This window comes from Xiphophorus maculatus, chromosome 11 (assembly GCF_002775205.1).
Source record: "Xiphophorus maculatus strain JP 163 A chromosome 11, X_maculatus-5.0-male, whole genome shotgun sequence".
Classification (NCBI taxonomy): domain Eukaryota; kingdom Metazoa; phylum Chordata; class Actinopteri; order Cyprinodontiformes; family Poeciliidae; genus Xiphophorus; species Xiphophorus maculatus.
Window position 1 is genome coordinate 20,275,096 of NC_036453.1, and position 58,768 is coordinate 20,333,863.

Below are 58,768 nucleotides of genomic sequence, written 5' to 3' on the forward strand. Positions count from 1 at the left end.
AAACAAATATAAGCTAACATCTCACAAAGAATGTCCAAGTTGAAGCTATCATCTGAAAACAAAAAAGAAAAAAATAAGCCGATCTACCAAGACATGGTTGTCCACCTAAGTTAACAGGCTAGACAAGAACGAGAGGAGCAGCCAAGAGACCAATGGAATACAGGTCAGCTAGATATAACTATTGTTCACACACAACAGAAACTGTTTTGTTTCTGTCCTGCTTTTATGAAATTTTATGTAGAAAGTTGATGTTGAAAGAAAACCAGAGGAAGCCACAAGCCAGGTAGGAAACCCAATAAACATGTGGGAGAAGATGCTCTGGTCAGATAAGATAACCAAACGTCTTCTTTCCCCACTGGACATATGCGGGGGATTTCATTGATGGATAAAAATGTCTGGGTTTTTATCATTTATCAGGGGACCAAAAGACATACTTAAATTCACAGGTGTGATGCATGAAATATGCCAATCTTTCTTTGACATCCTCCCTGAGCTGCTGCGTATTGGATGGTTCTCATCCCTTCATTGACGAACAGCCAGTAGGACTGTGCTTAAGCTGATGTTTACAAAGCATAAGTGTACCTTTACGGACAAACTGGAAAACAAATTTCCTTCATACCGTAGTGGTTGAAACAAATGGGCAACAGGGTGCACGGTCTACATCACTGGCAAAGGTAGGCTACCTGGACACAAAAACTATAAAAATGTGGCTTAAAGTGAGCGTTTATCCATTTAAGTGGCTGAAGAGGATAAAGACAAAACCTAAAGACTAGTGTATACACATTTTTGTGTTCTTAATGTTGGACTACAGAGCAGTAATTGTTAGGGATGCACCAATATGAAAATTGTCCTGTATTTTCAACCCTATGTAACACCGCTTCTCTGCTCCAGTTCAATGCCCCATAATCCTGTGCTGCATCACTGTCACATGACTGAAACACACACAAACAACAACAAGAAGGAAATAACATCAGCAGTTGATATCGATCGTGTTTTACTTGTCGGACCGATACAGATCCGTTAAAAAATAACTAATATCATCCGATACCGATGTTGATACAGATATATCCTACATCCTCAGTAAATATTTCTATGAGTATCTATTTCCAGAGATTTTAAAATCATTTTTGAACCTGTTGGTCCCTTGAAGATTACAGCAGGACAACAATCCTGGAGATGCACCCTAAGCTACAATGGAATACTTTAAATCCAGAGTTCTCAAAATGTGGTACAAGAACCACTGGTAGTCCTGGGGCTGAGCCTAGTGGTCCTCTGAAGAAAATTGTAATTCTACTAAAAGATCTGAGAACGACAAGAAACCAAATTTAAAAATATACCAACTCTAAGTTCAAAACCCAGAGAGATTTTCTAAATGACTGCTCAAGGACTATGATAATTATTACGAATATCTGCATTTCTGTGATTTTATACTTTCAATAACTGAAGCAATATGTTCACTAAAAGAGATTGCTGATAGAAGAGCGCTTAAAAAGTTTCATGAGGTAGAAATGTTTAAAAGTGCAAATAGATGTTTTTATTACTCATATTGTCACAGTTTATACTCAAAGCCTCCATGTTAGATTCGGAAGTCAGGGAGTGTCACATAAAGTTTACACTTTCAGTTTCCTAACTACAAACAATAAAATGCATACTTAGACCTAAACTGTGAACAAGATGCTAATGGAAAAATATATTGTTTTTCATTACTTTCTTTTTAAAGTTAGAACAAAGTGAAAAAGTCAAAGTCACACATAAATCTTGGTATTTAAAAAGGTGGAACTTGTTATAAAAAGAACCACTGTTTAAGATTAAAGCATTTTCACGTGAGCGGCCCATTTATAGCCCAAACCTACATTTCGCAGCATCTATGACTCTAAATGTAACTAAACTGTTTAGTTGTGCTCTATATCTAATGCAACTATCTGCTTAATTTGATTTGCAAAGAAAAACGGGAAAGCTTTCAGTTTAGTTCAAGAGGTGTGAATACTTTTGCAAGGTTCTACAAGTGCAAATTTTCCTCCAAACAAACAGAACTATTAACTTTCAAATATTTCCAGCTATGATGTAAGCAGTCTTACTGTGGAGAACATTTCACTTCTGGCGGTCCACCAGCTGTTCTCTGTACAAATATACGCTTTAAAAATGCATACAGAAAGCCAAGTGCATAAAGAGGTCTTAGCATTTGGACTACACTTCATGTCATGGTTACTTTTTTAAAAGAACATGTTTATTTTTGTTAATAGATGTTTTACTTTGTGTACAACGAGCCAAGCAGAAGTTTTCACTGCCTCTAAACCCCTCTGGTTTGTTTAGGGATTACTCTAAACCGTTTAGTGAAACGGTGTGTATTCACGCCATTGGGACATTGAGACTGTCTTTTTATGCCAACAAAGAAACAGGTTTTCTATCATACCCTGTCACCTGGAGCTAATACTTAACTTCATACTTGTCCTAGATAAAGAGATAAAGTTATGTCAACTGTATCAGATAAAGATTTTATAATGAATGGATTCATAAATAGTCAAATAATTCTGAAAAAGCCCCCCAAAATAACCTGCTCCATAGATACTGAGCAAATCAATGAGTTTGCAAACATCAAGCATGATACCAGAAAAAAAAAAATCAGTCTCAGCCACTGGCTATGGCAGTGTGACCTTCAAGGCTGGCTGTTGTTACTTTCCATAGAGGTCAGCAGCTAAGAATGTGAAGCACGCATAGACCGAAACATGCTGTTCTTGTCCCAACAGCCACTGCAATCTTTTATACATTTATCAATAACTTATTGTCTTTGGTGTTCACTTTGCTTTTCCTAAACAACTCATTAAATCTTTTTAATCTCAAACAAATGTACAACTTAAAGCAGATTTGATTTGTTTGTAGATTACAGAAATGTGAGAACTATTATGTCAGTATTTCTCAGAAGAGTGCCTCCAGGCGAAACCTGAGAAAGAAATAAGAGTAGAAAAGCTATTTTTATCAGTTTTCCTGCAGGATATCCTGGTACAGCATGTACATTTTAACACGGAATAACTCACGACAGAAAAGAACAAGTTAAGCTCTCATTGTGCTTAGTGTTATAGTCTTTGCTAAACCAGACCCAGAATTCATTCAGCCTTATTATCATCAACAAGAGTGTATTATCTATTTTTTGGAAATGACCTATCTGATGGTGTGCACTGTAAAACTTTGAAAAGCTAATGTGAAACAATTCACAGCAGGAGTTGTTAATTGCAAAAATATCTTGAAAAAATATATCTCAATGTTAAAATGTTCTCCAGCACAAATATAAGAAATAACTGAAAAATCTTTATTAAATTTCTTATTGAAATACAACATGCATCCATAAGTGATTATGTTCAACTTTTATTTATTTAACCCAACACGCTAATTTAGACATGCCTGATGCTAGCTTAAGATTTTTGTATTCATTTTTATTTGTTGTTTATTTACAACAAATATATACCCATGTTGCGCATAAAGAGTTTACTTATATATTCAAGTACAGCAAGTATTATGTTAGAGTTGTGTTTTTATTTGGATGTTTTTATGCTCAAACTTCTGTAGTTACAAAAATTTTTAAAAAATGAAACTGTCCTTTTGAAATATAAAACAAAGATATTTAAATTTAAACTCCTTCGAGCAAAAGTTATACCAAATAATTATTAAATACAATAAACTAATATAAAGTAATCATTTTAGAAATATGATGAAAAATGTTCATATAGAATGAATGTAAAATACCTATATTAATTTTTATTTTAAATGCATTAATCAATCAATCAATCAATCAACCAACCAGACATAATTGAACAATTTTTCTAAATTGGTTTTGGGTGGGAGTCAAAATGATCCAATCCCTAAGTACAGGCAAGCCTCCTGATTCCCATAATTAAAAACTAAAACCAGATACTCCCCAACACTTTTGGACTGTAAACACATCAACCAACCACATGTTAATTTTTTCTAGCTCAATAAAAAAAAAAGATACATTTCAGGAAAATCTGCTTAAATCCATAAATGTGGATAAATACACAATTCCTTCAGTGTCTGTTTAATTCAATACTATTGCTCCTGTTACAGAAACAATAGCACATTTATACCAATAAAGTTTTCAAGAAAAATAATTGATAATTCTGTGAAATTCTGAATTTATGAAAAATTGGAATTAGCAAGTCGCACTGCAAGAAAAACCGGGAAAAAGGCATTTGGAAGAAAGTATGATTTGTTCATTCAATTGTTAAACCTACCAAAAAATATATGGTAGAAACAAAACATGTAGCTCATGCTTTCTAAGACATTTATGGATTAATATTGCTTTTTTAAAATTTCATCTAGCATCAGAAGTTTGATTTAGTTTTCCTGGTTGCTCTTTTGCTTTTTGTGGGTTTCCTTTAATAGAAAAAAACATGTTCTTATCAACATTTGCTTAACAAATATCAGAAATAAAAAACATAGACACCTTCTTTGTTTACTGTTGACACATTAGTTAATAAATGGCTTATCTGCAAACATCCAATTAAGCTCCTGGTATTGTTGGTAAACAGTGGTTAACATTATGTAAGGAAAACAACTTTTACAGAAGTTATTTAAACTAATACCTAAAACTACTTCTGAATGAATCAACCACTGCACAATTGCAAATAAATGTACATCATGTCCGTTGGGCTTCTGGTCCAGGTTTCACTTTACCAACTGCCACACCTGCCTGTGGTTATTCATTACCTCAAAGCTTATATACACCCAAGTTTTCTGATGTTCTATGTAAGATTCAGGTGTTTTCTTGCGTTTCTCATCATGTCCAGCCATGTTAATGTTTATTATTGGTTTTCTGAATCATTGACTGTCTACCACACCGGTTCTTTAGTTTTACTAAACTGTATTTTTATCTTCATCACACATCAGCCACTGAAGCTCAGCTTGCATTTAAGTTCACCCACCATCATCACTCACAGCTTTACAGAGCAACAAGTTGTTACAACGAACACCTTTTGAGGCGATACTTTTAAGAACCCAGAGACAATTTAATTTAAACAACGTGTAAAAATATACATATTTTCAGGACTAAATCAAATTATTTGAAGTCAACTACTAACCAGCCCTGATCTAGTGTCTGAGCTAAAATAAAGACGTTATACCGTCTTCTTTCGTTTCCTGTGTGGCAATACGTGTGTTCCAGTAAGTGTGTTTATTTCTGGACATGTGAAATGTCTGTACAAATGATCACGGCACAACAAGACGTACCCGGAGAGACACAGAGCAGCTGAGTCTACTCCAAAGATCAAGCACAGAGCAGGCAACACCTAATAAAAACACAACACACATGCATGTGTACACACACACACAGACGCAGGAATAAAAACAACATGCGTAGAAGAAAACTGAATCAGAACTTCAGTTCTGCACAGTTAACCACTCTACAAGGAAGGATCTACAAGCTAGCACAACATTTCTGTGTATTTAGGTTGAAGCCAAACAAGTCACAGTAACTTCAGCTGTTTGTGAGTAACTCACCCTTTTCTTCACACAACTCTGTCTGTTGTCAGTCCTCTGCTCCAACAAGGCAAGTTTGTTCCTCGGATTCGTTGAGTCTCAAGATGGAGGGGAGAAAGAAAAAAAAAACCTCTCCAAACACAATTCCTCTGCTCTGAGTTTTGTTATTGTAAGTGTACCGGGTCAATTTCTGTCTCCCTTCCACTGCCTGTTGCACGGGCTACTAACGTAACAACACAGATAAACAACCTGTAGGAGTGAGAGAAACCAGTGAGTGCTAAAACACACAGGTGCATGCAGACTGACAGATATTACAGAGGCACACAGAGAGCTCAAAGGAGAACTGTATGAAACGGCTCCTTTGCCAGTGATTCCCCTTGTGTGGGACTCCAACCTTACTCCACCTACCCCCTCCTCCCTGTGCCTCCGCTCCCTTGCTCCCAAACAGCTCAAAGACATAATAGAGAAGGACTCACAAACTCCTCTTTCTCAAAATGTTACTTTTGAACAGCTTTAAATGCAATATAAAGAAACTTTTTTTTCACGTGCATCTTTTGCAGAACAGTTTAACTTCTAGCAGCGCCATCCGAGTTTGTAATCTGCAGGATTCGAGAAGATAAACTCATTTCCCTGTCACGATAAGATTAGATTACACAATTCAGGGTTACAATTGAATGAGAAATGTCTGTTGGATGTTTTCTCGAAATGTTTGGCAAGAATGAATATGTAGGTGATGAATGAATTCCAAAACAATTCAACAAAATAACTGTCCAAAAGCAAAAACTCCCACCAAAACTCAGACTGCTTATATACTGATGACATTTGAAGATAGAGTAAAATCAGCATGAAGGTTTTCGAAAGCATAAATCAAAGTCCTCCTTAGGCTGATGTGGGCCTCAAACAGGCCCTGACAGTTCTTACATGAATAAATCTAGACGACTGACTTGTGTTCGAGTAAGTCAAAGCGAAAGTATTTCGCAATATTGAAAGTTACTCCTTCATTTAGAGAGAAAGCCTAATGAAATCTGAAGAACTCCTCTACAATCACTGTGAGTTTAGTTTTATCCATTTAGAGATGGTGTTTCTGGCTATGTGCATGAGTAGTAGTACCTGGCATTTTACAAACTGGAGTCTGTTCACAATTGGCAGAGATGTCAATAACTCGTGATAGCGGCTATCCCTAGCATAGAACATTTTAATTCCAAACGCTGTAAATATAAAAAAAAAAAAAGTGACAATGTATTTTGTGAAACTTTTTCAGAACAGTCAGGTAAAAGTTTTGATTATAAAAATCAACATCCCATCTTGATTTATTCCCTTCACATGGGCTTATCCATATTTGGTACTGAATAAAATATTCAACTTTTCTGATCTCATATCAGTGTTTTACTTCCATTCAGTTTATTTATGTAGTGCCAAATTACAACACAAGTAATCTCAAGCTACTTTGTAGACCGGTCAAATATTCAGTTCAGATCAATTTACTTTATGACAAAAATGCAATACGGTGCAACTTCATTATTTTATACAGTAAATCAGTTTCATCATGCCAAGTGGTAAAACTAATATAAGAAAGTCCGGCTAAATGAGTAGATTCTATAACTTTGTACACACATCAAACATTAACCTTCTTTTAAATTCAGTCAAAAAATTGTACAGCAGCACGAATGAATATGTTTAAAGTAGGCACAAGGGTCACATTATGTCAGAGTCACCTTTAACACAGTAATAGTTCTATTATTAAGCCATCTGAGCTAAACTTGCTGTTGTCCATATGCAATTTGAATTTTTGTTTTACTAAACTAAAGACTAGTGAAAAAGCCAGAGCTTTGCTTTTTCCATGGTGACAGAAAGGATTCCTAAGCTTTATTTCTAATTATTTCTTGGATAATATTATGACCAAACACACTAAAATAAAACATTGGTACTGTTCAGTTTTAATTTACAGTCTACTGCGGCTATATAATAATGAAAAATGTATTAATTTAGTTTTTTAAAAAATGCCAGAGATACTTCACTTCCTGAAAAAGATGCAGCCGGATCTTGCTGACTTTTTCTGTCAGATCAAGCAATTATGATGTTCTTTCTAAGGACTGTATCACCAATCAGGTATTTGTTTACATTTTGTTTTAATTCCACAATAAAATGTAAATAACATTAAACACAAAGGGAAGATTTTAAAAAGTAGTGATAAAAAATTATGGAACAAGAGGTCCCCAAAGAATGTACTAACCTTTATCTAATTAGTAGTAAACACAAAACAAATTGTATCAAAGAACATGTGGTTTGTTTATGCATAAAAATATTAGTGAGTTTTCAGCTTTGATGCCCTTACAATTTTTTTTTCTAATTAGTATTTCACCTTCCAAATACAGACCAGAGGGAGTCAGAGGATAATTTTCAGATTGCAGTATGTCCCCAGTTGTTTAACTCAGTTTATGCTCTTACTTTAAAAAATTTAAATGTTAATATTTACGTCAAGAATAACCTTTTTTCATAAAACCGAGCCAACAAGCTGAATCTTTATAATTTTGTTGAGGTGAAGAGTTGATGACTGCCAGTTTAATTCATTACTTGTAAGTGAGTTATTACTCAGCAAAACCAATAACCATGATTGCAAAACAATTTAAAGATGTTTCAAATAGTAGTAAATGAAATATAATTTTCACTATGAGACTTTTTCTGAAGCTAAAAAATGTGAATGTTGAAATCTTTATGTTTGAAGTATAAAAAAATTAATAAATAGGGGGGAAAGCAAAAGCTCTCTATGTGCCGAGTGCTACACTAAGCCTAAAAAATGTATTTATATTTATCAGTCACCCTTAAGGTTGGAGGAATAATAAATATTTTATGTTATTTAAAACCACATCAAACTTTAATCAGATGTAATGCATCACTGTATTGGTGCAATGATCGGACATTGCACCAATGTCCTATCAAAACATTAAAACAAGCCAGTTCACAAACAGGTTGTTGCAAACTGACTCAAAGAATTAATTAAAAGGTAATGTTTGTGACACAAGACAGAAATAAGCATTATTTCTGACTCATGATTCAGATGTGCCAATTTATAGCTAAGCATGATATCTACTGTTATTGGTCCACAGCACCATCTAGTGTTTACTTTCATTGTAGAAGTACACACACCGCCTAAGTGTAGAATCATGTAAATTCTACACTTTGCATGTATGTGTCTCGGTAACACACATGCAGTCGGAAAAGGAAAATGACAGAAAACAAGGCTAGCAAATTTGACACAAATATAGTAAAAAGTAAAATTGATTACAAACATTTTGAAGTAAAATGAAATGAATATTTCAATTTTGAAAAAAACACGTTGTAAAAATGATTCATACAAGGTATAAAAAAAAGTATCTCATCAGTAAGACATCTGAGCTGAAGATCAGCTAAAGATAAATAAAAACGTAAATAAACAGAAATATATATATGAATATATATGAAATAACTTATTTCACTCTATAACTGTAGATTAAAGTAGTAGAGGTACTTTGAACTCACTGTTTTGTAACCTTCAGTGAGTTACATTCACTGGCAGTTTTAGACTAGTCAACATGCAGTAGGTTTTGGTTGGTCCATTGAGGTTGGCTGCATTTATTTCTTTTTTTAAATGCACAGCTGTCTTAAGCTGTCTCACGCAACAGTAATTCAGTCTGGTTGAGGTTTAGACAAAACAATTACAAAACTTGATTCTTTCTTACTCAGTCTAAAGGTTTACCTTCCTACTGCTGTCCTGGGGTTATTGACAAAAGTCAATTCAGTTTTCACTGATGCACCTTCAGTAGACACAAGCTCAACTGCATTTTTATAGCAAATAAAAGGTTAAAAATAAATGCTACAAAAAATTCCCATAGAGAAAAACAACTGTATAAAACTGACTCTTTTGCCCCAATAGAGAAACTGTACGACCTCACTTCGCCCAACATCTGAGACCATATTCTGTCACTCCGTTTAATGGAGTCGCGCTTTAGATGAGATGTTTATGAAACCAGTCACAAAATTGTCCCCATTTCTTAAAACATAAGGCTCTCAATGTGATTCTTAGAAACATAAATCAGTATAAGCATCTTGACAGCAGATGTTAATAATTCAAACGTCTACGGCTAACTAGCTAACTAGCTAATCATTTGCGGAACATTGAAGCGAACCGGCACTTCAGCTATTATCTACTTCAACCAGAGGCTTAAATTAAATTTTGACTTTGTACGGAAAATATTTCCAAGTGTTTAAAACACGTTAAAGCAGCATTAAACTGAAAACATAATCAACGGAACAAAAACAATAGCTAGTTTAGCCTACCTGAGCTCATAGGTGTCTTCATGTTGGGAGCGGAGGGACAAATGGATGTTTCAGCACATTTTACCCAGCCAGATAATAACTATTTTTAAAGTTAAGGTATATAGCCAGAGTTTTTATATACATATATATATATATATATATTATTTTATGAGAATGTTATGGCTGCCGATAACAGATATTGGAAGTTACATTTCACAGGTGTATTCAATCTCATTAATTATTGTAGTTGGACACGGTTCTGTGTTTTATGGCTCAGTGGAATTTACTGAGAAAATATATATAACACAATACAGTTCCAGGCAAATGTATTTTGTAAATTTGTAACAAAACATTAACATATTTTGAGATTTTAAGAAAAAGATCGACAGAAGGTGAAGGAGCATACAGTCTGTGTGTGATTTTATTTTTATTTATTTCATTTTTGGGTTTGTCATTTATATTTTTTTACCAACAGTAGTCTGAAAAAGTGTACCTGGATTCAGTCCCTCTGACTGAATATTTTTTAGAAACACTCTTTATTGAAAGTACACCTGGAAGCCATGGTGAAGGTGAACCTTGGCCTGAGTTCAATCGTTTACCAACTAAGTTTCTTTCACAGTTGTCCCGTATTTGGTTCCATCCATTTTCCATCAACTCTGCACAGTTTATCTGTCTCTGATGAAGACAACCATTTCCACAGGATAATGGTGACACATTATACGGAAAGGTGAATGAGTTTAACATCTTCTACCAACTCAACAAAGAGAGTTTGTTCTGGCAGAACAAAAATACACAGATCATAACAGCTCCAAAACGGTATTTTATTAATTTATAGAGTATGACAGATTTCAAATCATACAGCAAAAGATGCATTAAGCAATGAGTACTAAAATTATTTCATGTAACGAAAAAAACAAAAACAAGAAATCACCAAGAGTTTGAAAAGCAAAGTTTCTATGAGGTTAACAGAGTTTCAGGTATGGTCATGACATAACAAGCAAAAACTTTAGTAGAGGCACCTGCATATCAGTAGCAATGCAGTTAATCCTGCAAATTAATATTAAAGGTTTTATTTGTCACATAAACTGATAAGATGTGTGGGCAGTGGCTTTACTAGAGGGCCAAATGTTCAGATGGTATCATAAGTGTAACAGTGGAATAAAATGATATGAAATTTATAGGACCAGAACAGAAATAATAGAAATTTTTTAAAGCTGACATCAACAACCAAAGACAATTAAGACCGGTGCTCCCCTGTCTGATTGTCGACCTTTTCTTCTGTGCTTCTTCTATACAATGGGGATGTCGCTACAAGTTAAATAATAGCTTCTGACAAGTGGAAAAATATTTTTGTGGAACAAGTGTGTCTCAACTAATGCGTGTCACAGTGTGTGAAAAGGCAGCAGAGTACAAAGTCTTCACCACCCACTTCCCCCTCTGCTGGAGGAGGGGCCGCAGACAGAGACAGAGCTCCAGATAAAAATCTTGTTTCATCGCATCGCTCAGGAAGCGTCCAATTTTCATCTGTAGCACCTCCACACTCTCAGTAAATAAGTGCCATATAGAGAGACAGGCAGAAAATGCCATCCAACCTGAAGCTTCCTTTTGCTGTGATCTCAGCACAGACTGGGGTTTTCTCTTTCCTGAGCGTCACATCTAAGTACAATAGCTGCAATTTATTGGCTTATATATATATATATATATTTTTTTTTTTTTGCATAATGTCTTTCATTGGAAGCCACTCTGTGTTTCTCTTTGTCCTTTCGGTAGTTTGGATGGAATTCTAGAATTGTAAAAGGAAAAAATAAATAATGTTTCAGCAGTTCAAGCTGACAAAATATAGGGAGTCTAACAGCATATCCTTCAGTCTTGCATTAGCATTTCCCTCCAGTTGAAACTGTGATTGGGTCCATGTGTCAGAGGCAAGATGGGTGGGTCGACCAGCTGCCACACGCCTGTCTCTCCCAATTCTTCACAAGCACAAAAACCCAAGTAGGGAATCTGCAAGCAAGAGAAGACAGATGTGAATGTTATGAATGAAGAACAGGCAAGGAACTAGAGGAGGGCACAGTAAGGGGATGAAAGCAACATGAGATAAAGCAGAACTGACCTTTCGGACAACTTGGACAAAGTCCTTTGAGTTTTGGGGGCTGAGGCCCTGTATTTGGCGAGTGCAGGCCTCCAGGGAGGAAGCATGGGCCACAATCAGGACCGTGCTTCCTGTGTGACAGAGGTAAAAAAAAGAATACATATGGATGTACTGTAACTGGTAACCCACTGGGCTTTTTCAAGTTTTGTCTTACAGAAAAACATCTATATTTTTCAGCAGTATTTCATCAGATACAGTAACACGAACTGCTGCAAAATTGTATAAAGTTTTGCAAAGAATAATCATTGCAAAAAAACATTCATTTCAAGTCTTTCAATTGAATTTAGGTCTGGACTTTAGCTGGGCCATTTTAAAATAAATCACCATGTTTTGACCTATTATAATAGCTCTAACTGCATGTTTGGGTTCATCGTTTCCAAAGTCAGTCCTGCATGTTTTAATTCTCTCCCTGGTTCAACACACCTGAATCCAATGACGACTCATTCGCATTCCTCTACAGAACATTGACATGCCGAGGAGGTTGTTACAACCAAGGTGTTGAACTAAAACATCTCTGACCTACAAGAAGTTATACCTCTACCCATCCTTTTGAAGCCTCTAACAAATTTTCCTTCCTGATTGCTCTGTCTATAACTCCACCCATCGTCCTATCAACTCTGACCAGCATCCAGGCCCAAGAATTTATTTAAGAATAATAGATGAAAGGTGCCTGAATACAAATGCATGCCACACTTAATTTTACTTATAAAACATGTCGCCAACCATGTGCGATTGTCTTTTCTTCTCATATTTATGCATTACATTACGTTGGTGTATGAGACAAAACCTCTCCAAAAATAAAATGTGAAAAAGTTTTAAAAGTTTACCCAGACTTTTGCACTCTGTCAGAATCTCTCTGGTCACTTGGAAGCTCCTGCTGATGTAGGTGTCGTAGGACTCCGACACGGTCAGTTTGCTTAAAGGATAATGAGGTCTGCAGCAAGAAAACCAATAAAAAAATACCAAAGTTGATGAAGATTTAACTATACCGCAACATAACATTTAAAATGATCCAACATCTGTGTTGCTTTGTACTTGTATGTTGTGTCCACACTCAGGTTTGCGGCCACTAGGTCAGCCGGTGGGATCCAAGCCGGGAGGCTGGTGCCGGAAACCCATTTGGTCCATTCAAACAAACCGGGCTCCACGCGGATTTTTGTCTTGGCCTCCAGCTGGAGACCTGAAACAGATTAAAACAGAGAATGTAGCTGAGAAGCAGAGAGGTTAATTAGACAAAATATGTAATTTTTTCATGCAGAAAAGACACCAAAAGTCTTCAATGATTGAACAAGTTGATAAAAGCTTCACATTTTAACTCCTACTCTTGGTGCCAAGCAGTGTTGTCGTAACACACTGAAGCCATTCTCCAGTGTAACTTGTTTGGTATAAGAGCCTGGAAAAAAGATTTTAGACCCAACACTAAAACTCCCTCACCACCAGACAGTAACATTTATAAATACACAAAGAATATCATCCAAAGTGCATGTTTAGATGATGTTTGACACCAGCCTGTGGCCAGTCTACTAATGAGTTGAATGAGGATGAGCTCCTACCTTGGAAGATGTGCTGAGCAGTCTGGATGCAGCGGAGAGAAGGAGAGCAGTAAACAAAGTCTATTGTTGTGTGGCTTTCCAACAGGGCTTCACCTGAGATGGGCCAAAACACACTGTCATTCATAATGAATTCTAACACCACCATGCATTTGTGAATAACTTGCAAATAACACACACACAGACCTACTAGACGGGCCTGTGTGGAGCCAAACACAGTAATCGGACAGTCTTTTTCATAGTCCCGGTAACCTCCGCTCCTGCTTGGTAGGCTGCACGGCATGTTCAGATTAGAACGAATGTATCCACCTGTGCAGCATAGACGAAAGTCTTAGAAGAGAAGAAAACACTGGCATTTTAAAGATCGCATCACAACTCTGCACCCCCCACCTTTGGAATCAAAACACTGGGTGACCCAGTGTTTGCCAAACACCACGTCCATCCTCTCGCCATGGCGACACACAAACAGCCTCATCTTGGACGAGGAGGAGTGAGCGGTCGCCCTCGATACCTGAGATGAAAACGTTGTAGGCATTCACCGAGCTTTCCAAATGTGTTCCTCTCACTTTTTCCACATTTTGTCACGTTGCAACTAATGTATTATATTGGGATTTTTGTGACAGACTCACAAAAAGCAGTAAATAATTGCAAAATGGGAACAAAAATCATGTATGTTAAAAATCCATAAAACGTACTATAGATTTATATTCAGCCCTCTTTACTCTGTTTCCTCTATATAAATCCCAGTGCCAACAGCTGACTTCAGAAGACATCTAATTTGAGTAAATGAATCTCAGTTTAAATCCAGCTGTGCAGATCTACAGCTGGATTTATTCAGAATGCCAGTGATAAAACATGGCAGTGGAAGTATTATGCTGTGGTCTACAAATAAAATAATTTAAGAAACTTTGAATGAGACTGAAGTGCTGTTCATAAATGTGCTACATCCAAACAAGTTGAGGTATTTTGCAAGAAAAACAGGGGAAAACGTCAGACTGGTGGATACATATTGCAAAGTATAGCATCCATAAGTATAGTGATAGAAAATGTTTCCTTTTCTTTTCATTTGTGTTGACCTGTTGCATAAAATCCTAATGCAAACACTGAACTTTGTGGTTTTAATGGGACATGATGTGGAAAAAGATCCAGGGGGATTATAAGCTATCTCAAACAGACCTGTTCTCAAACTCCTTCAAATAATTTCACATCAAAGTTCCCAGTTATCTTCATTAGAGCAGGCATTTAGGCAATAGAAGGTTGCAGTGACATTTACCTGCATAGGAGGAAGGAAGCCAGTGAGGCTGGAAGGATCCATAAGACTGTCAAGCAGACTGTCATTTAGCTGTCCATCAAATAAAAGCCCTCCCATGGGGCTACCAGAGGTAGATGGAGAGGCACAGTTGAGAAAGGAGTGAGACCTGCGAATCACACAAGAACAAACTCAGCTTTATTTATTTGCTGTACTTAGAAAGTCACACAGCAAGTCTACAGCAGTATACTTGTCAGGAATGTGCACTTTTCCCATCCTTACCCATGGACAACCCACGTGTCTGACTCATCGGCACGGCTCACGTAGTTCTCAGGCAGCAGGCCGGACAACCCAGTGCCCAGCGAAGTGCCATACAGCCAGCCCTCACTGGCTGTGCTCTGCTCCACTGGAGACATGAAGATGAAGTCCCCCTGCAGCAGCTCCAGCTCGTCGTCGTTCTGAGGCACATACGGGTACATGACTTGAAGCGGCTGCAGGAGGAAAAGAAGAGTCGTTGGGAGAGATAGTTTCATAAGAGAAGCTACTGGCCTGGTGGAGGGAGGGCTACCTCGTGGTTAGCAAAGCGAATATCCCTGGAGAGGAGCACAGCCAGCCAATCACAGCCTGCGGTCACCTCTATGCTTTTAGCCAACTTCTCCAGAACTGGAAGATGACTGGCATTAAAGTGGTACGCCATGGTGACATGGAGCTGCTTCTTATGGGGCTCAACATGGACATCTGTAACACACACATGTTGATAAAACATCAAGAACGATACGATTTTCTCACGGATAGAAACTCATTTCCTCAATATTTGTCTTTGCCTAAAGGTGACTTTAATGCTTCCTTTAACACGTTAGAATAGGTCTCTCGGCTATATCGAACAAGTTCGCAAAATTTGTTTCACAAAATCATACTTAGGTGATATGAGTATGGACTAACTAAACTAATGATATTTTAGTTTAGTTAGTTCTGCATATTTTGAGATTATTTTAGAATGACATGTTTTAGGGAGTCCTGTCACTTTAAATCCAAATAAGCTTTACACTCGCACATGAAAATGGCTGCATACAGATGCACAATTATACAACCGTAAATCTTTGAAAAGCAGAAGTAGAGCCTCCTGCACAGCAAACAAGAATGCAGCAAGTGATTTCCAAATGTGGAGTCAACAACAAAACATTTGTCTTTTCCAGCAGCCATTGTACAGAGCATACAGCAGTAAAACGAGCTAACCAAACGTGATGGTCTGCTGCTTTGCTAGCTTAAGTTGCTAGGAAATGGCACAGTGCCCGTCAAATGTCACTTAACAATCGGAAGGTTATTGATGCAGCTCATTTTCCAGACACCGAAAAACATTGACTTATTGTTAAAAAAAATAATTTTTTAAGCTCTTTCTACAATACTTCAGACCCAATCAAAGTACAGAAATGTGTAAGATGTGAATTTACTCCCATAATAGTGATTTAGTGATGATAACCTTTAGTACAGTATCTGCAACTTGGTACCAAAAGAACTTGATGAAGTCAAATCAACAGTCAGTCTGGGCTGCCGACTTAAGAGCCCCAATAATGTCCTGTAGCTGCTCGTTTCACAGAGAAGGAATCAGCGCTCTGCCCTCATCTGAAGGGACAAACCTGCTTTAGATGTCGCCTCTGTTGCAAAGTCAGCAGCGAAGCTCTTCAGAACCTCGGCCATCTGCTCCTCCACAAAAAGCCCAATGAAGCTGGAGGAGATGTAGAGCTCCAGAGGCAGAGGCATGGGGATGCGGCCTTTCCATTTGGCCACGGTGGTCTGCAGGGCGTCCGTCAGAGCCTCTACCTTCTCATCAGCACACTGATGAGTGCAGAAGATAATTGGTGATCACAGAAGAAGAAAACGCAGGTTAAACAGCAACAGTAACTACAATGCCTTAAACTTGATAGTCGTCTGCTTATTATGAACTGGAAGGAAAATGATACAACATGATGTCAACATTTTTTACCATCAGCAACTTTCCCTATAGCAGAATTTAAAAATTGCATTTATTTGAATTGTATTCAGTCTTTCTACAGTCACATTTCACAGCAGAAACAGCTTTTCAGTTTCTATCAGTTTCACATATCAAGAGACCGAATGGAGAGCATCTCGAACAACAATCTTCAAGACTTATCAAAGATTCTCAATTGGTCCTATATATATATATATATATATATATATATATATGGGGTTTTTTTGCCTAGGTTTGTTTTTTCAGAAAGGAAATCGTCGCCAAGCAAATGCAGACTCAGACAATCTGTCTCCACAAAAGAGGAACTTCGGTCTTAGGCTAATCTGAACAACAGGGGATTGAAGACAAAAAATGAGGTTACCAGTTAATGTTAATAAAAAGCAAGCATAAAGTTACCATGAAGAACTGGCAGAGGGTGATGTGAGGGAAGATGTTGTGGGCTTTGTTCTTCCCGCAGGTGAGGCGGGACTGCTTCCAGAAGTGTGTGAGCTGCTGGAGCAGAGGTCCGCTGGGCCGCAGGTACAACACATACTCTCTGGGCAGAGGTTCATCCAGGAAAGGGTCGTCCAAATGGGAGAACAGCCTGAGAACAGCCAGAAACAAGGGGAGGACAGGAAGAGCGGTTACTATCCAGCAGAGGGCGGTAATGAAAAGCCGCAGAGATTCAAAGCATTTTCTTTGAAGTAATGACTGCAAATGTTTATCTCCAAAATATTTATTTTCCTGTTCTGTGCTAAACAGAACGTGGATAGATGCGTTTGTGTTGCTCTCACCAGTCGCAAGCCGCCTGAACGTTTTTGCCTCCAGTCGAAACCAGAGCTTTCAACCTGCAACGGGAAGCAGAACAGAGGGGATCAAAGGACGATCACAGAATCAATACTCTCTCCTGTGGGACCAGATGCATTCAGAGCAGCTTGTTTCAGATCATTTATGACCTAAACTTTAATTCTTAAAGCAGAGGGTTCATGAAACAGAGCTATTCTGATTTAATAAACCTGCTTTCTTTCTTCTTAGGAAAGCATTGTGGGGGTTTTATTGTCATAAAAGTAAACGTGTTGGTTTGATTCACGAAGCTCAGTCTATGAATAAGTAATGAGCACTTATGTGCTTGAGAATATTTAGGCCAAACCATCTCCAAGTCTTGTTTAACAATTTATTTCCTCAGCTGCTTTATGTAATGCAATTTGCAAGCATGATTAATGTTTTTTGTTGTACACAAGATTCACTTTAAAATAGGTTTCACTAGTGAAAGGCACAACAAGGGCCTCTGGCTGTTTTTTATATGCTTCCAGTCATCATCTTGTTGAAACTCCAGAGATCCTGGAAAAGGTTTAGACATCAAGCCACATGGAGCCTTTCAAAGCATGACATTCATACCGAGTTTCACTTGGGATCCCGATTGCTCAGTCATTTCATCAGACCAGAGGCTTTTATTTGTGACGGCTTAGGAAGAAACTAAATTAAGATATTATTCCTCACTGAAAAGAACGTAGCGTGCTTTTAGTCACTCTTTAAGCCATAAAACTTTTTTTTAAACTTTAGATTTTGTAAAACAGAGATTCTTATGTGTTGATAATTAGACTTTTTGACAGTTAACCTCTGCAGTGTATCCTTGAATCCTGTTCACATGTTTTCCATTACTGCATCACTGAGCTTTTATTGACTGACAGAGTCTCTGCGGTCACGCTCACAGGAAAGACCCGTGAGCGCGTCCCTTTAAAAGCCTCTACAAATTATTAACCCTGAATGCAATTTAAAAAAAAATATGTGCTATTCTTATAACTTGCCCTGCTAAGTCTTGCTATTCTGGAGAGATAAAACTGTTTTTATGTTTTTAATTCTTGCTTTTTTGTGCTCCTTAAAGAGGAAAAGGGCTAAAAGCAGAAGTATGCACGACCCATGTATGAACACTTTTGGTCCAAGAGGTCAGAATGGTAGTCATAGTTCTTAACTAAACCTGTTAAGAATCAACAAAAGTCTGAACACTAGGTTGGAGGTTGAATGGCCTAAATCAAAGCATATTCATACATTCGAATGGCCCAGTTAAAGTCTGGAGTTATGTCTTAACAGGCAAGATTAGAGATATACAGTATACCAATAGTTTTATTGGAAAATATTTTAATTTCTAACAGCTGTGCCTATGTGGTATGAATACTTTAGCAATAGAAAAACCAAGAGGTTCTCTTTTTTACATTAAACCTCCACACATCACAGGGAGATTCTGGTCTGTGGGTAGGATTTGCTTGTTGGTGAAGATAACACAAGGTACCAAAATGTGACTTCATGTTATCTCATCAGGAAACCGTTATCCATCGTATTTGCATCCATACATGCAAACAACCAGCAACTTTCTGTTTTGTCACACTATTGCTGCTTGCATCCACCCAAATGAGCCGTACGGGATGGCATAATTCGCTTTGCCCCGTTTATTCATGATTCATATTTAGATCTTTTGCTTTGTATTCAGATATGAGCGACTGCTAAATAACCAATGACAGCGATGAAGACTGTAGCTAAACTCTAAGCCTTGTTACTCCATCTCCTTTCAGCCAGAGTTCTTTGTGCATTGTGTGAGAACAAGGCAGGGGCCCAAGCCAATAAATGGCTTATTCATTGCATCAGCAAACAAGAACACAAAACGGTTGTAATACCACAACGCTTTTAACTAAATGATAACTCTACTGTGACATAGACAGCACTGCTTTTTACCCCTCTGTGCAGACATTATGATCATCTCTAAATACCAAATTAGTTTTCTGTGCCACTGCGAAGCCTTCTGACTTCTTTTTGGAACGTGATTCAGACTCGCTGCAGCTCCTCTGTGTGTGACGGCGCCGATAGTGCTTACAGTGCCCCCGTTTGTGTTCAAACTCAATGAGCTATTTTTATATTCGTCCCACAGAGAGGGTCCTAGATACGGCGACGTCCCCGGACCCTGAGGCAGAGCGCCCTGACACATGGCAGGGTGGGATGACCAGGTCGTGAAAGATTGCCGGGTCTAAACGGTGTGCCCCCTTTACACACAACTTATGAGAACACATGCAGAGCAAAGACAAAAACCCTGAACTAGTCTACCACATCTACATACAACATTTTATCTAACTGACCCAGTTCCTGATAATACAAGCCATGGCTGGGTGGAGAAGGCTTAACATGCAGAGCCATTTGTGTGCTACAATCGTCTTATACGAAGATTTCACCTGGTACTGTGTGGAGGAGGATTTTTTTTTTCCCTCCCGTCTTTTTTATTTCAGAAGGGATGATGGGATTACAAGCAGATGTGACTGAGGCTTCATAAAATCCAATCCGAGCTGGAACATAGGATTGCATGCTTCTTATCTTTGTACAGAGAGACCCCTTGTGACATGAAATATTACTAAAGTTCTTATGCAGGTTTGCTGAGCAAATATACAAACATCGTGCAACACGGTGAATTTGACCTGTTCTTTTTTTAATGCTATGAAACCTTGTTGTGGGTACAAACATTAATATCGGTGGAAATATGTAGATAAATTTAACATAAAGTGTGATGCAGGAGGATATAGACCAATAACAACATAATTAGACACAGTTCAAACCTACACGGAAAGAATAAATAAGATGTTTTCTTCTATCAGAGCAAAAGATCAGGTGCAGATTTTCACAAGCAGACTGCCAGTCATGCTGGCAGAGGATGCTGTGTAAGGGGGACACACGCTCATCTGAATGCAGACCATCAACGTCAACATAATCTTTGATGTCTTGACAGCTGCAGAAAAAGTGCATCAAGCAAAAAGATCAAAGTGACGGAAAGCAACGGCAACCAAGTTAGGACTGCCGGCTACTGCATCCTGTCGCGCCTCAGAGGCTAGACTCAACCTTCTGCCGCCACTCTGGCTTTCAGACACAGAAGATCTCAAATCTGCCATTCTTAAAACGTTCAGTCATTTCACAAAATAGTGACGCATACCCATGACTTTATGCAACTTTAAATTGTTTACTTTCCCTTATGAAGCTTCACAAAGGAGGAGAAGGAATGCATATTTGTTTAGTGGTCTAAATGACCTTGTTTCTGTAAAATTGGTTGACATGTATCTATAATTAAATCATGTATCTTTTAACACTCAGCCATGTAAATGTAAAGACTTCCCTACAAACTAGCCCTGGTCTATTTAAAGCTTATGTGAGAACCACAAACCTCAGTGTATTTGGGGGACTTCATAAACTGACACAAAACATAACTTGCCCTACATTTGTATTTAGCACCCCTTAACAAATAAATTTGTTCATTTACTTGAGGTGGAAAAGAAACGCCCAAAATCTTTCAGGATATTTTATATACGTCACAAGAACTCTTGTGATATTGTCATAATTCCTTCATCCTGCAGCATTTGCATATATTTTTTATATTTTAGAAACCGCTCAGGACAAAATTTCTGCCCAAAACAAAAACAAACTATTTTTTAAAAATCAGGGTTTTAAGTACAGAATGATGTCACCTTGATGTTGCAGCACAAGGAGAGACAACGCATTTCTCTGTTCTTGCAGAAAGTGTATGACCTTAACATACAACTGGAACTACAATGAAGTAGTTTAACTTAAATAATTTTCATATGTGCAGATCAGTATTTAATTAAAAGTCGATGAGAGACTTTAATATGCAGATCCCAAGCACTCTCCATCCAATCTCACTCACACTCTGACCTGAGAGTTGACAAATATTTTGGTCTCTACAGTAGATTTGCAAAGCTGGTGGAGACAGACCCAAAAAAGCTCACACCGAATTCAAACAGCAGTGAGTTGGAGGGTAAGTCACTGTGCTTGTTCCAGTTCACAATTAGGCGCCATTTTTTTACTCGTCTATAACATAAAATCACATCAAAAAACTCTTGATTGTAACTGTAACAAAACGTGGAAAAATTCCAGTAGGAATACTTTTCATTGAATAATGTTGTAGAAAAGTTTTCCGTAATTACCAATGACTCCATTAACCAGAAAAAAACCTAAAGAAGAGATGAAGAAACTGCTCTGACTGAATGACAGTGAATACCAATGTGAAAAAATCTGGACTCATTAAATAATGACTGGACGACCAAGCAATTCACAGAAATCCTAATCAGAACTTATCCCTATTAAACTCAATTTTAATGTTTCGGATGTTTTCTGCTGGAATAAAAGAACAAACAGTCCTCCACTTCTAACTTCATCTCAGCAAACACTGAGCAAGTTATTTTTAAACTGAATTTGTTTTTGAAAGCCAAACAAAGATGAAAAAGATTAAAGACTGTGCAAAAGCAAACTCTGCCCTGAGTAAGAGCTATTTCAAACTACTAATGGAAAGGTGATGTTGTCAGATTTTTTATATGTTTTTTCACATGAACCTGTGTAGCTGGAAATATCAAATATAGCCCTGCAGTTTTCTTACATATGATAAGGGCATTAGCAGTCTTTGTAGATAAACACACTGTCTTTTGCATGTTTGCTGCGGTTTGGTTTCTCACGTTTAAACATTCTTTGGGCTGTTTATTACGTCCTAGTCATTTTCCAGCCTGCTGGGCAAGCTGGAAGTGACAAACCTCCACTATGTAAACATCATGCTTTTCATGCAGACAAATTAACCATGAAAGAACAGCAGAAAAGATAAACTACATTACATGCAAATATAAACAAATGCTACACCATTTGCAGCTAGTTGCTCCCAAGGGCCCCTGCCCGACTGGACTCCACCAGCGAAACAGAATTTCCTGTTTATAAGCTGACGGCAAACAGACAGCTCCAAATACTTATCACACCAGCATTGCTGGGATCTCAGTTTGCTGCCTGACACTCAACTGCACCCAAAGGAGAGCTTCTATCAGCTGAAAAAATATGCTCCACTTGCAACAGCATGTCCAGCTATACCCACAATCAGCAAGGCAAGCATTCAATGAAATGAGAATTTAATTATTTACAGACAAAATGTTATATTTACAGTACAAATAGTAGTTGTTATTCACTCCTAATTGGGCTTCATATGCACGAGAACACCATGGGTAAACTCTACACTATAAGTTTTATACTTTTTATCTGAAAAACGTATAAAGGACTCTAGGTTTACACTAAATGAAGGGGAAAAAATGCAGTTTCTAATTTGTGTAGAGAACACTTTAGACTTGCTAACACATATACTTCTATTTGTGAAATATGTGAAATAACTAGCTACTCCAGGAACATTTATCCTAGATGGAATAATTTGCCTCCATCATTTAGTTGTACCACCTCGTTTCATATTTTTAAATTGTCTTTGCTTCTGTATTCAGCAAGAACAAAGTATCATTTATTTACTCCTCACATGGACATGGACACATACACTGCATCTGCATGTATTGTCTTATTTTGTGTCATGAAAATAAGACAATACACCACACAACTGGTATGGTAGCACCATACCAGTTGTGTGTACAGTTTATATGTACATGTATTTTTTTTATATATAAGCTAGCTTTAGATTAGGGGGAAGCATTGAGTATGCATGCTTGTGTTTAAATGTCTTGAATTATATTTTTGGATTTACTTATTAAGATTTGTATTAGTGTTGTTCATATTTATGTTTTATAAGGACCCTCTGCCCCTGAAAAGGAGATGATATATCTCAAGGGGTTATCTTTGAAAGTAACAAATAAAACAAATTTATTCAGCTAGCTATTAGCTTAGCTAGCTGAGCTATTAGCATATCTCTTAAAATGGTCCAAAATTCACCTACAACTTGTTAGCGTTTTTCAGAAGGTTTGTTAATCTTATGTAATTGAGAATGATAAAAATATTGTATTTTTTAATTAGTTTTTTTTTCTGTAACTAGCCAAAGTTCTAAGCTAGCATGAAGAAACTGTAGCTTAAAGTAACTCAAAGCCGAGCTGTCTCAAACTGTACAACATTTTTGTGTTTCAAATTTAAAAGTTGAAACAAGTTTTTTTTTTGCTTATATATCTAAATTAGAAATTTGCTACAATAATTCACAACATTTTGATGAGTATCTGATAGTAGTCGGTATCTACATGCCTTTGTCAGTTTAAAGACTTTTTTCCAACACTGAACCTAACACTACCCTTGACTATGAATGTAACCTCCAATCATAAACCCCAAGCAAAACACAAACTACATTTAGAAGTTGTTGAATTACAGGGCTGGAATGTTATTTGGACATGCATTAACTGGAAAAGGAGAAAGACATGCTTTCCTCAGTGCAAAAAACCCAGAAGGACTACATCCATGAACAAGACGGGATCTTAGACTGTCCAGGCTTAGAGAGGTCAAAGGGTGTTGTGAGTCTGCAGGAAGTGTAAATTAAATTTTCCATCACTAAGTGTAACATTAGGAGTAAATAACTGCTGTATATTTACTACCAGATTGCAAATAATGTAAAGAAACTAGACGTAACCAGCACTATAGAAAGATTTTATATTTAAGCATTCTATCTGTAATTCTAGAAAAAGACGGCAACACATCTGTCACAACTGCTGTGTAAATGTATGTGTTACTCCAAACTTAGTGTGACTTTGTTGTTGTAAACATACAAGCAGTCCTTAGTTAATTTGCAATAAAAACGTTTAACTATGCTAATTTCCATGTGTAGCCACCTTCCTTTAAACAGAGCCACACATGCCATACTTTTATGCATTTATGGTAAGCTGTGCTAATTTGCTATGTTTAAATTAACCCCTAATTTTACCTATTGGTTAGTGACATATTTGATTCACAGACAAAGACCTGCTTTGGTGTTATATACTCATTCTTTTCAGCAAACCAGGAACCACAAATTGAACAAAAGTATCTCTGGACAGCTAAGGTCTTTTCTTACAATCATTTATCTTAATGATATCGATGGGAGGTTCACCAGGTCAGACAGCAAATAAGAAATTGACTCAAGTAAAGTTGCGAAGGAGAGAAAAAGGTTTAAAAGGACGCCATGGTTTTGGAAGGCTATTTTTAGTACTCTATGACATCAGTGAAACAAGTTAAAGTGTACACAGGGCAAATTATTCACTGTGAATACTTTGTTTAAGGCCTGGTGCCAAAATCCTAATGCATCACTGAGCCCTACTCAAAGTCAAACGGCTGCTATACAGGCAGCGAAAACAGAAAGTGCTTGGGAGTTGCGGCCTTGGTTGGGTCGGCAGCCACATGCATGTTGTCTTAAGATGCACGATCAAAACCGTCTGGCATTAATTAAGGCCACAAATTAAATTTAGATTTCACACAGGTCAGTTGAAAAGTTGTATAGAAAGAGGATACACAAGGCCGGAGCCTTGACATTAGGGTTTTTGGAACATGTATTTGTCTTTTCAGCTGAAAATTCACTTTTCGCCAGATGTAGGACTGATTTAAGGAGAAAAATCACGATAGCTTACTGAGTACAGAACACCATCTCTCAGTACGACCGCAACCGACTCCTCACTGCTTCAGCCTCCCTCCAACTACCAACTCAACAGTGCTCTGAAAAAGGTCACAAGCCACTTCCGGAAATGAGCGACTTCCTCTTGGCTGTCTTGAACACAGGCTCAGAGCTTGTTTTAGTTTGCACGCAGCTGCACTATTCCTGATACGTTAATGTAGAAGTTTTTTTGCTGTAATTCTGTCAGAGATTTGCCTACATATCAAATGATTTTACTTGATGTTACTTCGCGTGTTGTACTAAAGCGGCATTCTGGGTAGGGAAAAGATTATGAAAGTGTTCTAGGTAAGGGGAACAATGTGCTGCATTCAGCGTGCACTCTAACTTCCTCCTACACTCGCAAAAAGACTTCACAGGAGGACAGGGTGGGGGAAAAAAAAAAGAAGTTAGAGCATATAATCTCCACACAGCTACATACGCTACGGCTCAGAAACCACGCTGGCTTTGATGTTGAGAAGTCGTTGGAGAACATGTTGCACAGGAGACATTTGTATCTGTAAAACAAATCTGACAAGAAAACAGAATAGAAGATACAAAAATGGACAGGCCACCCAGAGAGGGGGGAAGTTATCACTCCAAAAGCAACATAAAAACCAGATTATAGTTTACAAATACACCCGGGAACAGAAAATCCCACATTCTTTGTTCTGATAAAGCTAAAAATAAAGTGTTTGGTAACGAGGACCAGCGTTGGATCTTGGGGAAAAAATGAGAAGCTTGCAAGTCCGAGTACGCCATCCCAAATGTGAAGTATGTGAGTGGCAGTATCATCTTGTGAAGCTATTTTGCTCCAAGAGGAACGGAAGCACTTTACAGAATATATGGCAAAACAATGAAATATTTACAGGAAATCTCAAGAAATTCGTCAGGAAGTTAAAACTGAGGGAAAATTGGGTCTTCCAAAAATGGGCAAAGACTGTAAACATGCCTTTAAATTAATTAAAAACTGACTCAAAGACACCAAAGTCACAATTGACTTGGCTTGGATCTAGACGCATAAAAGATGTGTGGGCTGAGCTGAAAAGGTGTGTGCAAGCCTGACTCTCTAAATCCAGTTTCATCAGAAGAAACGGGCCAAATCTCCAGCTACTTATGTTTTATAAAATGTTCCTCAGGGAAGAATATCCAAGATGTTTGTCCCAAACATAAAGCTTAAAAGGCAGTTATACTAAATAACAAAGTGGAAATTACAATGTAAACTTCTGAATATAAATATTTCTTTAAAATCTTTACTCATTATTCTTGCAGTTAGCACACAGAAATAATTTTGTTGATTCCTAACTTGCATAAAACGAAGTATATTAATAAACATGGTTTTTGATTGTGGTTTTGATACATATACCAAGAGATAATCTTGGTCTTTTGCAACTTCTCTCTTTGGCTTTAGCTAAAAAAACAAAACAAAAAAAAACACAAGTGAATATATTTTTTAAAAAGTGCTGGAGCAAATGAACATTGTCAAACGTCCTTAGAGTCGCTATAATTGATGCAAGGTTTGTACTTAAGCAAACTGCATATGATGGGATGGTGTAGGGATCTAGAGGAGAGTGCTGGTCCTCGATGGAGTCTGAAGTTTCCTCCTCTCTCTGCCCGTTTTCTCTTTAAATACGGCAAATAAAGGCAACTAGTGCCATAAAAACGTCAAAATGAAAATTCAAAGGTGCATTACAAAGTGTTTTTAATAAACTTTTGCAACCAGTTTATTGTGCCTTTCGTACAGGTTGTGTGTCATATTAAAGGTGGAAAAAGAATTCAAAAATCACTTGCCATGGATTTTAACAAGTTGTTTCTCTATAGCTTTGAATTTTAGACAATACAGATTTTAAAATTTCAAAGAACAAAGACTGAAGCCTAAATAGTCACATAAAATGTAAAGCAAAAATCATATAATAAATTAGTGGAGGTATAAGTAGTACCTGTTTTTGCTATCCATTAGGCAATCCTGAGCACATTCATTCAAAGGGAATCCATACTTCTTAAAACAAAACAAAACAAAACAAAAAAAGTTGGAGAACCAGCCCTCTGGAAAGTAAAAAGTCAACACAGATGTCCAATCTCTCTGCAGTAGGACATGTCTTGTTTACGCTCACAGTTCAACACAGAGTTAGACCAATTCTCTTCATGTCTGTCTTTGGACTTTATCACTGCAGTTATCATGATGGGTTTTTTTCTTATCTGCTTCCTGTCAACTCAGAAACTGCCATCTTCGTCTCAGAGTGGCTAACCAAAATGAAGTGGGGGGTATCTGACTACATTTTACATCACATCATTTATCATTCACCCCTATTCATAGCTTCTTACTAATGTGAGGGGGGAAAAGTAGGGTTATTGGGATTTTCATGACGTAGCACGTCTGAATTCGCCTTTTCACTTCCTTACAATATAAGTAAAATTAGCTTAGTCTGATCCCTAACCCTGCTTCTGTGGTTAAATGTAAGACAAATGAAGTCTTAAGTAGGTTTTTAAATTTTTTTGCAGGCTGTTTTGTCATTCCAGAAAGTGCAGTTATTTCAGCCAGTAAAACGTCTGCTTTCGCTGAGAATATGACGGGACTTAGCCTCAAAATCTAAACAAATACACCATCATAGCTAAAAAAAAATATTATTAATGGACTTTTAATATCCTGGTTTGATTCCATATAGACACTATAAAAAGGAGAAAGGGCAATGTTTACCAGGAAATACAGGACAACAAGAAGTTAAAATTAACATTAAATTAATTAACAGTAAATCATCCAACTTCTAAAGAAGTTGGATGATTTACAAGTATAGCACAGAAAAAAAAGCAAACTACAGGATGAAACATGGAACAGAAAATGGTTCACTGAAGCTTTAAAAGACGGTTTTGGACTAAACTAATAACTGACCATTTGATTTAGACGCTTTCCAGCAACACTCATGCTTTCCTGAAGCCATTTCTTCCACGTCCTACCAAACCTGTACGACAAAAATCGACAGCAACACACCGCTTCACACGTCAGTGGCGTGTTGCTGCTCATTCAGCCAGGGTCACGTCACATCTTTGCTTCCACACAATCAGGAGAGCAACAACCTTCCAGGTAGCGCCCAGCTGATTACTCAGGTCAAATCCGGATGAATCAGCACAAAAAAAAAAAAGAACGAAAGAAAAAAGAAAGGAAAAAAGAAACATCCCCAGAATAAAACAGAGGGTCCGCTTCTTTTTGTATGTGTGTGTGTGTCTCCATGATTCACGTTCCCCACAGCCTGAAAACAAACACCCGAACACAATAAGCTTTTGTTGCCTGAAGCAGTGATGGATAGCTAATTTCCGTTACATTTCTTGTTCCTCTTCCACCAACACCGAACAGCAGAGTGGCAAAATATGAAAAGTTGTGTGTTTTACTAATGAGGAATAAAAGAAGGGAAAACATGCTACAACCGAATGAACATAAACGGTACAAAATAACACGTAGCAAATAATCTGTGAATGTCTTAATGACAAATATCTGGTTGAAATTGCAATTTTGAAAAACCTTAAATGTGGCGTTATGCTGTTGATATACATATTGACACTGCTGGTACTGATGTGTTAAAAGCTGTAAAGCAAATTCATCTTTTTGTTGCTGTCGAATAGTCAAACACTGAAAATGTTAGAAAAATCCAGTCATTATCTTGATAATTACTCATAAATCCTTTGAGAAAATCCAAAATGTAAAATATTATAACTTTTTGTACTCCAAAGAAGTGTAATAAAGACACCTAACTAAATCATTTTGTTTCACTTTAGTTAACTTTTCTTTATAACCATAACTTCTTGTTTCTCTGTTTCTTTTGACACACCCTTCGAAATGGAAAATAAAATGAAACACACCACGAAGGTAAAAATCTTCGTTATTCTAGGAAGATTTACCTGCCGAGACTTTCTGCTTCTGTGAGGCACAATAGTCGATGTGGCAACAGAGGTAGATTTGTTTTAGTCACTCCTCAAAATGGGAAAGACAAGAAACTACGTCGTTAAAGTAAGGCAGAGGCTAGTTGACCTTACATTTCTCTGTAAGAAAGTGTGAAACACAGACACACTTATTTTGGCCACTAGCCTCCAGGCTGCGCAAGAAGCCATATTTACCTCACCACAACCTGCGGTGAAGAGGATGGTAAGACATGAAGAAAAACATAAATAGCTCTTTGTGAAAGAGCTGCAACAAGAAGCGGATTAGTGGAGGCTGACACAGAGGATAGACAACTATGCACACACACACTCCTACCTGATAACCGAACCAATTAACCTAACGAGCATTTCATTTTAAAGCACTTTGAGCACATCTTTACCTGGGGTACTAATAATTGTTGATGGAGGAGTTCCTGCTTGCCACAAAAAAAAAAAACTTTAATTCTTTAGTTTTTGTTTCAGTTTTTGCAACCGCACTAAAACTTGCTTAACTTGCCAAATCATCAACAAACAGAAAACAAACAAGCCAGAGTCATGAGCACAAAACAACTGACAGCTTCACCGGAGTGGCAGTTCACTGGCGCGCGTTAACATTTAACAACAATTTGTTACAGAGATCAATTATTAAATCAGAGCGACAGTGGGTGGCATAGATAATGGATGTAATGGATGCAAACATACGAGTCACAGTCACTCGATGGCGTTGGACAGAAAACCATCAAATCTTTGCCAGTTTTAAAAACCTGACATTTTAAAAAAAAAAAAAAAAGTTTTCAAAAGGTAACGGCTCGACCCGGTCAAAAGAAAAGGCTGTTCAACACTTTTAACCTCACTAGTCCGAGTCGCTGCTAAAACTTCTGCCTTCATTTTTCACAAAGGAAAACAGAATCTAATTACAACGTTCACAAGAGAATTGTTTCTTTGGTACCTGGGAGATCATTTTTGGGCATGTAGAAAAAAGGCCCTGTGTGGGATGGGACAGTTTCAACATGTTAGGTTAATAATTTATGTGGGAGTATCTGACAGTACTTACAATGAAAAAGGACAAAATAATAACACTTCCTGTGACAGGGAAGACACTGCACAGTGAGAGGAAGGAGAGAAATTAAAAAGAGCTCGTTCATGCTTACAATAAGATGTCATTATTTGGCAGAACAAAATTATAGCTTGGTTCGTTAAGCTGATATATAAGGTTCAATATTTAAATCTAAATGTAGTTTCGTTGTTTATAGTTTTATTATTTTATCTGTTTATAATTTTTTTTAGTTATACTTAAATCACAATTCTGCTTCTAGTGGGATTTCTTCTGGTGTTTTGCATCTACTAATTGCAAACTGCAAATCATTTATTTAAAAACCATAAAACACATGCAGACCACACGTTTTCATATTCTTAGCTACTCTAGAGACTGCTGTCTGGAATCAATAATGCTTGTTTCCTGGCAACCGCTTTGCTTAAAGGATGAATGAAAAGAAGTATTGACGGGCACAACCAGGAAATACCCATAAGATCATGTTGACACTGAGAGAAAGTGAGCACAAAGCCCTCCTCAGACTACAATGAGGAAACCATGATTAATCCTTAGCCAGCCCAAGGAATAAGCAAGCCAAGCTTCTCACGCAGAACATTTTTTAATCACTTCTACCAGTTTCTACATGAGAATATTTCAGCTTTTAAATGTTTTTTATGTATTTAACATCTAAAACAACAATGTCTTCTTTCTTGTGGTACAAAGAAGATATTTACAGTATGATAAGTGATGTTTACATCCATAACTTGAGAGCGCAACTATATATATATTGAGAGCAACAACTTGTTATATATATATATACAAAAACATCAACATTATGTTCTAAATAAAACTGGATAATTTATTTGTCTATGTATGAAGAAGCTACAATGTATAAATGCTTGTTTAGAAATGATCCCAAAAAGAATATTATTAAAATAGTAAATTAAGATTATATTTATTTTTCCCCTGCTGTGGGAAAACCCAGGTTGGAGACTGTTAAGCAAACACCTGATTTTAAATAGGGTCATTATGAAAGACCTCAAGGGTGTAAGTTGACAACAAGGACTCAAAGAAAAAACGAGCCAAAGATCATCAGTGGCAAAGATGCCTAGATTTATAAAAATTTGCAGAAGAATATGAGAAAAATTTTCACCAGAATACCAGAATTATTGGATACTGGTTGGTTCAACCTAGCTATAACTGCAGAACATTATTTTTATTTTACTACAGTATGAATAATAGTTGTTAAATAAAAGCAATTAATTCACATGTTACATTTTTATTTAAAATCTTTGTGTAATATTGTATTTTTACTCAAGTTTATAATCCTGTTAGAATCTCAACCGGTCGTTAAGACTAAGAAGAAAAAGAAAATGTTACTGGTGTTAAACTGGCTGCCGGGTTATGAAGTTCTGAATTGGCTTTATACAGTCTTGGGCTGGGTCTGGATTCTTTGGTGTTGGGCAAAGAAATGCAGAATTACTTGACAATTTAACTTCTTTTATTATATTTTAAAGGTACTATATAATCAATCTTAGTAGTGCAACGTGACCTTGATATTAACATGTATCTGGTACTTTTCTCACCAATGTAAAATAAAAATAAAAAGCTTCAACTAATTTAACAACTATATCCAAAGTGCTTGAGTTTTCATATGTGTACAATTAGAAATTAACAGTTTAATTTGTACTGCCAAATTCTAGCAAACACTTTAAAACAGTTGTGAGTTGGCAACATGGACACACCAGAACCAAGCAGCATCAGCAGAAGAGATGCTGAGAAGCAACGTAGAGATGAATGTAAATGAAACATTTGAACAAGATACCAGAATTAGTGGGTGCTGCTTGAGTTCAGCCTAGTTGCTACTGTGAGTGTGAGACAGTGTTGTGACAGAGCAGCTGTCCACTTACGCCCTGGTCCTGGGGAAGCCCATGGACAGCAGCACGTCCAAAGTAGAGCCATGTTTGATGGTGTTGGGTCGGTTCTGGCGCTGCCTTCGCGGTGTCACTTTGGCGTACAGGTCCTCCTTCGCTGCCATAACTCACTGCCCCATCGGTACGTCAGGTCCACAGCTCCGCTAGTGTGTTTTCATTTATCAGCAGATAAAAAAAGAAGGGGGGGAACAAAAAAGGAAGACGGAACCAATGAGCTATTTAACCCAGAGTGACTCGGTCTGGACGGAAGCACGTAAATATCACGAAACTCTGCGAGGAAACGAGCATGTTTGACTGTGAGCTGGAACGAGCTGCTTCCTCCTCCTCTTCTTCCTCCTCCTCCGGCTGCTGCTCGCAACATGAAGTCAAAACCATCAGCAGGGGGCTCGGCCACGGGAAGTCACTCCTGCGCCCTCAGCCGTGTCCCCGACAGCGGTGAGCACATCTGGCTGCTGCCGGCCCCTCGCATCCGGTCGGCGGAGCGAAAAATCAGACACGACAGCACAAGTTTCCCCCTCCAAATGTTGTGTTATTCATGAATGGACCCTGATGAGCGGAGCGGAGGATCGGCCGCGACCCCTTCAGTTAAAGAGACAGCACCGCAGCAGCATGCAGGAGGAGACAGGAAGTCAATTTTAAAGCCTTTAAACCGAAGGCGTATTAAACTGTGACAGCGACGCAGTCCGCCTACTCAGGGTCGCTGTTTGAACACATGGACAGACTGAATGTAGAGCTGCTGTGATTATTTCAGGGACGGTCCCATGATGGAGGTGAACGGTGGAAAATGCTGCTCACACTTCCTGTCTGCGAGAAAAAGTTAGACGTTACTGCGCGCATGCGTGGTGCGGGAGTATGAGAACCGTCCGTCATCCTTAGTCGCCATAGCAACGTTGGCTTTAATCCGTACATTTTTAATTTATTACTCGGTGGTAAATGTTTCACTCAAACTAGATAAACGTTTTCCCAGCATGTATTATTTAATAAAAAAACGTTCCAGTAAAAACTTTATACTTTAGTTTGTCACATATACAACACTCAGTATTGTCTTTTTTTTTGTTTGTTTTATACATGATCAACATTATCCTTCCTAAAACCAGCGTTTAGTAATACATGATTCGGGTGACATCACAGAAGGCATAATCTTGCTGATCAGAGGTTTTTGGTACATCAATTTGTGGTGTTATAGTTGTTTTCGCCTTCACCAAATAAAATTTTGACCTCTTTAAGTAAGCTACCATCATTATATTATTATATCAGTGATAACCAAATCCTTCTACATTTTTTTTACTTGCATTTCAGACTCAATAAACCACCTGTATATGCCAGGTGGTTTATTGAGAAAAAAAAGAAAATAAACTATAAACCAGATGACAATTTATTAACTTTTATTTTATTCAGAAACAGACAAATCAATAATTGCAAAATATCTAAAAAAAAAAAAAAGAAAAAAAAAGTTCCCCTATACAAATATTGACTGTTGTGTGTTGACAACCTTCAGACCACTTTCACTTTAAAACCTGGGTAGTGTTAAAGCAAAGCATATTGTAATTTCAGTTTCCGGAGTTAGAAAAAAAATGAATTATGAATGTTCAATTTAAGTGACAGCTTTAGGTTCAACCGTGATCCATATACACAAAGGTCAAAAATTAAAAGTTAAACCACAGGGCAAACTAATGAACATTTCTAGCTATAAACGCAAAGCAGATTTTGTAATTACTATTAAAATCTCTAATAAAAAGTATTGTTGCAGAAAAGTTGAGATAAAAATACAAAAACCCTAACACACAGGTGTCAAACTCCAGTCCTCGAGGGCCGCTGTCCTACAGCTTTTAGATGTGCCACAGGTACAAAACACTGGAATGAAATGGCTTAATTACCTCCTCCTTGTGTAGATCAGTTCTCCCAGCCTTGCTAATGACCTAATTATTCTATTCAGGTGTGGTGCAGCAGAGGCACATCTAAAAGTTGGAGGACACCGGCCCTCGAGGACTGGAGTTTGACACCCCTGCCCTAACAGCACAGCTACAGTGTTTATTAGCAGTATTAAATACCAATTGCCAGCAAGTGAGTTCAGCATGCTTTGTGAGTTTAAATAGACTCCAAGCCTTTGGTCTTTAATCAGTACTTGGTGATAGTTTAAAAGGAAAATTATTAATGGAAAAAATAATTTAGTAGCTGGAAGATAAAAAGAACACAAACAGTAGCTTTAATCAAAAAAAGAAACATGCTGGCAGACAAAAAACAAGCAGATAAAAACCAAATTTAATCTAAAACTATGAATGTACAAAACTCTTCCTTTAAAATCTTACACGGGTGACAATGAAATCATTATCTGAGAAGAGTCAAGATGGTTCATAAAAACAGCACTGAAAGCACAAGTACAAAAAAAATAATAAAAAATTAACAAAGACAAATATTTAACAGAGGTTTCCGACTGCCGCCTGCTACACCACAAATGATGACTTCTGTTTGAACTCCCCCTGCGGAACAAAGCAAAACTCAATATACTCATTTTCATCCTGTGGAAATGACTTATTTTTAAAATAAAGATGAATTTTACTTACATTATCTTCCTCACCGCCACCACCAGCATACATTGATGGAGGCTGGTAGGCCGCACTTTGCTGCTTGTTGCTGAAAGTAAACAAGAAGATATGAAATAGAGGAATCAAATTAATAGATGTGTTGGAATCTGAAGCTTAGTGTAAGGAGATAAAAATAAAATATATATATGAAATTCATGAATTGTGTAAAACTTTCTTAGAAGAAAACAACCTAAAGTCTAACTTTCATATTCCACGCCGACATGGAATATGAAACTTGGCTGCGTTATCTCACACAAATCAACTGAACGGTTTTCTTTGAAATAGGGTCAGTTCATTTTCAGCGTCTTGCAAAAATATTCAGTGCCATCAACATTTTTATATTTTGTAACACTGCAACAGGAAAAAAATGTGATTTACTGGGATTTTAAGGTAATTGAGTTGAAGGAAAATTTTATTTTTCAAAAATGTACATGGGAAAGAAAAGAACATTGATTTCCAAGCTGTCCGTTGTGTTCAGAGGTTTTCATGACTACAATTTTCCAACAGACTTCTCAGGCCTTAAACTGCACACACATTTATGGTATGCTGGGTCTGAATACATGTGCATACCACTCTTATTTATTTTTAAATAAATAAATGAAAAACCGTATTTTCTTTACAGCTGACAATTTGCAGTACTTGGCGGCGGCGTGTTCAATAAAATCCCAACGACACACACTGAAGTGTGCAGTTAGATTGTGATAGAAAGTAAAAAGTTAAATCACTCTGGACACTTTTGCAAGGCACAGTGTAGAGAATAGATGCTCCTAAATGAGTATTTTAAATCCAAATTGATCTGTAATTTTTCCAAATGTTCTGCTCTCCCTTGACTCTATAATTAAAACATAATAGCCTAAAAACCAGACCAGTTTAGGTAACTGGTTTGCAGTAACTCAAACTAATAATCCACTGTCTGAAAATAGAAAACAGAACAAGAAAATTCTCTTACCTTTCACTTTTCACTGCAATAGAGGGAGGAAGGGTAAAAAAGTCAATTTAGTAAAACACTTGGTAAATTATGAAAACATAAATGTATAACCTGTGTTTCACAGCCTACATCTGACTTATAAGTTAATTACAACTGTGACAAAAAGTGCAAAATGAAAACTCAACTCTAACTTGCTAAACTAAAAAGACACTTGTGTGTTTTTGTCAGCTGCTAATTTAGTTACTTTCCATTTCTGCTTAGGATTAGGCATCTTGAGATATCCTCTTACTACTAAATAAACATAATAAAAGTACTACTACTGAAAACTTACAGGGAAGATATCCTTTCTTGTTGGCATACCAAAGGCCGCCTATCAAAAGGCCCAAGAACAGAAGGCCAAAGATAACCCCGGCAACAATTCCTCCAGTGTTTATGTCACCTTGAAGAAAACATCACATTGAAAATCATAAAAATAAATACATTTTTAAAAAATGAGCTAACATTTCCATATTTTGCCAAATCACTTCACTGAACTTTCTAACTCTGTCGAAGCAGAGCTACAGAGAAAGGGGAGAACTTACGGACTTCCATTTTTACACTTTTGCAGCTCTGGGAGGGACCGGCGTCGTTGCTCACCTCGCAGTAGTATTCCCCAGTGTCCATCTTGGTAACAGAAGGAAACACCTATATCCACACAAGTCATTTCATTACACAGCAAGTCCACAAACAGAATGTAAAAGATGGGCAAATGTAATGCAGCGTAATGGAGCATAGCCGACCAGCATTCCTGTTTTCGAATCCAGCTTGTAGGTGGCGTTTTTGAAGGCAACATTCTTGCTCGGGTCAGCAGGAAGGAGGGTGGTACCTTTGTACCAGTTGTATGTTGGTGGTGGAGAACTGTCAGGATCATGGCAGGTAAGGGCGACGTATGCATTTGTCGTCACTGTTTGGGGGATTCCACACTTTGGTACAGATGGCGGCACTGCGAAATACAAATAAATAAATAAAATACAAAGACAGAGATGGAGCATTTTTATATATTTTGCGCCCTCGAGTTAAAACTGGTAATACTAGTAGTAATTTTCCAAATTAGCGATAATTGGTATTTTAATCATGGTAGCTAATTGTGAGCATACCTTCTGTTCTCAGTATGTTTTTGTATGGCATCTAGAATTTTGTAGAATTTTACTTTGATTCCTCTACATCTTATAAATTCGCACAATTCACTAAAATGACATGAAACTAAGTTAAAATGCGTTTTCCCTCCTTACTGGACCAGCTGTAGTTCTCAGAAACATGCAATTTCTGGACCTTTCATTCTGTCACAATTTCAAAATTGTATTTGCCATGTAAACCAAATTAAATTGGAAGAATGTTGAAGCTGTAAAAAGACTGGATTTAAGCTAAATGGGATTACTAGAGATAAAACAGACGGTTTGTACAAATTTGCATAACTCCTTGTAGTAGCACACTGCAGTTTCAAAGTTCAGAAAAATGTAATTTACTAGGTAATATTTGACACTTTGTGGGGCACACTATCAGTTATTCCTGTCTTAGAAAACATGCAAGCTCTCATTGGGGTTTAGTAATAAATGTAAAATAACTGTTAAAGCAATGCTGTATTCTGTGTAATACAACAATAAATCACATCATAAATTGAAACGAGTTCAGTTTCATTTAAAGGACAATTTTGTTTACAAAGACATCAAAACTAAAAAGACACTTGTGTGTTTTTTCTGCTGTTTATTTTGGACATTTAAAATGTCTTCCAGTTCCAGTGTTAAATGTTCACTAAAAATTTAACTTGTTCATCTTTGAGAATGTGTTCTTGCATTACTATGCCTTTATCATTATATTGCTTGAAAATTATCTCAAAGCAACGTTATTATTGTTTAATGCAATAACTTCTGAGACAATTTATCGTCCAATAGAATTCAACAAATACATTTGCATCAATGAACAAAGTGCTACACCTATCATTTTATTTAGGAACATAATTATAAATCCATTTCGATAATTGATAACTAGTTCATTTCAACAGATTTCAAACTTCTGCATATTATATTTACTCCGCCTTGTGATTATTGTCTTCTAAGCTAACCAAGTGAGGAAAGGCTTGGATTGAAATTAGAAAAGGGGGCAAAATTATTAGTGCCTACAATAATAACGCAAATGTGTTGTTTCGGGAATGCTTACCCAGAACAGTCAGAGCCACCTTGGCATTCTTAGTCGGGCTACTGGAGCTGGACACATCACAGAAATACTCGCCGTTATCCTGACGAGTCACTTTGGAGAACCTCAAATTTGTGCTACTGAATATATTTACGCGATTGGCATACGGTTCTGTGGAGAAGAAGCACAATTACAGCCTTAAGAAACTAAATGCATTCATCAAAGCACTAGAGTGTAGGTCTCTTAGCTCTAATTTTAAGCTGGACTGGATCAATAAAAAATACATTCGTGTAAATTCTTTGTCTCAGTTATGAATTTAGGGATAATTTTTCATTAATTTGTGAGATATATTCTTGTAGTTATCAATACATTTATTCTTTTAGTACAGTTATTTTTACTTTAAATACATGCAATGTTCAGGATTGTGTAAACATTAAAATTGAAAAGTCATAGTGGAAATTCAGTTAGTGTTGGTTTAAATTGTTGGGTTTTTTTTAAAATAAATTGCATTAGTAAATAGTTGAATATGACTATGTGTATGCATTGCTCACTGCAGCTGGCATTGGTAAAGTTTCCTAAATCCTACTGAGAAGTCAATCCACTTGCCTGTTATTTTTTTGTCAAACAATACATAGTGTGTTGAGCCTTTTGAGTTTACGAATCTCCACTCCATCCTGACATCTGCACCGAAGTCTGCTGTGTATGAGCATGACATGTCCACACCTGGAAAAAAAAATAAAAATCACAACGCTAAAACTGTGAAAGAAACAATTTGTGAAGCACAAGACTGGCTGTTTATGCTAAACCTAAGTCACTACTTTTATTATTTTCTAAAAATAATAATAATTTTAGACCCAAATACTGGTCTGAGAAAGGCCAGGGAGAAAACAAATATTTCTGAAGTGTTAAAACAACTCTAGTCTTCTTACATAAGCAATTTTATAAACCATAAAGTTACCAAGAAGTTTACACCAAAAGGTTGTAGTCCTTAACACTGATTTTTCCAAGTGAAACATATTCAAAAAAGCTAAATTTATTGAAATAAAAGCAATCAAAAATAAAGTCAACAGGGATTCAGATAACTCAGCATCAACAGATGTAATTTTTTAACATATTGCTCCAATAAATAAACAGGGCTGAGATTAAAAACAGTGTTCGTTCCAGCACAGGATTATGGGATGTTTAGCAGAAGCAGAGAAACGCTATAATAGGTGTGTGTGGCGACACACACACACAAAAATATCAACCCCAGTTTTCATATCAGTATATCCCCCCAAAAATTGTCTTTTTGTTTTGTTTGAATGTCTTGTACAATCCGTTTGTCCTACTGCTGCTGTGACCTAAATCAGCATAAAAACATCAGCAGACTGGCTGTTTGCCGTCAGTTCACCACAGATCCAATGCAAACTAAGCAATTAACAGCATGAGGTTTGGACTGCTGCTTTTTATAAGTTACAACAGGAAACTGCTTTGTGTCCCTGTGTTGGTGGTGGGAGGTATTGGGTTTCGGGTAGAAAAGACCAACTATGTGTATGCATTGCTCACTGAAGCTGGTCTGTATTTTATACTATCAAAATCAAGAAATAATGTCAAACATTGTTTAAATGCAGCAATGAACTGAACATTATTGCTGAGTTTAGCATCAAGTCAAACAAAACTTGCTATGTGGTCGTAAAAGGCGACCACATGGAGATTTTGTCACTTTTAAAGCGGCAGTAACATGATGCAGTCATGTAACCAGTGTATTCACAAATACATTTAGGCTCACCTTCATTTTCTTTTACTCTCAGAGTTGGAGGTGAAGTTGTGACATCAAAACTGCTTCCACCTAGGCAGAAAAAGGTAAAATAATATTTAAAAAATATTACATTTAACATACACCAAAATGCAGACATGTGAGCAGAAAGACTCACTAAAAGGGTGATTTATTAAAATTTCTTTTTTTTAGTTTAAGTTGAGTAAGGTGACATAAAATAGAGCTAAAAGGCATAAAGTAACATCACAATAATAAACACCATCAGGCAGCAGTGTGATTGGACAAACTGAGTTATAGTCCTGAATTCCCATCATCTGAGGTCAGAGTTATGCTTGACAAGGCCTTAAAAAAATGCAGCTATTTATGGAGAAAGGAGGAGAAAACTAGGGCAGAAAATGAATAGTGATAAAAACTGTAATTTTGTTATGCTGTTTAAATAAAACATACAATTGTATGTTTTATTTGTACACAAGTACATAAGACACATTGTATCTTATGTAATACAAATATTTTGAAAAGCAACAAATGCGATGTAAAGTGCAGAAATGCCTCCCTTTAAAGTTATTCAACACTATTCTATGTACTAAATGACAGACATTAATATAATTAACGAATATATGAATATGAATCCTTACAAATTAATAAAATCTAAAAAATTGCAAGCAATACATTTTCTCTGGACAGTCATTGCAATGTTAAAGACTCAACACTCCCGTTCCAAATGTTGTTACAGTTGCAAACAATGCAATGAGGATGAAAGATCACACCCATGTAGTTTTGGAGCATGCTCTGTGGCTGCCACGCTCCACCGGAAGAGAAAAAAAAAAAAATCCCGTCATTCCTTTGAGCTGAGCGACAAGCTTTCGGTGAAACCGTCAGCTGCCTGGGTGAAACTGGCTCAGTTCAGGCACGGATCTACTTCCAAGACAGCCAAATTATTAATACTGATTGTCTGTCCTGCATCACTTTACGTTATATTAATACTATTACTTTAGAAAATACTTTAAACATGTTCCAACTTCTTCACTGCATCATGAAGCGCTCAGCTGAAGCTGAGTGCTGCAGGACTCATTTACTTATTAACCAGGTGCAAATTCATGCTGCTCTTCTCAAATGAAAGGTATTAGGAGAACAATTACAAATTAATCCACATCCTGGATGTAGTATTTTGAATGTTACATCATGGATTTGCTACTGCTGGCATTTCAACGGCAGACATCTTGGAAGCCTGCAGGCGCTCCTCACAGGAAGACTCGACTGAGATAATCGCACAGTCATAGTTTTGGTTTAGGGAGATAACGCTCCAAATAGAAACGACAGCAGCTCTCCCCCGCTTCCTTGTTTGTACAACTTGTGAGTTTCAGTGTGGGGACAATCTGTGACTTTCAAAATAAAGCACAGAGGGTACATTCGGGGCAGAGAGCAACCGAAAAGGCAGACATGATGAAATGGATTTAAGAAGAGGCATTCAATCCTTCAATAGAGCAGACTTAAGGTCACTGGGTTTCAGCTCCAGACATACTTGATTGAATCATGTGAATTAGCAGGACACTCATTTTAGTGTTGCAACAACAAACCACCTCGCGGCTCTGCCCCATGTTTAATAATAATTCATTGATCACATGAGTTGAAGAGGCTGCATGACATGACGGTTCCTGGGCAGCTTGGGGAGAATTTGATTTAAGATTTATGAGAATAAATTGTGACATCACTGCAAAAAAAAGATACACTTTACAAGAAATGTATATTTTTAAATGATGGAAGTTCCCCAATCTTTCAGAGTCCAGCGAACAAAATAACCAGTGAAAGAGAGATGTTACCTTGACTATCAGCTGACGATACCAGAAATAATATACAAAATAATATCAAGTTCCAGAATATTCTCTCTCTCTCTCGTGCCGTTTTTGTAATTTTCTTTTACATTTACATCATAAATAAACACGAGAATTCATTTATTTTATTTGCTAGTAAATTTTCCACTCATTCATGTCATTTTGGTGAAAGTTGTCAGAATACTAAGAGAATCTTGAGACCAAATATTTGTTCTCTGGCAATTAAAGGTAGATTCCCAAAACCCTCAAGTTTGAGAACATGTGTAAAGAATTAAATATCTTGTTCTATTAACAATATGTCATTGTAAAAATATTACTTTTTAATCTATATTATTACTGTAATTTTCTATTAAATTAGTTTAGTCTACAAATGGTGTAATGCTTGATATTACCATAAAGTCATTACAGTATTCATAAATATACTATTCAAATTTTTTTTATTATATTTACTACTATATCATTTTATTTTTTACACTTACGTTTATTATTACAATCATCTTTAATACTGTTGTCTTTATCATGCAAAATATTTTCAAAGTCACCTTTTATTTTTTACCAGTGATGTGATTATGATCTTGCATATTTTTTCTTCATCCCCAACTTAATTTTTAATTTTTTTCCCCAATTTTGTTTAGGTTGTCATTTTAATTAGAATTTAAATTTTGACTTTTATCATCATAAACATGCTTTTCGATACTTTTTTATTGAATTGCTTGATATTTGATAGCAACCGCCTCCACAACTCAAATAAATTTTTTAAAACTTCTTTTATCTTCTAATTTGTTTGCATTTATCTTATCTTCATATACTGATTTTTTACATCCATTTCTTCAATTTGTAATTTGATTATGATAATACCAGTTCACCTTTTGAATCGTGTTTTTTTTGTTGTTTGTTTGTTTGATTAACTTTGCAAAACAAAAAGAAGGAAAAAAGAAAGCACTGCTTCGCGTTCGCCCATACATCTGAATAAGGGCGTTGGTTGTACACTTTCCAGAAATTGTTATTGGTACAAACAACTCACTGTTATATTAAAGAGCATCCGTTTTTGGAATATACATTTCAACTTACCATCTACATAAATTAAAAAAAATACACTCAATGAAAGTAAAACTGGAACTTTTTAGTACAACCGGCCAAGCTTTCGCTACTCTTTGTGTATTGTAGTAATACAGACAAGTTAGGGCCATCGCTTCACAATAAAACTTATTAACCCTCGACTAACTTTAAACCAGAAAAAGGCTGAAAGCAACTCACCTGTCGCGGCGCACAGAAACAAAAGCAGCGAAACGAGGCGCCCCATGTTTCTTCGCTGTTTTCTTTCACACACTCGGTCCTCTCCCGTATTTATGCCTAAAATATGAAGATAAAGTTCCACAAAATAATCTTCACGTCGAGTAAATAGCTTAGTTTCGCTCTTTTGCTGCTTCTTTTCCAAGAACTTCACCAGCTCGAGCTGCTTGCCTCTCACCTGTAAGGTTCCTACCTAAGGTGACAAGAAGAGCGGCTCACTTCCGGGTTATCAGAGCTCAACAGGTGACGTGACGACAGAGTGGAAAAACAGGTCGGGACTGAAACGAAGCCACCACATTTACACACAGGGGCAGGGAAAACAGAGGAGAACAGGACGAAGAAGAAGAGGAAGAAAACAGAATCCTGTTTGAATTGTCCAGCTGCGTGGCGTGGGGGGGTTCACTTCCACTGAATTTTCTGTTTGTGTGTTGAAGGTGTGTAGCTTCCTTCCTTCCTCCCTTTCTCATTCTTGAGACGATAAAGGTTATTATTCTTTTTGTGAGGTTTCCCCCCTTCCAAAGTGATGTTTGATCCCACATGTGCACTGTTTGTGTCCACTAACATGTGGTGAAGGGTTTGTATTTGCATAACCTAGATATGACTTCTTCCATTAAGAGTTAAACATTTCACAATACAGCAGTGTCAGCTGAACACTGCTCCTTCTCATGGACTCCCTTTATAATTCTGAATTGCGACAATTTGTTCTAAACTGAGCTAATTTTAAGAATTGTGCAACAATTTAACAGCTGTTTTCCAGAAACTGGTAAATGCTACTACAATTAAAGCTCATACTAACCTTCTGTAAACATTGCCAACCACTCCTTGTGAGTTTGAAAAAAATATTTTTATGAATTGTGTCAGTATCATTTATGTTTTTTGTACCTCTGGATCTAGTTGAGATCAACGCCTTGTTTATCTCTGTTATGGATTCTGTCTTTTCTTCTATCTCCTTTAGCCTCTTTTATCTGCTTACACTCTGCAGCTTACATAACCATGTTTATGTATGACTGCCATCGATTGGTACAAAGGTAAGTGGTGAACTGTTAGAAGTTAAAACATAAGAAAAAGTTATGCCGTGTAATGTAACTTTCAGAATAATACAACATGGCGCTTTTCAGGGAACACAAAGTAGGTTAGCAATGTTCAGCTGTTGAACTGTTGTCTGACGAAAAGTAGCGTGTTTCTACAAAAATGCCAAGAAAAAGGCAATTAACAATAGAAGAGAGGCAGACCATCATACCTCTTAAAATGTTGGCTTTTCCTACAAAGAAATGGCAAAGAAAGTCAAGAGGTCATTGAGTTCCCTTCACTGTTAAAAAGCCAATTCTGAACCAGGGGACAAGTTTCTGAGAAATTAAGTTTCTGAATACGCTGAAGTTTGTTGTGATGCGACAAAATGCGTAAGAGGGTGTGAATGCTTTTCAAGTTCCTTTTGTTTACAGGGAAGCGAAAGAGTCTGATAAACATTGTGGAATCCAGTGTGAGATATCTGAGGTGTGATGCGAAGGGAAGAAACCAGAGAGCAAACTCCTCAAACCTGAATAGCAGCTTATTTGATAGACATGAATGTTTAAGCAGCACTCTGAGGGTTGCTTCATTCGTAATGCAGAGGCTGGCTAAATGTTTAACTACACGTGTAGTGCATATGTAAGTAGTTCTGCTCTTTCCTCTTTTTCAAGACAATCATCTGTACCTGAGAGCTACTGTGCTCAAATCTCTCTAGATTATCCAGAGTCCTGGGTATTTTCCTATACTATCCTCTCTTTACCTACAAGTTTGCAGGAATAAGGTTTGGGCAAAAAGATGACCACATAGGAAGGTTGATTTTGTGTATTTTGATTTGTTTCTGTGCTGAATTGGCCACATGATGTCCTGTCCTATCTTACTTTCTCTTAAACTTCCCCAAGTATTTAAAGGAGTTTGTAATTGCAACAATGTTTGCTACAAGAGTCTTTGGGGAAAAAAGACAACAGACCCACCACCACCAAGTGGACGGCTGTGTTTTTCCACATCCTCATTGTGTCAGTCATGTTTGTTGATAAAATCTTAACTTTTCTTTTATTTGGCCAAAGCACACAAATCCACTGAACCTTTTTTTTAAAAAAAAAAAAATCAAATTATAAATTATGTTTGCAAACAGATATAAAATGTTTCATGTCAGCATCACTCTCAGTAGTTTGCATGGCTGCACATTTTGCTGCAGTCACAGATTAGTAGTTGGGATTTTCTGAAATTATTTTAATCGGGTAAACAATCCATTTAAAATATGCTAGTTACATTCATTTTTTAATGAACTTTTCTATCTCATGTTTACAACAATTCCTGTTTACAAATAGATTGAATTTCTAGGAAAAAAATACCAAAAAAAATGTGTCCCCCGTTTGTTCACAGGATTATAAAGCAATCAGTAACAGATTCAAATGTACTGAGATACTTTTGCAAAGCAGAGACTGTCATTCCTCTTTTTCACTTCAGTTTATTGTCAGTATACAGTTCATAGTACAATAGTGCTTTTCAGTGCATTGATATGATTGTGCTTTTGCTACACACCACCTATTTAACTATATACATGAGTAAAAACACTTTACATTATTAGTTCCTCTTAAATGAAATAACTGCTAATTAAACTCGTAGCATCTAAGTTGCATTCAACAAGCCTTGGCCGAACATGGGAGTCTCAGGCACAAATGTGAGGCAAAATAACAACCTACTTTTGGTTTTTCCTTGTAATCCCATTACAGAAGTCAACAGAACACCAGAGAGAAATTATTGCTCATGCATGCATATCTGTGCTCCACCACTAAAAGCCTCTGAAGTTCAGTTTGGATCTCCATCGGTGTTCTTTGTAGCCCTATTTCGATTCCTATCGACAAACAACTGCACCCTCCCGGCTGCTTGACCTGCGTGGCTTGAGGTCACCACGGTCTGCCCTTGGTCTTTGACAGCCAGCCAAGAAGAGACACATGGGACAGATTTCCGTCAGCGGGATAAAGACGTTGCCTACCTTTAAAAGAGGTGAAACTCAGCAATAATTCATTATTGCAGCGCGCCAAGTTGCATAACTTTGGAGCTGGATAGGATTTTTAGCTGAGATATGGCATAGCTAAAGAAGTTGTCACACTTCGTTTAAAACCCCCTTACAACCGCATCGTAGATATAGATAAATATTATCTTATTAACAAGACTAGAGGCTAAAGCTTTATATCTTCGAGGTACTAACTGCAGCTAAAACTGTTTTCAGATATTAAACAGGCTGAAATTTGGGTCGTATTCATGCATTTTGCTCAGTAAAGTCTCTCAGGACCTAATAAGCCCCATCACTCTCCTATAGGTGAAAGTATTGTAGAGTACAAAGAGTATGCAGCAGTTTCTGTGCTTAGTATCGAGTGTATATAATGCAGAGGATACAGCCCTATGACAAAACCAACATTCATTATACGTACATTCAGTTTGAACTATTGCACTTTGTGCATACACACAACTTGAAGAGAGTCCAGTATTCGTCGCCAAGTGATTGTGGAAGCAAGTGTTAGCATATGCAGCTGTATGGCGCCTGCTTCACAGCAGCGTAGGAAGAGTCATCAAGGTCAGCAGTAGGCCACTGCAGCTTTGTAACAGGACACTCCACGCTGAGCAGGGAAGCAGGAGCTCTGTAAAGTTTTAAAAAAGGGGGTAAAATATTAACATTTCAGAAGAATGACGGCTTCCCTTGTTTTTTTGCAAGTAAAATAACAGGAAGTGCACAGCTGCAGAGAACAATGACTGTGACGGGCGGGCAGCTTACTTTTCTCCACCACTGAGGTTTTGGTGGCTGCGGCTGAGTCGCCCAGCCTGATGTTGCAGGTGAAGTTGGACTTGCCTTTGGGCAGGTTCTTGAACAGCAGGCGGCAGACGTTGCCTGGAAAGATACGGGCTTTGGCGCGGTTCTTGTAGGGGGCGTGCTGCTCCTCGTCCGGGTCGGTGGTGTCGAGGAGCCTCTCGCCCTGCGTGTATTTGCAGAAGGGTTCCGGTGACTCCGCTGGAACTGCGTACTTGCAGTCCATCCTGAGGTTGTTCTCGGCCAAGGAGCAGTAGGACAACTGGACCACCTTCTGAGCCGATGCAAAGCCTGGCGCCAGAGGATGTTAGAAGACACGCTTTATGTGTACTTGGGAAAACTTATAACGTCAGGAAAGGCACAATTTGCACATCATCTTACCAAAGAGTAACACTGTAATCAGTAGGAACATTCTCCCAAGATTCCTGGAGAAACACACCAAATAAATCATCCAAAAATCATCCAATTAAACCAGCGCAAACACACGCATAATGCTTTTCTTTTTTGCTTCAGAGTCTCTGCATCAGAGATGCTCCAAACAAATAAAGCTGACTGTGCTGTAAAGATCAGATTCAGATACAGGAGGCATGAATATCACATTTCTTGTAGCTCTGCAGAAAAAGTACAGTAACACCCATCTGATCACAAAACAGCCTCACTGTTTACGCTGCAAAGACACGGAGCTGCAAACTTCACTGGTGAGTTGCCAATATTGACGCATTCCTTTGTCTAACCTCTGTGGACGGCACAGAATGATTATTCATCTATTCACACTGAATATATTAAGAACACACACCCCCACACCCCCACACACAAGGCGGTCCAGCAAAATTTAATTTGACTCACACAGACCTTCTCATTAAAAGAAAAATGCTTCATTGCAGTTTGGAGCCAAACACTTTCATGCCGATGAACAGAATGAAAGAGGAGCAGCCTGTGTAGCGCACTTCGGTAGATCTGATTGACATGACTGAGTATGAATCATGCTCACCTTCTCTGATGCATTTTGAGTCCTCCTCAGTGTTCTGCAGTGTGATGCCGGGGGTAGATACAGTAGAGGTCGGCTTACAGAAGAAACGGAGGGGAGAGGGAGGGGGACAAAAAAGGGAGGAAGAGAGGGAGGACAGGGGGAGCGAATGCTGCTCCAGTGGACTTTCGGGACATTTCAGTGCTGTATGAGGTTTGCTATTGATTTTTATTTTTTCTCGCCTCTGTTTTACCAAGGCACAGAGGATCATATGTCAATACACAAACCTTATGCTCCAAATTCACAGACTCAGGCTGCTGAATCTGAGAGACATCTGGGATGTTCTGACAAGTATTTACAGTGAGATTAAATTAGACTCAAGTGGACTCTGCTTACTTATTGCATGACTTCAGCAGCATTTGGACTCTTTTTAGGGGTATACACTAAGTGTAAATAAAAATGCATTCTAATATTTTTATTTGTGAAACAAATCCATAATAATGAACTACTTTATAACAATTCCCAATTACAGACTAGAGTTTATGTCTGACATCCAAGGGAGCATCCCAAAGTCATAACCACTGGTGACCAACAAATATGTTTATATATATTGTCTTCAAAAACTTCTTCATACTGCAAACAAAAGAGGGCCAAAATTCCTCTACAGTGATCTAAAAGACTCTTCCAGTCACAAACACTTTAAGGTGCTTGTCTAATGACTAAGCAGTCATTAGATTTATGAAGCAATTGTGTTTTTCACATAAATAAGTTTAGGTTGGTTTGAGAAGCCAGTTCTACTTTAATAAATTAAATCGTGATTTGAAAGCTTTTTGTTCTGCTTCAAGTCATCTTTTAATTTAGAAGTTGTTTGATGATCTGAAGCATTTAAGTGTGACAGAAAGGTAAATAATAATAATAATAAAAAAACCTGCAATTACTAAATACTATTTTACAGCACATATGGTTGAAACATGGTAAAGGCAGCATCATGCTGTGGAGGTGCTTTTCTTAATAATAGGATGTGAGCATTTCGTCTTAGTAGTATTGTATATATAAACATTCAGAGGTTGCATGTAGCTGTAAGTTGTGAGGACTGTTGACTTGAAGTAAAAAAGGTTCAAATCGTGACAGTGTGCATTTGTGCCTGGAGTTTGTGTGTCCTTCTTGTGTGTGTAGTTCCTGCTGGGATACTCCAGTTTCCACTGACAGTCACAAAAATCTTTTTGTTTAGTTAACTGCATGACTTTGTGTTGCCTGTGATGGACTAGCAACATGTTGAAGGTGCGTCCTGCCATACCAATTGGCACTAACCAATCGCACACCCGGACAAGTTTGTATATTTCCACAACCTATCACAAAAAACTAAATTAGGACAAATATTTAACTGGTATGTCATCGAACTAAGACATGAACAGAATGGATTCAAATGGGAAACAATGCCAGAAATGTCGCTTTTGTAAGAAGGATGGAATCATTTATCAAGATACAAATAAGACACTGTAACACTAAACTATTTTTGTAATTTCATGAAAACCTTTGCAAAACACAGTCAAAATACTTGTGTATTTTCTCTCTCTCTGCCTTCAGTGTGTCAATCCCACAGCTTGAGCTTTGTGGAGCCTTTCACTGACATCTATGTGATTTCAATAAAAAAAACATATTAAATTTAAATGTGATGCTTCAATTGTTAACTGTGTGTTGTACGACTTTGTACTTTTGTGTTTTAATGATGTAAAGCACGTTGAACTGCCTCGTTACTAAAATGTGAAATAAACTTAACAATAATATCAAATAAACTTGACTGACTGATTAAAGTTCACAAAATAAAATAACATGAGAAGTAAAATTATTATTTTAACACTGAAGCACGTTGGAAACTTATAACTGATCACCAGAGTAACACAGTACTACTGCACAACGCTGCCACAGTGCTAGCTAGAGTAGCTTCCATGTTGGGCTTCATTACAACGAGCTAACAGATTAGCTGTTTGCTACTCTGCTAACACACATCTAGCAGAGTAGCACACATTAGCTGTTTGCTAGCAGAGTAGCACACATTAGCTGTTTGCTAATCTGTTAGCTCGTTGTAATGAACCCCAATAGAATCCACAGCTAAAGTGTCATCATTTACTTTCACGCTAACTGGGATTCTGCAAGGTAAGTTTAGTTTTGATCTGTGTGGCATCGGTCACCTGCCAATATGCTCTTTAAAAACATTTACCAGGGGTTTATATATTTATGGCTCCCATTTAGTGTATAAACAAGATGAACTGCACCTTCACTACAGTCCATATTGTGTAATTCACTGAGCTAAACCTACAGTATCCTCTGCATCTCCTTCACACGGCTCATCCATTTTGTCAAGGTCCTTCCTGGACAGCCGGTGAACAACTGGCCCGCTGAAGTGATCTCATGGGACACAGACAGAAGTCCGAGAGCAGCACAATCCACAGCTGTCTGTGACACTGCATGCCACTTTCTTTACGCTGTCTTTTTATGTCACGCATTAACACTTCTTCTTCTTCTTTGTTTGTTCACATGTCTTATATGGTTTGAAAATATATATATTTATTGCTGAGAAAGCAGGTTGTGGGGATTCCTGCCAAGAGTATTCGACTGGGACTCTGTGGCTGTGATCCGGGCTGCTCCACTGGCTGCTGCTGCCGCTACACTGCAGATGAAAGAAGAGCCTTCGCCTGTATTACTCACTCAATTAAACTATGCAACTGAGTGATTTGCTGCTTGCTACCCTGCTAGATGTTAATTAGATTTTACCCTTTCAGTTCAACACTGGCCAAAAATCTGTAACACATCGGAGTGAGTGGGATATCTTAGACACTGCATAGCCCACATCCTACATTTTAAACGAGAAGGGGAAAAAATGTTAACATGCTTTTGCTCGGACAGAAATTACTCCCTGTAAGGTTGGGATTCTTTCTTCTTTTTTTTCTTTTTTTTTGCAGAGGAGTCTGTGAGGAGTCACATGCTCAATATGGATGACCTGATAATTTAATAATGTTTTTAAAATGTCCAGAATTCTGAAAAAAGCTAATGAAACAACACTTAATTATTTTTTCTGCAATGGAAATGAGTCACAATCTCGATATATTCCAACAAATATATGAAAATATATGAGGAAGTGAAAAAACAAACAAACTCCAGAGAAAAAGTATGTAGAGACAACACTTGGGCGTTTGTGCGCCACCAATTTGCAAACGATGCACAATTAGAACAAACATAATGGTGCCGTTATCATAATAGAGCCGTATGTTTCCCTCTTCAGAGCAACCTGACTCTTTCCATGTTTTATTTTTCATCCTCATCACAACAAGCCTCTCCAGCTGAGTCTCTATCCGTAAACTGTCAACAAGTGCCCAGCTTGAACAGTGAAACTCGCTGATGACTCTGCAACCAATAAAACAGGAGTTTCCTGATATTACGCAATCACCTTGCTGCTACTTGGAAGGTTGTTGACTGCAATAGAATAGTACCTGGAAAAACATTCAGAGGCCTTTAACTTTTTCACATTTTGTCACAGTTTTATTGATATTTCAGTTCACTGACCAACACAAAGTAATACACAAAGTAGTAGTGAAGTTGGATGAAAATTATGCAAGGTTGCATTTAGCTTTTCTTTCTTTTTGTTATATAATTTTGAAAGGCACTGGTGACTAATGTAGTCATGTCAACAGACCTGAGCTGTGGGTCTCTGCTGCTCCTCCAGAGTTGTACTGGGATCTTGCCTGCTTGTCTGAATAAAACTCCTCTTGCTTAATCTCTGGGTTTTCTTAATTTAGGTCAGGCCCTGTTAGGTTTACAGGCAAACGATGCTCTTTCCATGCCAGATGATGGATTGAACTTTGCTCTGTGAGACATTTAAAACTTGAGATATTGTTTTATGATCCAACCGTGTATAAACTTCACAATAACTTTATCCCTGACATGTCTGCTTGCTCACTAATGTTCTCTAGGAAATCTTCACAGAGCAGCTCCATTTATAGAGTTGGCTCATGTTTGTTAACTAGATAAAAGCATCTGATTACAGGAGGTTTTAATTAGCAGCTTCTGAGTAAAGGAGGCTAAATACACATAGATTTTAGTTTCTCCTCTCTTTCATGCTGTTGAGTTGGGCTGTTATATGAAATGTCAATACAATACACTGACGTTTGTGAGTATAAAGTAACAAAACTGTAAAGGCTTCAAGATATGCGAATACTTTTACAAGGCTGTCTAGAATCAATTAAGAGGACTTAGAGTATACTCACTTTAACACATTTACTTACAATAAGTACTTTCATTATGTAACATTTTACATAATTCTACTTATCTTGGGGTGGATTTCCAGTCATTTAGGACAGGATAATTATAAATGTTATAAATAAAGACCAGAGAAGTGCAGTTGCCTTCATTTACAACTCTCAATAAATATGTTTATGATTTATGAAAGAAGGATTATAATGTATTTAGAATAAACACATATAGTTTTCGATTCAAGAAGAAGTTTTGGATTCAAGCAGAAGTTTTGGTGTTACAGGAAGTCCTCTTAATCCATATATAAAGAAGAGACACACTTTTCTCTTTTCTTTAACACCAGATGTCACCCAAGTTGAACTTTTTGTTTTCCGGTTTTGTTGGTAGATGGTCCTGTTTTCGTCCTGCAGGGGGAGCTCTTGTTCTAGGCACTGATGGGATTTGAGCATCTCCACCTTCCCTAATAAATAAATGTGCTTCTTCCGCACTTATGAAAGTAACATTTAGCAGAACATTTACTAAACTGACCGTTTTTAACTACTTAAGTGTTTAAAAATTTCACCTGTTATATTGAGAGTTTCGATACGCACCAATCAAATACACTGACAAACCCCCCCCCCAAAACCCCGTGTGATTTAGAAAATAAGCTTAAGTAAATGTATGAAATGAATAAATGTTATCCCTGGCTGTAGTGTGCCTGTGTGTTTAAGCGCAGGCTCGCTGTTCAGGGCCACATACCCAGTCAGTCAGTCAGTCAGTCAGTGGATCCTGCTGGTGCTGATGCTGCTGCGCACAGCGGCGCATCAGCGCAGCAAAGCCCCACATGCCACTCGGGGACCAAACATCAGGTAAGAGCGGCGACTCTCTGCTTCTGGACAAAATCAATCAGACTCAGATTTTAGGAAACGTGTCGTGTCACGGCGGCTTTGCATGCGATGAAGGCGAGTTGCATGGCTGCCGGGGTGTTTCACCTGCAGAGGACAAACTGCGCATGGAGGGGGAGCTGTGCAGTTTGCTGCAGTGCAATGAGACCGCATAGGCGTAGTCCTGTCTGCATTTAGGCTGCAGGTAGAGCGGCACTGCCAGGCCCTTATTTTGGGGTTTCAGTGTGGCAATATGTAGGTTTTTATGTTTGCTTTTGGTGTCGCTATTCAATTATTTTCTCATAATCATATACTGCATTGCATTACGTGGTAACTTTCTCATGCTATGTCCCGTATTAAACTTTGCCTGGCAGGACTGTGGTGTGAAGGTCTGATCGGACAGAAACCCATCGCCATGGAGCTGCATCTGCTGGTCACGGTTTGCCTCCTCTTTGGCAAAATAATGATTACTCATCAAACTCACAGTATGTCATTTTCTTTCTGTCTTTTTTTTTTTTTAACTTAGCTTATATATTTTCAAAGGTTGATGGGTTTGCAGGCCACTGTGTTTATCTCATCAATCTAACAAAATCTGTAAAATGTAAGATAAATAATTAAAAACATATATTTTAGTGCTGTATCTGTCACAAATCAGCTTCAAATTTTAAATTCTTTGAAAGAACAAAACCAATATTTCAACAGCTTTTTTTTATGAGGTTATGTAATTCTCATGTCAAGCGTCAAGCCTTACTCAGCAAAAACATTCAGCTGCAGCGTTATGTTTAACATGGGAGCATATAATTATTAGTAATAATGATGATATTCCCAGTTGTTTCTCCTGAATGTCACATTTTATCCTTCCTCTGTCACAATCCTTGTTTAGGTTTTGGTTTTTATTTGTGTTTACGTTTTAATAATTTCCTTGTTTTGTAGGTCTTGCTTTGTTCAGTTTGTTTCTCAGCGTTCACTTCTGCTGGAAAAGCTTAGTATCTTTATTCTGGTGTTCTTGGTGCATTTGGGCTTATTTCTCTTAGATTTGTGAAAAAGTATCCTTAAGAAGACACTTAGTATAAATAAAGTGTGTGTTTAATCTACGGAATAGGTTAAAGAATCATGATGACAAAGAAACACATCATAACCACAGTGGAATGTGGTAGTGGCAGCATGGTGCTGTGGGGATCATTTTCTTCAGCAAGAACTGTGAATGTGGCCAGAGTTAATAGAGCGATAGATGGATCTAAAAAATACAACATAGCTCTTTACTCTACTTGCTTTATTCTGCCGTGATTTATGTTTAGTTTATTCTACCTCACTTTTGTGGCAAAAACTGAACCAGAATGGCTTTTTGAATAACATTAACCTTAAGGGAACATATATAGATTTATAAATTGGATTGAATGATGAGTTCAAAAATTTTTTACAATTGTAAACCACCTTTAAAAACTGTTCAAAAAGGAGGTTATTGGTAAATAATGTTGTATAGGATGGGTGCCTCGAAGACCAAAAATGACATCGATGATATTAAAAATGTATAAATAATTGTACATTTAAGGATGAGAATGTGAGAAATAATCTAAGTTTATCTGGTGTCTGGAGTTTTAAATGTGTGTAGGTTGATGAGTATGAGAGAGGCAGGAAATCACAAGATGTTGTATCTTCTACCTGCTCCTTTTTGAACAGATGATAAAAACACCCACTTTTTTAGATAAAAAAAAATGTAATCTTGCTCGCCTCTGTTTCAGTGAGCTCTGTGTACACATATCTGTTCACGCCGCGCGGGCCCCAGATGTTTACGTGTTTGACGTACCTGGAGAGAAACGTCAGGGTGGATTGCGAGTTCCTGGCCAGCGACATGGTTCCCGGGCCCTACTGCGAGTATCGACAGGACAGCCGGCTGGTGGGCTCCACTTACCCCAACGCCGTCATCTACGTGTCCACAGAGGACCGGAGGAGGAGCAACGTCAGCCTCGTGGCCCCCAATCTGTGCCGCCTGACCTGGGCCCCGCTGGCCGACGAGAAGCCCTACACCTACACCTGCAGGGTTTACCAGGGCAACGGCTGGAAGGAGAACAGCATGGCTGTTCATCACAGTAAGTTCTTCTTGCCTCACCTCTTCTTCTTCTTCTTCTTCTTCTTCTCCCATCTGCAGAATCTGAACTCACGCTTTTCCTCGGTTACAGGGCATCTCTTGATCTGTTCTGCAATCAGTGTCCTGTTCAAGTCGGCACCTTGGGTTTGGTCACTGGTGATGTCACTTCCTGTAGCTGTGGGGCTTCTAAGTCCATGAGCTTGCACTTTCACGTGATGTAACAGCTCAGAGGACATTTCAGGATTGTTGCTGGTTGTTAGAAGCCTCAGTGTGGGAGGTTTTGATTTTATTTTTACGTATTATTTCTGACACAGCAGAGAAAAAAACCCTTAAAGTAGCATTTCTTTAACAAACCTCTCTGTCACCACTCTACCTTAAACCCCCGTGTTACACAACGATAAAGCAGGGGATGAAAATAAGAGAAGATTCAATAACAATATAAAGAAATTAATCATTTTCTCTCAAGATGATAAATATTAATTACATATTAATCAGTTTTAACTTTTATGTCTGGTTATTAAATAAGTTCTATCAAATACAAATATTTTATTAATAAAATAAAAGATAATTTAGTGTTTTTTGTAATTTGTAATTTAAAGAAATGCAGATGATACTTATTTTCTCCTATAGCTATGCTTACCATAAACGTCTAATTAAAACGCCTGATGTATAATGTCATTGTTTATGTTCCTTATGTGTAGAGATCTGTATAAAAAGGGAGTAGATCTATGACTTCTTGTGATAAAAAGTCATTATAAACTGAAAGGGATTCTTTTGTTGCTTAATATTAAATGCAATATCCAAGCCTCCTGTCTGTTCAGCTAGCTGTTCTGGCTCTGAAATATCTGCTCAAACACTGCCTTTTCTGTTCGCATTAGGCCTCCGTGGGAACTTCGGTAGTTTCTCTACTCTGGACTTTGACATGAGGTTCTTCTGCTTACGATGCATCAATCCACATCCAGTGCCTTGCAAAGTTCACACCCTCACATTTGTCCATGTTTTGAAATGTTACAACCACAAACTTGAATGCATTTAGCTGAGATTTTAGCGCTTTGTAGAACTGTCTTTTGCTTCTGTCACAGCTGAGTCTTTTGGGAGTATGTCTTTACCAGTTCTGGACAGCTTCAGATGTTATTATTTCTAAAAGAATATCTCAAGTTCTGTTGAATAGGATGAAGAGCATCTGGGAACAGGAGTTTTTGAATCTTGCTACAGAATTTAGGTCTGGACTTTAACTATTCTGTAGCAATCCATGCACATGCCTTACTCCCATTATTGCTGGAAGTTGGCTGGACCTTTGTTTTTGTGTCAAGTCTTTTTGAGCCTCTAAATGATTTTCTCTCAGGATTGCAGTGAGTTTCGGCCAGCGTTTTTGTCCCTGCTGAAGAAAAGCATCCCCGCAGCATGGCCATGCCACCACCATGTTTCACCGTGGGGATGATAATGTCAAAATGATATAGATTATTAGTTTTTCGTCACATGGAGCACATTGCTTGGAGATCAATAACAATTCAGTTTTGCAAAAGAGAGAAGTTTGGTCTCGCTGTAAAAAACACAAATTCTCCTCCACTTGAGTTGTGGATTTCTGCAGCTCCTCCAGAGTTACTGTTGGATCCTTGACCGTTTTTCTGCTTAACAGTCTCCTGAAAAACCACGTCTTGGTTTATAGTTTTGCAATTATGACAAAAATGTTTCAGAAGTTCAAAGCTTAGGATGTTATTTTACACACTAAACCCAATAACTTTATCTCTGACCTCTGACCTCTGACAGACAAAGCAGCTGGATTTATTCAGAGATTAAATCACACACTGTGAATGAATAAATTGGTTCCACTTGATTTATTCAGAGGCACCACAGTGAAGAAAAAAGCGTGACCTTTCAGGTCATTTTCTGTCCAAAATTGTGCACATTTTTGAGTTATGCTATCACTGAAAAATCCTTTAAAAAAAATACATAAAAGTTTGTGGTTGTTTCATAAATGTGGCAAAGATCAGGAGTGGTGAATTATTTTGCAGGGTACTGTAAGTGTTGATTTCTATTCACCCTTTAAATTAATTGGAACAAAAAGTATTTATTTATCAGTTGAAAGGCACAATTTCTGTAGTCATTTTTCTTTTCCTTGTTTCTCTGTTTATCTTGCTTTCTTACTCGGAGTTCTCTCACTTGTTAAATGTTTAAAAACTGTATTTGTGTTTCTTTTGCTGGCTGCTGGGTTTTGTTACCAAGAAAAACAAAGTTTGTTCCTGTATTTTTCTTTTGAGCTCATCAACAGATTATTTATTTAACCGCTACAGGTGCAATATGTTGTACAACCAAACTGTTACTAATAAAGGTTATCCACCATCTCGTATGCACAAATATAGCAGTACTTCCAGTGAACTTAAATCTGTCTGTTTTCCTGAAGTCATTTCTTGTCTTATATAAATTAACATGTTTTAATTACACGCTCTCTTGTCTTTCCCATCTCAAAGAATCACTTATGGAACCAGACCTCTGTCATATAATACTCCAAGGAGGCAGGAAAAAATATATTTAAAAAGAAGCTAAACACCTCTATGCTATGAGAATTGCAAGGTTTTTTTTTAATTGTCATTTTGTTAAAAGCAATTGGTTTTTATTGTGAGATGTTTTTTTTTCATCCGAAAAAAAAAAAATTACACTAAAGTTTGGGATTTCTAACAATGTCAATTTGAAGTTATGATACTTCAATATGAGATTAATTTGTTGTCAGGGAAAATTCAAATAAATGTAGAGCATTTACCTGCCTCTCTTGTAGTTTTTAATGATTTATTTACTTAAAACAAAAAATGCCACAAAAAGCTTCCTGCTTCGTGTTAAAGTGGTGCTTCCAGACTTTGTCCTACAGAGGGAGCTCCTGAGTCACCGAGCAGTAGAGAAAACCCAAAGAAGCATGAAGTGTCCATGTTTTAAGAGTTGAAAGCGTTAACATAAAAAGGTGTAAAAGTTGAGTGTTTATATTCATTTGTATTGCATTTTCTTTTAGTATTTAATGCCTCCGTTACAGTTGAGAAGAAATGCTTTATATTTGTTTTATTAGACATCTTTGATTACAGTGTAGATAAATTGTATTATATCATTTACCACCATCAGGATAAGGAGCATTAAATTGAACGATAGACTCATCCTTCCCATGTCCTTTTTTGTTTTATCAGAATACGAAGATTTTCTTTTACTTTATATACAAACAAAATTATGACGCGTATTACTTTTATTCTGAAGCAAATACAGGACTCGGCACACATGGAAAGTAAAGGTTAGAACAATTCACAATGGTGCCGAAACAAGACGTGTGGGCATGCACCACTGACGCAGGTGAACTAAATTTGCGGTGCATTAAAAGAGCTACCAAAAGCAGAGATGAAGAAGTGCATCACTTCCTGTCATAATGAGAATGCTGCAGCAAAAAAAAAAAAAAAAAAAAAAAAAAAGATGCCATGGAAATATTTTCTGCCACGAGGTCAGAGCAGAAACACTCCGAAGAGAAACTCATCTTCCAGCGCCTGGCACAGGTTCACTTACCTCAGTGGGAGACAGTCTGATGCTTTTAAACAGATTTATATTTCTGTGGACTCCAGGCTTCATAGAGGCCGATGCCCTCAGTGAACTGCATGGCTGCATCAATTTTGAACAACATAAAAGAAAAAAACAAACAAACACAATAATGCTGGACCAATCTGCAACACACCTTTTTTATTTATTTTATTACACCATCATACCTTAAATAATGTCTTTTTAAAGTGCCTCATCTCATGCACGCTCTTTTTTCTCTCTCAGCTTTATGGTTAGAGTATCACCAAGACGCTTCCTTGAATAAGAGTTCTATTGAAGTTGGTTTTTTTTTTTTTCTCTCGACATGCTGCCACCCACGATGCTGTCATCTTGAATGGAGCTCCAGCCTTGAGTTATTACCAGAGGTACCAGAGCTGTCTGCAGTCACAACCTGATCTCCGCTGCTTCCTGCGCAAAGATCATGTGAACAGACAGATCAGCAGGCCGCTGCCATGCTCATCTTGTCACAAATGAATATTTACCTCAGACTCCTCTGGAGAGGTGGCGACATGATGCAACCGCATCTTTGACGCCGGGGTGTGCCAGTGCATCCGGGGATTTATATTAGTGACGATCCAATTGTCCAAAGCTCCTAATTTCCAGACTCTGTGCTCGGACCACATGGATGAATTAGCCCAAACCCGGCTTGGTGAGGA

General features: G+C 37.5%; 2 protein-coding genes across 4 annotated transcripts; both read right to left on the reverse strand.

Annotated features, from left to right (window-relative positions):
• Nucleotides 1–10,586: 10,586 nt before the first annotated feature.
• Nucleotides 10,587–32,904, reverse strand: LOC102227688 (ubiquitin-associated and SH3 domain-containing protein B-like). Of its 2 annotated transcripts, none has more exons than XM_005802897.3 (14): nucleotides 31,966–32,904; nucleotides 17,498–17,551; nucleotides 17,121–17,307; nucleotides 16,372–16,570; nucleotides 15,303–15,472; nucleotides 15,017–15,225; nucleotides 14,759–14,903; nucleotides 13,876–13,996; nucleotides 13,672–13,794; nucleotides 13,489–13,581; nucleotides 12,971–13,115; nucleotides 12,763–12,869; nucleotides 11,897–12,006; nucleotides 10,587–11,787 (listed from the first exon to the last, which is right to left on the reverse strand). In XM_005802897.3, exons 1-14 carry the CDS (start codon nucleotides 32,091–32,093, stop codon nucleotides 11,650–11,652), a joined length of 1,929 nt encoding a protein of 642 aa, XP_005802954.1. In that variant the 5' UTR covers nucleotides 32,094–32,904; the 3' UTR covers nucleotides 10,587–11,649. The 2 variants fall into 2 exon arrangements, with proteins under 2 accessions (XP_005802954.1, XP_023198201.1); XM_023342433.1 differs by lacking the exon at nucleotides 31,966–32,904 and adding an exon at nucleotides 27,051–27,138.
• Nucleotides 32,905–33,924: 1,020 nt separating this feature from the next.
• On the reverse strand, nucleotides 33,925–42,976 carry LOC102237871 (junctional adhesion molecule A-like). 2 transcript variants are annotated; one of them, XM_023341672.1, is made up of 11 exons: nucleotides 42,734–42,976; nucleotides 42,520–42,615; nucleotides 39,443–39,502; nucleotides 38,281–38,397; nucleotides 37,699–37,845; nucleotides 36,282–36,484; nucleotides 36,084–36,186; nucleotides 35,834–35,941; nucleotides 35,524–35,536; nucleotides 34,554–34,623; nucleotides 33,925–34,469 (listed from the first exon to the last, which is right to left on the reverse strand). In XM_023341672.1, the coding sequence occupies exons 2-11, from the start codon at nucleotides 42,563–42,565 to the stop codon at nucleotides 34,434–34,436; spliced, it is 903 nt and encodes a 300-aa protein (XP_023197440.1). In that variant the 5' UTR covers nucleotides 42,566–42,615; nucleotides 42,734–42,976; the 3' UTR covers nucleotides 33,925–34,433. The 2 variants fall into 2 exon arrangements, with proteins under 2 accessions (XP_023197440.1, XP_014325695.1); XM_014470209.2 differs by having other exon boundaries at nucleotides 42,520–42,742.
• Between the last annotated feature and the right edge of the window lie 15,792 nt (nucleotides 42,977–58,768).

What these genes read in the sequence shown, in the direction of transcription:
- LOC102227688 (XM_005802897.3), bottom strand. Translation starts at nt 32,093, where the DNA reads ATGGCAGCGAAGGAGGACCTGTACGCCAAAGTGACACCGCGAAGGCAG. An exon ending in GTTCAGGCGGCTTGCGACTG is followed by an intron (nt 17,308 to 17,497) that starts GTGAGAGCAACA and finishes GGCTGTTCTCAG; the next exon opens with GCTGTTCTCCCATTTGGACG. An exon ending in GACAGAGTGCAAAAGTCTGG is followed by an intron (nt 12,007 to 12,762) that starts GTAAACTTTTAA and finishes TCTGTCACACAG; the next exon opens with GAAGCACGGTCCTGATTGTG.
- LOC102237871 (XM_023341672.1), bottom strand. Translation starts at nt 42,565, where the DNA reads ATGGGGCGCCTCGTTTCGCTGCTTTTGTTTCTGTGCGCCGCGACAG. An exon ending in GAGAGTAAAAGAAAATGAAG is followed by an intron (nt 38,398 to 39,442) that starts GTGAGCCTAAAT and finishes TTTTTTTTCCAG; the next exon opens with GTGTGGACATGTCATGCTCA. An exon ending in GGTGGCTCTGACTGTTCTGG is followed by an intron (nt 36,485 to 37,698) that starts GTAAGCATTCCC and finishes TGTATTTCGCAG; the next exon opens with TGCCGCCATCTGTACCAAAG.